Here is a 72,089-nt window from a genome sequence, read left to right on the forward strand (position 1 = left end):
GTAATATTCCATTGTGAATATATACCACATTTTCTTTGTCCATTCACCTGTTGAATGGCACCTAGGTTGTTTCTATAGCTTGACTATTGTGAATTGAGCTGTTATAAACAGTATTGATGTGGTTGTGTCCATGTAGCATGCAGATTATAAGTCCTTTGGATATTGACCAAGGAGGTCAAATGGTGTTTCCATTCCAAGTGTTTTAAGGAATCTCCATACTATTTCCATAGTGGTTGTACCAATTTGCAGCCCCACAAACAATCACCAACAATGTTATACACACATTGTTTTGTTTTGTTTGGAATTAAGATAATTTAGTTCATACTGGCATTTCTTTTTTTTTTACATGGCAGTAGAGTATATTTTGAAATATTCTACATATATAGAATAAGTCTAACTTATTCCAATTAGGATACCATTATTGTGGTTGTACATGACTTGGTATTATATTGGTGGTGTGTACATGCACATAGGAAAGGTATATCTGATTCATTCTACTCTCCTTCCTATTCCCATCTCCCCTCCCTTCCCTTCATTCCCTTTTGTCTAGTTCAATGAACTTTTAATCTTTACCTTCCTTATTGTGGGTTAGCATCCACATATCAGAGAACATTCTACCTTTGGTTTTTTCAGACTGGCTTATTTCACTTAGCATGATTTTATCCATTTCCATCCATTTACCAGCAAATGCCATAATTTCATTCTTCTTTATGACTAAGTAATATTCCATTTTGTACACATATACCACATTTTCTTTATCCATTCATCTGTTGTAGGGCAACTAGATTGGTTCGATAGTGTGGCTATTGTGCTGCTATGTGGGAATTGAGCTGCTATGAACATTGAAGTCACTGTGTCACTATAGTATGCTGATTTTTAAGTTCTTTAGGTATAAACCTAGGAGTAGGATAACTGGGTCAAATGGTGCTTCCTTTCCAAGTTTTCTAAGAAATCTCCATACTGTTTTCAGAGTGGTTACACCAATTTGCAGTCCCATCAGCAGTGTTTAAGTGAACGTTTTCCCCTATATCCTTGCCAATATTTATTATTGCTTATATTCTTGATAATTGCCATTCTGACTCAGGTGAGATGGAATCTCAGTGTAAGTTTGATTTCCATTTCTCTGATTGCCAGAGATGTTGACCATTTTTTCATTTTTTTTTTTACCATTTGTATTTCATCTTCTGTGAAGTGCCTGATCAGTTTCTTAGCCCATTTGTTGATTGGTTTATTTGTTTGTTTTTTGGTTTTTTTTTGGGGGGGGTGTTAAGTTTTTTGAGTTCTTTATATGTCCTAAAGATTAATGCTCTAAGTCTGGGGATATAGCTCAATTGGTAGAATGCTTGCCTCCTATACATAAGATCCTGGGTTCAATTCCCTAGCACCAAAAAAAAAAAAAAAAAAAAAAAAAAATTAATGCTCTATCTGAGGTGCTGGTGGTAAAGATTTTTTCCCATTCTGTAGGCTCTTTGTTAAATTCTTGATTGTTTTCTTTGCAGTGAAGAAGCTCTTCAGTCTGACACCATCCCATTTATTAAGTCTTCATTTTGGGAGTCTTATTGAGGAAGTCAGTTCCTAAGCCAACATGGTAAACAGTTGGGCCTACTTTTTCTTCTAGTAGGTGCAGAATTTCTGGTCTAATGCCTAGGTCCTTGATCCACTTTGAGTTGAGTTTTGTGCAGGACAAGAGATAGAGGTTGAATTTCATTCTGCTACATGAGCATTTCCAGTGTTTCCAGCACCATCTATTGAAGAGGCTGTCTTTTCTCTAATGTACATGTGTGGCTCCTTTGTCTAGTATGAGATAACTGTATGTAGGTGGACTTGACTCTGACATACACATTCTCATACACATACCCATGTACCTTTCTATGAATGACTTTTCCAATGTTTGTCATCCTATTTCCCCTAATATCACAAACCATGGAATTAAAAATTGCACTAATAAAGGTTACATTGTACAGCATATTCACACATACTATATTCCACTTGCATTGAATCCGGGATCCTCACACTGGTGTTCAGGAGTAGGCAGGATAGGATTGGTGGTATCATTCTATACAGGAGGTCATTTGTCTACAGCCTCATGACTTCTTGTGCTGAAGAAGTATCAACTGGACCAAGGTCCTCCACATCCACTTCCCACAGAGAGAGTTCCATAACCAAGTCTCCCCAGACTCTGCTAAGGTGTTCTACAGAGCATGTCAGCTCAAAACTAGGATTTGATACAATTAAATATCACCATGCTGTTGCTTAGTGGCTTCCTTTTGTTGGGAATGGGATGACCTTCACAGTTGGATCTGTCAAATATCTGAATCACATCTTGAAATGAGGACATTGAAAAGTTCACAAGACCCCACACGGTTGCCTCTGTATAATCCAGCTAAGAAATAATGCTGGTGAACACAGATGTGGCCGGGTGGCAGAGCACTTGCCTGGCATGCATTTGTGAGGTTCCGTGTTCCAACCCCAGCACTATAAATAAATACATAAAGTAGGTAATGGACACATCCATTGGTGGGTTACAGGATAATGAAAAGAAATTGGGGCAATATGCAAGACATGTTATGTTGGAAAGAGTGCTATCATATGTAGTTTCTGAGACACATTTTTCCCGCATTTTAACATATGAAAATCAGCATTGTCTTACAAATCCACAGGTCTTTGACTTGGAAAAATCAGGAAAGAGAGACTCATTAAAACTGGCTTCTCTGCTGTACATTCTGTCTTGGACAGGTCATTTAACCTCCAGCTCTGTGAACATGAGATGATATATATATATAAAGCTCACCATGGATGACACAGGAGGTTCTCCTAGTAATAACTAACATTTATTGAGGGTTTATCCTGCTCCAGTTACTGTTCTTAGCAGTTTGAGAGGATTTTCTCATTTAATCTTCACAGTGAAACTCTTAGGAGAGTCCTATAAATACCCCAGGTTTATAGATGAGCAAAGTGTGATTTAGAAAGTTTGAGTATAGCTACAGGTTAAAAACTGGTAAGTGGCAAAGCTGGAATTTGAGCCTGGTGGTGGGAGGCCAGACTTTCCCCAGCGGACTGCAACATTACTGGCCTGCTTGCTATATATTTTTTTTGTTATCAGTTATTCCTTCCCCCCCCCCACTCCTTTTTGGGTTTACTAGCTGATTTCGATTTATTATGAACTCAGATGTCTTCAGGATTTTAACTGTGTGTCACGAGCAGTGAGTAAGAGAGGAATCAAGTTTGGTTCCAACAAGTGGATTTTATTCATGCAATGCACACTCAACTTAACATTCCTAATAAAAGCAAGCCACAAATACATTGAAGATTCACTCCCTTGTTCACCTAGAGTTCAATCCCCAGGGACTTACTCAATGCAACATCTCTTAGTCAAGAAGTCAGTCAGCAAGACCTAGGGGATTGTTCTCAGAATTCTTCTCAGTAGCTTTTTTCAGCTTCTTGGATGTCTTTGGATGTCCTTGGGTATCCGATAAGCCAGAGGCTTGGTGGCACCGTCACCACAGGAGAGGTGGTCAGTTGTCTGGCCTCAGTGACAACAGTCGATCAGCAATCAGTGATGGAGTGGGCAGCAGCTGGGGCAGTCAAGAGACAGAGCGACATGGAGTCCTCTGGTCACGGTGCTACTGACAGTTTGCTCCAAAAGTCCAGGGGTTTAAGCAGTGATTTTCAGCCCAGTCATGCTCTGCTCTTCATTGATAAAGACCAGAACATGACTATACTAGAAGCCACCACTCAAATCATAGATAAAAGTTCATATTGGCATTGTTCAGGAGTGTCATCCTGCCACACAGCGAGTTTGTCACCAGGCGCCTTTATTTTAGTTTTACAAGTCCAGACAAATACAAAATACAGCTTATTATTACTACATAACACACAACTATAGCAATTCCTATTATTTCCTTGTCTCATTACAATGTGGAGCTACTGAGTGATGATAAACCTTGGGATAGTCAACAGTATGATCAGCCTGTATACACACATGAACACACACACACACACAATGATGTTTGGATTGCCTTTCACACAGTGACAGAAAATTAAACAACAAATCAAACGAGAGGGAAAAACAACCTTGGACTGATTCTTTAAAAAAGTAAAGCAAGGGCTGGGCATAATGGCACACACCTATCATGCCAGCAGCTTCGGAGGCTAAGCAGGAGGATCATAAGTTTGAGACTGACTTCAGCAACTTGGTGAGACACTGTCTCAAAATAAAAAATAAGGTCTGGGGATGTAGGTCAGCAGTAAAGCACCCCTGGGTTCAATCCACAGTACAAAAAATAAACAAAAAACTCCAAACCCCAAACCAAGAAAAAAATGATAAATTTATTGAAGAATCTTTTGATGTCAATGTAGGGGAAATTTTTCTTTTCTTTTCTTTTTTTTTGAGATGGGTCTTACTAAATCAGGCTGGCCTTGAGCTCCTGGACTTAAGGGATCCACCTCCTGCTGAGTAACTGGAACTACAGGTGCATCCCACTTTACCCAGTAGAAACTCTTTCAAGTTTCTGAGTGATAGGTATTCCGGATGGATTATAGCAGTACCTGCAAAAAACTAAAGGAACTGCTAAAGGGAAGAAGTTAACTCAGAGTGGATTTGTAAATCCCCAGAGGGAGAGATCTCTAGTCTCTACTGAGCCCTTCCTATCAAATACTACTTTCTCTTCTATTGTCTCACATGTTTCACTTACACTATTTCTGTGGGAGAGGTTGAAGTTCCCATTTTGCAGATTACCCTGAGGTCACAAAACCAGACCTGGATGAGAAACCTCCAGCATGAGAAAACAGAAAGAAGTTACAAGGACATTATCTTGAAAAACAACTGCCTGTGGAAAAGATCATTTCCCCTATTGCTTCTGCTTCTGTAAACATGCTTCCTGCTAGAGACCCCTGTGCAAGGCCTTCAGTCATGTAGGCTACAAATTTTTAAACCCCCCAGTGACAGGACAGGTCAGAGATGATGCCAAATAGCCTATAAATGTTGTAAGACACTGTGGATCGGGGCTCAGACTTCGGAGTAGAGACTCCTCCGTGTCTACCGCGTTCCCCCACTCTCCGAGTGTCGCCTAGCTTCTCATGACAACCCAATTCAGGTTTTAGGTGGTGTAATATAACATAAAGCTGCCCCCTGCCGCCCTTTCCGCTGCAGTCATTTCCCCGCCTCCCAACTACTTGTCAGTCTGTGAACATCCTAGTTAGCTGTTGGTTCATCAGTCAGCTTGCAAGTATCCTTCTCTGTTATTGGTCCCGTTAACCTATGGAATTCGACTGCTTAAGGATAGCTCCCCACCATTTTCTTTCTCTCTTCTCTCCTCACTTTCATGCTGTCTCCTCCATTTCTCTCTCTGTTGCGTGCACTCTCTCTCTCTCTTTTCCTCCCATTTTCTCTCTTACCCTGCAGGGAGACACTCTGTGTGCTTAATAAACTCCCTTATGTGAGTTCCCGTGTCCAGCGTGGTTTCCTGGGTTCTTACAGGTGGTAAATCACTTGTCCAAGGGTTCTGGAGTCTCATCTTTTCCAGTATACTTGACTGCGGCAGATGTGGATGTATCCAGCAGCCAATGAAGAACTTCGGTGGCACTAGATCTTTCCAAAACCCAATACCTTACATTATTCATAATTTTATGCTTTCTTAACTTGAAGAGTCCTCCAAATTATATAGACGTCTTGCCCCTCGAAACCAGCTCTGTGCTTGGATGGGAGTCAAAGGTTTTGATAATTTGCCACCTCCCCGCCATCTCCAGCAACTCAGCCTCTGGGCTTCAGTTCTCTCCCGGGTGTGAAGGATGCCAAGGAACGCCAGGATCTCTGGCCAGCTTCGGGTCTGTGGGACTTTATATATCCTGCCTTTCACCTGGAGGTCTTCCCTAAATTTAGCTTTGCTGGCTCACCTCACAGAGATGATTGGAGGGCAATGTCGACTACCTTTTTAACAGCTCTGATTTTTCTATTTATTGCAAAGTTACCCCTAGCCCACAGGAAACACAGTGCCAAAAGGAAGTGGAATGGATCCCTTCCAGACCTCCACAACTCTCAGATTATACTAAACCAGGAGCAAAAACCCTCTTTAGCATTTGAAAGGGAAGGCAATTGTATTACTAAGCCTCACTCCACCGCCTCCAGACTTCTCTTGCCAGAGAACAAAGGGCAAAAAGCAAACACCACTTCATACCCCTATTCACTGGAGGTTAAAAGAGACCTCCCACTATACAAAAGTCCTTCTAAAGGTCAGTTTGGGAGTGTATTGAGGCGGAGGGCACTGGCTCAGGAACAAAATGTTTACCCTCACCCTCTGGCGGGCTGCTTCTGTTTTCCTTTTAGCACGTGCATGGGATACATCTGTCAGAACTGGACATTTTCATCCCTGATTAGCTTGCTGGTGGTCAAATTGTACTTCCTTGGCCCTCTGCAGGCCTTTTTAGATTCTTGATTCCAACTGAACTAAGAAAGCAGGGCCACCCTGAGCCAGGACAGCTCCCTGGGGATTACTCATTCATTCATATTCATTCAGTCAACAGATACTGATTGAGGGACTAATGTGTATTCCGCACTGTGCTAGGCGCTGCACTGGAAGGAGGTAACCACGTATAGAGCAGATGCAGTTGTCTCATTGCTTCAATTCAACTGGGAAGACTGGCATTGAACAAGGAAACATGCACGTCATTATTCAAATACAACTGTGATAAATGTTTAAAGGAGCATGGTGTGCAAAGAAAGCTTAACGAGAGAATGTCTGATCTCAGTTGGGCTATGAAGAAGGGGTTTTTTTTGAGGAAGTAAAGGAGTAGGCGTAAACTCTGTGCCAGGGCAGTTGACATCATGCTGAGTATAGGGGAGGGGAAGCAAGCCAAAAGACCCTGACATGGGAAAACTATGGCCTGGCATAGGAATTGGAAGGGAACTAGGGTGGCTAGTATCCACAGAGTAAGACAGCGGAACTGGAGACCAGGCAGGAGGGGGAGCTTCTGCAGGCTTTGTATTCTAGTAGGTCTTTGCATTTTGTCTCCAGAGCAATGGGGAGCTAGTTATGAGTTTTAATTAGGGTAGTGATTTTGGAGACTTGCAATATAAGGAAGAGTTTTAGGGGATGAGGGACTGCTCCAGGGATATCAATTAATAAGCTTTGTCAAAAGTCAAGATGAGAATTTTTCAAGCTTTAAGAAATTACCTGGGGATTTTGTTAAAATGCAGATTCTGTTCTAGCAAATTCTCAGGTTTAACAAACTGAGATTCTGCATTTCTAACAAACTTCCAGGTGCCCATGATGCTTGTTCATACTACAAACACTTCACCAACAGTGAAGATGAAGAAACAAAATGAAATAAAGCCAATCTGAGAGCTGTTATGTGGAAAGTCAGTAAAATATCAAGATACTTGTCTGATCTCTGACTTGGACAACGGTGTAGGAGCGGGTGATGATCAACTGTCAAAATGACACAGTTGAGCTGCTGACCTGCTCTGGAGCTACCTTCTTCTAGTCTTTCTTGTTAAAAAAACTAGAAGAATGAGATGGCAAATGCCTATACTGCTTCCTCTACGGGTATGTGTTCTTTTGCTTGTAGCTAATGCATTTCTAACTGTTAATAAGTATATATTGTGTACTGACATTGTATATTTAGATCTTGTATTAGATAGTCATGGTTCAGATAGATCTGGTATTTAACTTTGGACATTTTGTATTTCCTCAGTTTACTCTTCTGTAAAATGAAGATAATAATAATACCTATCTCAAGAATGCCCATATATATACAATTGATGGAAGTAGAAATTAGTAGAGCTACTTTGAAAAGTAATTAGGCAGGATTTATTAAAACTTAAATATATATATTTAAGGCCCCCAAATTCTACTTCTAGTAAATCTTACAGAGATTCTGGTACAATGCATTGAGACACTGTATGAGATTTTTCATTGAAGTACTTTTTATAATGGGAGTTAGAAACAGTGTAGTTATCCCTCAGGAGAAAATATATAAGTAAGGTACAGTATACTGATAAGATAGTGTACAATGGAGCAGCTTAAACAGATGAACCAGCTCTATATATATCGATGTGGATGAAGCTCAGAAACATAATGCTGAGTAAAAAAAGCAAATTGCACAGTGAGACATACACTAGAATCCATTTATATACATTTTAAAGGCAGACACTATACTACACATTTTTATGGATCTGCAAGTCTATGGAAAGAAGATTGGAAAGACACATTAGATACACTTGGGGATGAGGGATAAAGAAGATAAGAAAAAATAGGGGTCATGTCTAGACAGATGATTATATCATGCCAATAACAGAAAAGAATGACTGATTGAATCAATTCAGTTCTGTGCCTCTGCAGCTCAACCTTAGAAACAAAATGAAAGAAAACAAAATGTAATACTATTGCTTTTCTAGGATTAAATGGCACAATAGCCCAATGTCTGGCACATAGTAAGGGTTTAATAAATGGTGATCATCATCATTATTATTAAGCTTGCCTTCTGTACTCTGTCTTTTTGCTTTCTGTAGGCTCTTTCTAGTACAATGATCTTAGAAAGAGGGAGCATTTGGTTGGGTACTTTTCTGTGCACCTAAATTTCCAGTTCTCATTTATTGGCTTGAAAATATACAAGTAAAGGCCTGGTTTGGAGCCAGGTATTGACGTTCACTGAGGTTACTCTAATGGAGTAAAGGAGTGCTACTAGGCACATATCCAACAGTAGCCCCAGTCCATCAATCCACAAGTAACCCCAAGGAAAAGAACACTAGCATAAGTCCTTACATTTTGCCTAAGTTCCTTATTATTAGTAATTGGGACTAGATTGAGCAAAAAAGAAATTTATTGTAAAAATTGCGAAGCTCAAGAAAAACAGTTGGCTTCAATTTTCTCAGCAGAATTGGAGAAGTCTCATTGCCTTGCACCTACCTAACTCTATTTCCACAGCAAATGTCTGTTGCTTGCCATGTGCATGTCCAGGTACCAATTTCTGAACCAGTTTTGCAAGTAACTGAAAGAAGCTCTGACTCACCTAGGTAGAAAAAGGAATTTATTAGAAGGATATTATACAGCTCAGAGAATTCAAGAGAATGCTGAAGCTGGGTCTTGGGAAGAAGAAGAAGGAAGCTATAGGATCTTAGAAATATATAACCCGTTTTTCCTTAGGTCACACATGGGAATAAGCACATTCCAGCCACCTAGAATCTCTCTGTCATTTGCCCTTGAAGTTTGATGGCTTAGTTTAGGTCTTATGAGAGTTTTGATCAATAGTCCTACTGAGACTACATAGAATTGGGAAGGGATAGTCTCCCAAATGAAAAGCTTATTTCCAAGCAAGGGAAAAGAATGCTGGATGTCTTAGTTGTCTTGGGCTGCCATAATAAAGTACTATAGACTTTTGGAGGTTGGAAGTCCAAGACCAGTTGGGCTCTGGTGAGGTCTCTCTTCCTGACTTGCAGACAGTTGCCATCTTATCTATGTCCTCACACCCAAGAAAGATGTCAGGTGTCATTTCCTCTTTTAATCAGGACACTAATGGCATCAAGAGAGTCCCACCCTAATGACCTCTTCTAAACCTAATTATCTCCCAAAGGTCTCATCTCCAAATACCATCTTATTGGGGTTAGGGTTTCAACACCTGACTTTTGAAGGGACACAATTCCATCCATAGTACTTGTAATAACAAAAACAGCAACAAAAATAGATGTCTACTAGCTACACAACCAAATGTAGTTTGTATCTTATTCACGAGTTTTAAAAGTCTCATATCAAAAAACGTATTATAGCTTCCCTGTTAGCTTACTTTATGGCTCGGGGAACTTAACTTCACAGGTCTGTATCTTCCCTCTTCTGGACTGGGTTTAGGACCCACACTCTCTGTATTAGTCAGGGTTCTCTGGAGGAGTAGAACCAATAGAATACACACACACAAACACACACATGCACACACACATATACACACATATATATATATATGAATATATGAAATTATAAGAGGATATTTATTAGACTGGCTTACAAAATCAGAAACTGGATAGTCCCACAATGGCTGTCTATAGGCTGGAAAACCACGGAGACCAGCAGCTGCTCTGTCCAAGAGCTGAAAGCCTCAGAACTAGAGGGACCCATGATGCAGCCCCAGGCCGAGGCTGAAGGCCTGGAAGCCCTCTGGAGAGCTGCTGGTGTGAGTCTGTATTCAAAGGCTGAAGCATCTGGAGTTTGCTTATCTATGGGAGATGGCAGAAGCAAAAACACACCTGCGGACATTCAGGTGGACTATGTGGACTTCCTCCTTGTTCCACTCTTTGTTCCATTTAAACCCAAAGTTGAATGATGCCACTCACATTAAGGAGGGTCTTCCCTACACAAATTTGTTGGCCCACATGCCAGCTGTCTCTGGAAACCTCTTGAGTGACAGACCCAGAAGTGAGCTTTATCATTTTTCTACTTGTCTCTCAATCTAGTCAAGTTGACAACCAAGAATAGCCATCACACTCTCTTATGTCAGCAGATGTAAGTTTTAGTAATTATTAATAACAGAGCCAGAAGGGGTCTCAGATGTCTTAAGGGAGTGATTCTCAACCTTACCTTGGCTGCACATCAGAATCACTTGGGACACCATTTAAAAATGAACGTACCTGGAGATCCTGATTAAACTGGTCTGAGAGGGAGAGCTTGGGCATCCATAGTTTTAAAAGTTCTCCAGGTGATTCTCATGTGCAGCTAAGGCTGAGATGCTCTGGTTTAGACATAGTTTGCTCTCTCTCTCTCCCCTCCTGCAGAAAGTCTGTTTGTGTCTATAAGAGGTGACAACTTATGCTTTAACAATTCCAGCAAGGAGAGTGACTTTAGTCTGCTCCAGTCATTGTTACCTATGATTTATATACAATCTGAATATTTTTTCCTGCCTGTCATCCTTTCCCCTTTTCTAGAAAGGCACTTTTATTTCTGGAAAGTTCTTTTAGGCCACTCTGCAATCTTGCTGTGCCTGTCAATCATGTGGCCCCGATATTCTGCCGTAGAACTGGACACAAAAATCAGGAGAACCAGAGAGAATGTATAAAGCCTTTTCCTGGACACAGTGACTGGTATAGCTTGTTGGTTCAGCACATGGCCCACAAAGAGCCAGTTAGAATCCTTTAATTATTTTTTTGTAGTACAAGCAATTGAACTCAGAGGTGCTATACCAATGAGTTACATCTCCCACACTTTTTATTTTTTTGAGACAGGCTCTTGCCAAGTTTCCCAAACTGGTCTGGAACTTGTGATCTTCTCACCTCAGCCTTCCTAGTAAGAGGATTGCAGACAAGTGCTGCCATGCCTGGCTCAGTCAGAATCCTTGCAAAGAATTGCCATGAATGCTGGGAGAAAAGAGGTGTTCTTTCCTTTGCTCTTGCTAGCTTTTGGTATACTGCAGGCCTGGTGCTGCTGGTGGCCATCTTTACGGCCATCAGGAGGGAGTCTCCTTGGGAATGAAGCTAGAACCAAGGAAAATAGAAGCTAAAAATGGAGATGGAGAAAGAAGTTCTGAAGCCATTAGGTCTAGCTTTGTGGAAACTCGTCTCCCTTAGATTGCCCATTTCCTTGAGTCGATAAAGACTGTTCATTTTAGATGTAGCAAAATGAAATTAAACCCCTATCTCTCACCCTGCACAAAACTCAACTCAAAGTGGATCAAGGACCTAGGCATTAGACCAGAGACCCTGCGCCTGCTAGAAGAAAATGCAGGCCCAACTTTCCATCATGTGAGTTTAGGCACCAACTTCCTCAACAAATCTCCTGAAGTGCAAAAAAGTAAGAATCAATAAATCAAGAATCAATAAATAGGATGGTATCAAACTAAAAACTTTTTCATAGCAAAGGAAATAATTAAGAATGTTAAGAGAGAGCCTACAGAATGGGAGAAAATCTTTGCGACCTACACCTAAGATACAGCATTAATCTCCAGGATATATAAAGAACTCAAAAAACTTAATACCAAAAAAGCAAATAACCCAATAAATAAATAGGCAAAGGAACTGAGCAGGTGCTTCACGGAAAAAGAAATACAAACGGTCAACAAATACAGGAAAAAATGTTCAGCTTTTGCAATTAAAAAAATGCAAATTAAAAACCACACTGAGATTTCATCTCACGCCAGTCAGAATGGCAATTATCAAGAATGCAAATAACAATAAATGTTGGCCAGGATGTAGGAAAAAGTTACACTCATACATTGCTGGTGTGACTGCAAGTTGATGCAAACACTCTGGAAAGCAGTATGGAGATTCCTCAGAAAACTTGGAATGGAACCACCATTTGACCCAGTTTTCCCACTCCTAGGTTTATATCCAAAGGACTTAAAATCAACATACTACAGTGTTGCAACCACATCACTGTTTATAGAGGTTCAGTTCACAATAGCTAAGCTATGGAACCAACCTAGTTGCCCTTCAATGGATAAAGAAAATGTGGTATATATACACAATGGAATATTACTCAGTCATTATGAAGAAGGGAATTATGATGTTCAGCGGTAAATGAATGGAACTAGAGATTAACATGCTAAATGAAATTAGCCAGTCCCCCAAAACCAAAGTTCAAATGTTCTCTGTGATATGTGGATGCTAACACACAATAAGGGGTGGGTAGGGAAGAATGGAGGTTCATTGGATTAGGCAAAGGGGATTGAGGGGAAGGAAGGAAGAACGGGAATAGGAAAGACAGTAGAATGAATTGCACATTACTTTCCTATGTTTGTATATGAATACACAGCCAGTGAAACATCATGTCATGTACCACAAGAATGGGAAGTTATACTCCAGCTATGCATAATATATCAAAATACACTCTACTGTCATGTATATCTAAAAAGAACAAATTTTTAAAACAAGAAAATGAGGGGATCCTTTCGCCCTTGTTTGGTGGTGGAGTGGGTAGAGACCCAGGTCCATGTCTGACCTTTCTTGTAAAAGACTCAACGTAGAACTACTGAAGTCTAGGGCAGGAGTTTAGCAAGCCAATCCCAAAAGGAGGGCAATAGGCCTCTCAGTCAGCCCCACTGACTGTGTAGTCTCCCAGAAATAAGGGTGACTCCTTTAATACTGCTCTGTTTGCTCAGATTGAGGGCTACACACTGCAGAGGAATGTCTTCTTTACTTCTTCCTCTTTGCAGAATGTGGAAAAGCAATAAACTGGAAAGTCAAAACTCCTTTATTTTTTGCAGGATAGCATTGCCTTTTAACTTCCCTGACTTCCTTCCTTAAAAAAAAAAAAAAAAAAAAAAGACCAGTTTAAGCTTGTTTGAGTTTTCGCTTCTTGCAACCACACTGAAGCTATAAAACGTGCCCATCTTGTTCAATTCTGCACCCACAGTGCTAGCCCTCAATACCAGTTCGGAATGAGATCTGATCTCTGAGAGAACTCTGTACAGATTCTTTCATGGGTCTCACAATTCACTGAACTACCTCAGCTCTTCCTGGTAACTTCATGCAGAAATTGCCTCATAGTCTTTCCTCTGTGGTCGTAGCAGATAGCAGGATGAGAGTCATAGTTAAGAATATAAACTCTAGTTAGGCGGAATTGGGTTCAGATTGAGGCTTTATGACTTGCTACAAAGTTGTAAACTTTTTGAAGTTCAGTTTTCCCACTTGGAAAAATAGGATAATAAATAACATTATTTGTGAAGAATTTATCATTTTTGTCTGTTCCATTTGTCTTCCTCACCTTTTTTTTTTTTTTTTTTTTTCCTTTTTTTTAAAAACTAAACCTATTCTCCTGGCTTAGGGTGGCCAGTGACTTTGTGCCAGTAGAGTTAGATTAACTCTGCTTGGAAATAATATCATGAGTGAAACCCCACAGAGGTGGGAGGTGGCTTAGAGAGAGTTATCCAAAAATACTAGCATGGACAGCAAAAAGCTCCAGAAGCTGTGCTGAGCTCCTGGAGCTCAACTCTTGTCTGTCCTCCGTAACCCCATCTGTGCAGCTCCTCCCATTTGTGAGTAGGCCCAGAGAAATTCCTACAAATCTTTGTTTATTTCTGCAGGATGTAACCAAATGGCCTTAATGAATAAATGTACTCAAAACTTGCACTGAGAATTATATAAGACAATACATATGAGGTAATTAGCTCATTACTGGGAATTTAATAAATGCTCTAGCTAGTATTATTACATTATTATTACAATTTGACTTTTTTTTTTTTTTTTTTTTTTTTTTTTTTTTTGGTACTGAGGACTGAATCCAGGGTGCTCAACCACTGAGCCACATCCTCCGCCCTTTTTTGTATTTTATTTAGAGACAGGGTCACTGAGTTGCTTAGGGCCTTGCTAAGTTGCGGAGGCTGGCTTTGACTGAGCAATCATCCTTCCTCAGCTTCCCAAGCCTCTGGGATTATAGACATGTGCCACCACATCCAGCACAATTTGACTGCTTACTGGTGAATCTTATATGGTGTGTCCCATTTATTACCAAGAAATCAGCTATGTGGAGTTGCCTATTGTCTACTCCTATGCCTTTAGTGAGGATAAGAATTAGATGTGTGTACAAATATGTAACAATGAATCTCACTATTATGTATAATTCTAATGCATTAATTAAAAAAAAAGAATCAAGAGTTTGTTTCAGTAGGTTGGGTGGGGGAGGCAGAGATTAAATTTGAAACCTCCAATTATTTTTTTCTAGTCACAGTGTCTCAATACAAGTAGTAGCTCTCTTCTGTTTGGCAGGTACCTGAAACTCCTATTGTTTCTCAATTTGGGGTTATCTAGAAGCAGACTGTTCTTGAAGAACCAGAATTCTTGAGACTAATTTCATCTGTGCAACGTATTTTAAATGAGTTCATCTCTCAAAAATCATGGCACTAGAAATGTCAGGTCCTGTTTTGGTCTGAATATGATTTGTCCCCTCCGAAACTCCTGTTGAAATTATGGTCATGTTGGTGGGAATCTTTAAGAAGAAATTAGATCATTAAGAGGAGTTAACACTTTCTCAGGGAAGTTCTTTCTTTTGGACTGCATTAGTTATCTGGAGAATGGGTTATTATAAAGAGAGGCTTTTGTCTTTTCTGCTTTTGTGCCTTGTTATGGTATAACAGGAGATCCTTATCAGATGTGGCCTCTCAATCTTGGACTTCCATCCTGCAGAACTGTGAGCCAAATTAATTTTTTTTTCCTTTATAAGTTATCCAGTCTCAGGTATTCTGTTATAGCAACAGGAAACAAATAAGACAGATCCCAATCTCTGGAGGCTATCACTATTAACTTATAAGAATAAAGGGTTCTGAGCTGGGCATGGTGGTGGTGCATGCCTGTAAACCCAGCAGCTTGGGAGGCTAAGGCAGGAGGATTCCAAGTTCAAAGTCAGCCTCAGCAACGTAGTGAGTCCCTAAGCAACTTAGCAAGATTCTTGTCTCAAAATAAAAAAATAAAAGGGCTGGGAATATAGTTTAGTAGTAAAAATGCCTCTGGGTTTAATCTCTGGTACAAAAAAAAAAAAATGAATAAAGGGTTTTTGCAGATGTGATTCAGTAATTCCTAAAGGTAATCACATGTGTCTTTATAGAAGGGACATGAAGGAAGATTTCATCCCCTTACAGAGGACAAGATGATGTAAAGACAGAGGTGACACTAGATATGTGACCATAACTCAAAATACTAGAAGCCACTAGAAACTGGAAGGGTCAAGAAAGAGTCTCTCCCCTCCAGTCCCCAGAGAGAACACAGCCTTACTGTTACCTTGATTTCTGTGTTTTGGACTTCTGGCCTCCAAAAGTGTGAGAAATAAATTTCAGTTTATTGAAGCCAGAACGTTTGTAGTAATTTGTTACAGCAGCTGCAGGAAACTGATACATACGTTATTCTAAATAATTTTGTCAAATGTGTTGAAAATCTGTGTAACCAACTGCTATAACAGACAGAACCTTAATTTTATTTATATAGATTATTTGGCTCTCTCCTACTCTTTTAATGTTCCAAAAAGCTGAAAAGAGTTTCTTTTGCATGGCTTCACTTCTTCTGGTGGTGTTGCTCGCAGACCATCCCTAGCTGAAGTGTCCTTCTAGAGTAGGCACCCAGGTTCTTACACTTCTAATAGAATTGTGATCCCAAACCATTAGGTTCCTTCTACAGGAGGAATGACCACAGACAGTAAGCCCTACTCCCTCCTCCCAATTTCTCCAGGCACAGGTGAGTGATCCACTGCACAAGCATGCAGTGACCTTATTCATCCCAGTGGGAGAATAACACTACAAGCTCCTAAGAGTCTGGAGGAAGGAGAGCTACACACACACACACACACACACACACACACACACAACCCAACAAAGCAAAACACAAAGCAAAAGAACAAGAACAAAACATACACACAAACACCAAGAAGCATAAAAAACAAAAACTATAAAACTCTTCTTTGGGGATGGTGGCATATGACTAATCCCAGTGACTTGGGAGAGTGAGGCAGGAGGATCACAGTCTCAGTAACTTAGCAAGACCTGTATTAAAAATAAAATAAAAGGGCTAATATGTAGCTCAGAGATAGACCACTCATGAGTTCAATCCCCAGTGCCACAAAAACAGATGAACAAACATAAAAACAAAACAAAACAAAAATCAAATTCTTGGCATACTACTGGACATTGGTAGATATGAAATGCTTTATAACAAGATACCAAATGACCATGCTTTCAGAACTGCCCATCAAGAGGTGGGTCTAGCCAGGCATGGTGGTGTATGCCTATGATCCCAGAGACTTGGGAGACTGAGGCATCACAAGTTACAGGGCAGCCTCAGCAACTTAGGAAGAACCTGCCAAAAAAAAACAAGTGTGGGGTGGGGGGAGAGACAGGGACTGGGGAATGCAACTCAGTGATAAAATGCTCCTGGATTCAATCCCCAGTATGAAAAAAAAATTTTTTTAAAGAAAAAGAGAAAAGACACTAGGTCCACACAGAGCCCCCAAATAATAAAGTGACTTAAGGCCTATAAATTTTACTCTAAGAAAGAGGTTCAAGCTCAAAAAGGACTAAAGAGCATGTAAAACAAAACAAATAACTCACAAACAAAAAAGAAAAAAAAAAAAAAGCATGTAGCCCAGACCCTCCCGACTTCTGCTACTGTGTACCAGTGCTTCTTTCTCACTATGATCATAGTGGCATCTTTTATAACTGGCTGATAGAAGAGCAAAAATTCCAAGCTTGATTTCCAAGCATCAACCATGGAGAAAGATCTAACAGCCAAATAGACAAGGCTACTCCACCTATCTCTGTCATCAATTATCCTGGGGCTGGCTAGGTGGGTAAATAAATGGAACAGCTTGGTACGTGGGTGCTTAAAAATGGAAGAAATCATACTTCAAGTGACTTTGAAGGACAGTAGTAGGAGAATTCCTCCTAAAGGGTAGTTTGGGGAGAATCACTTGTTTATCCACTTTGTGGAAAAGGATAAGTGACCTAATGTTAGGATAAATCCAGACTCAAGAGTAAGGACCCATGAGTTAAGACTGAAGGAATGAGATTAAAAGGTGTTTGAAAAAATGGGAATGGGGTGAAATGAGAAAATCTTTATATCACACGCTAATGCTCAGCCGAGAGCATCAACCATGGAGAAAGATCTAACAGCCAAATAGACAAGGCTACTCCACCAGTCTCTGTCATCAACTATCCTGGGGCTGGCTAGGTGGGTAAATAAATGGAGTGGCCATGGTGGGAGACAGTGGTGTTATGCACAGTCCCAACAGCATGGATTCCCAACTATGAGGGCTGAGTTAGCTTTTGCTGCCATCATATGCCCAACTTGATGACAGCAGACATCAATACTGAGAACCTGCTGTAGTACTATTCTCAAGGAGATGATTTAGGGTCTTCAAGTTAACTACATTGAAATCTTTCTTTCCTGGAAAGACCAGAGGCTTGTTCTAATAAGAATAAACACCTATTCTGGAGTGGGTTTGCTTTTCCTGCCTGCAGGGTCTCAGCTACCATCATTATTCAAGCACTGATAGAATGTTTTTTTCCTCTGGGAAAGACTTCCACATAACATTGTGTAAGAACAAGAGGCATAAGAGTGGGCTAGGATCACTGAATCCACTGATCATTTCACATCTATACTACTCAGAAGTTGGCAGCCTTGTTGAGTCCTGAAATGTTCTAAAGACACACTGGCTTGGAGGAACACTCGGCAAGAAAAGGGCTCCATTTTCCAGAAATAGATGGCATTTTACTGGGCATCTGTAGAGAACAGTTTTCATCCTCCAGGAGACTTAATCATTTTGATTTCTATCTTTGCATCTTCAGACAATGTCAAAGGTAGCAAACCTTATCAATTTATGGAGCTTGTGTAATGTTAAAAAAAAAAAAGTTTCCAACAGAAATTATGCTACTGAACATGTCCTTCTTAAAAGATGTAACAGATCTGGACAAAGCTTTTTCAGAACTGATTACTTTATCTAATTTAAAGATATTCATATATCACTAGTCTGCTTATATAGTCAAGATGACAGTTTAAGAGTATTTAAACCAAAAGGGTAATAGTATACTGGACTATCTCTTTAGTTACGCAATTTGATTAAACCAGTTATCTCATGTATATTTGTCCAAATTAAAACAATAATAAAAACTTACAACAATTCAAAGAAAGTTATATGATACTGTATTCCCAGTGAGAATAATCCATTTTTCCAGGAATCAAGGGATAGAAGCAGGAGTGACCCTACTTACCACCCTCTCTCCTGATGACCCAGAGGTGCCTTCATTTTTTGCCTCCCCATAACTTTTGACCCTGTAAGGTCCTGGTTACCTAAGGGGGCACACTTCTACTATGAGATCTAGCATGTGGCCCATTGAAATATAGATTACAACTGCCACACAGGCATTCTGTGCTGCTCATGTCCAGAAACTGATGGACAAGAAGAGGAGTTATCATCTTGGCAGGGATAATGGACACTGATCTTTGGGCAGCAGTGGGTTGCTGTGATACAATGGAAACACACGCAATACATGTGAAATCCAGCGAATACACTTCAGTGTCTTTTTGTACTCTTTTGCTCGGTTGAAATGGTAAATGGATAAATCAGCAACTCTGGCTTGAAGAGTGAGTGGGGTCCATGTTTCCACACCCAAGAGGTTTGGGTAACACCATCAGGTAAGTTATCAAAACCAGTAGTAGCAGTGCTGAAATGAAAGGAATCTAGAATGGATAGTAGAGGAGAAAGAAGATGAATAACTGTTATAGTCCTGAGACCAGCTATAGTGGTGGAGGCTATAATCTTTCTCTTTTAAATTTTCTTTTGGGAAGAGAAGTATATCAGAATCCTAGAGGAATAACTCTCCAAAGAAGTGAAGAAGTGTGTGTGAGGGACTTAAGGGTGGACTGTGGTGGATAAGAACATCAGTTACAGATTCCCTTTCAGGGGAGGACTTGCTCTGTCAGATCCTTTAGGGATCTGCTGACAGTCGCCTTGCCTGAGAACATACTGTTTCCAGGACAGCTTATATCTAATCCTTAGAGGGGATTATAAAGGCCCAGCCAATTGGGATTATTGTAGAACAACTTTGCTATCTTTGACAGGTTGAGCTTCTATAACTCTACTATAGACTGGGTGGTTGATAAACAACAGAAATTTATCTCACAGTTAGGGAGGCTGAAAATTTGAGATCTGTATGACAACATGATTGGATTCTGATGAGGGCCCTGCTCCAGGTTGCAGTTTGCCAACTTCTCATTGTGCCCTCTCATGGCAGAAAAGAGAGAATGTTAGCTTGCTGATTTCTCTTTATAAGAGCATTAATCTCATTTATGAAGACTAACCCTTGGACTTAATTATCTTGCAAAAAAAAAAAAATCCCTCCAACATACAAGTTATTCAGTCACAACAATTGTCTCTATAGATTCCAGAGCTCCCAGTGGGATTAGTCAAGACTTTGCTAGGACTGCATTATAGTTCAACTTCTCCCTCTGCCCAATCATACTTCCTTTCCCCTTCTTTCCATGAGTAGACTCTTAATAAATTTCCTTCTCCTTAGAGTCTGTCTCAGTCAGCTTATGGAAAACCCAACCTATAATACCACTCCTAACCCTTCACCTTGCAGGATATAAGGAGAACATCCTCAAGGTACAACAGTGTAGAATGAATCAGAAGAATCAGAACTGATCAGAGAGAGGAAAGCATATGTGCAGGAAGAAACAGTGATGACAGAGTTGGGACATTCACCATATAAGAGAATTTATTAAACAGGCAAATACTTTAAAGATAATGAAGCTAATTTTCTCACTGTTAGATCAAGTAGGTGTGAACACAGAAAAGGAGAAAATTAGAATAAACCTCGTGGTCTTGGATTAGTGTTGGAGGCATTGTATAAATTTTTGTTTTTTAATACACAAAGATAGAAATAAAAAATAAACTGCATGTGCGAAGGGAGCATGTGTGTGTAGCTAGATGTATTCACAAAGAAGGACTGGAATCAGTGACATTTTATCATTCAGATGTAATTTTTTAAAATGTATTTCAAATATTGTTTTCCACTCAAAGGACCTAGGACTCATTGCAAAAAAAGATTGGATCTAGAACCAGGGCAGCAAAAGTATAAGGTGGTCATAAAATATCTTGTTCTAGAAATCTAATGTTTGTTAAGAACTGTGAAGCATCAGAGAGTTACTCTACCTGCAGACTAACAGAATAGCTTGCTACGATTTTATCTATACCCACAGAAGACATTAAATTTCTGGGACAGATATAAAAGACTTTATTAGTATGAGACAGCAAGCAGCAGGATCTCCATGTTTGTGTCAGTTCCCCAAATCTCACAACACCATGGGGTGGGAGGTAAAGCCTGTGTATGTTGTGAGATTGGGTCACTGAAATTATTTTAAGTACAGATAAAGAATAATTATGAAACAAAATGCAAAGGTAGCAAGCTCAGTGGAAAAGTAGACACAACTGAGGAACCCTGAACTTAGGGAAGCCAAACTTTTTATAAAGGCAACAAGACCTCTGACCTCTGCTCTGGAGGGAATTATTATCTCTACCTTCCAAAACTGTTATACAAACATCCTTAAATGATGATCGAGAACAAGACAGTGGTTTGTATTTCTGAAGATGTATAGAAAAATGAGAGATCTGTGGAAAATTATCTCTTAATTGTACTCAAAGAATGTTGACATATCAAAAGGAAACAGAAGCCAGTTTACAGAGTGCTCACAGGCCAAATTAGGGAAAATTTAAACATAAACATAACAAATGTGAAGGATAATAACCCATTGAATAAAACAGGAAACAGAGTTGTCTATAACGTACAAATAAATCATTTGTCTTCTTGCTCTTTTTTCCTTACTCATTTTTTCCTCAGTCCTATCCTGTGGGTTTGAACTGTTTAATAAAGTTCAGCTGTTTAATAAAGCACAGGAGCCTCAGGCTCCACTTTGGAGAGATGTCATGCTATGATGACACCCATTTTCCATTTTTCCACCGAGTTTGCTATCTTTTCATTTTGATTCACAATTGTTCTTTATCTCTACTAGATATCAATCTTTTATCAATTTTATTCTTCCTATTTGTTTATCTACTACCTTGTCCATATATTATCAGTTCAACAGAAAGCCTCAATTTATGCATAATCGAATTAATTTACCTTTTATTCCCTTTGGTTATGGTTTGTTAATTTTATATAAGTAATCCTTCCCTATACCTAAGTCACAAAGATATTCTTTTTAAAAAATCTTATTAGTTTATAATTTTAATGTTCATTTTTGTTCCTAAATCTACCTGGAATGCATTTTTTTGTTGTGTTATTTAAAGGTGGAGTTTTATTTTTGTTCATACATCTTAATAGTCTCTATTTAGTTTCCATATAAACATGTACCTGGCACTCACTTCTGTTCCTTTTTGTCTTTGTTCTTGAACCAAACCAGCAATACTGTGGTGGTTTTATCTGTGTAGCTAGTTATGCTAGAATTGTATTTCCTGTAATTATCTTTTCTATATGGTTTTGAGTTAGGGTTGGCCGCAAGAGATATTTTGTGTAATATTGTAATGTGGTGAGTGAAGGAGTGGGCTGAATATCAATCTGTCTATCTGAAGGTCAGAGTAAGGTTGCCAGGTACAGTACCATTTTGTACACATGTTATTGATCTGCTGGCTTACCTTGTTGGATTAACCAAGACATTCAACTTCTCAAGCTCCTGTTAAATCTTCAGCCTCTCCAAGTTCAACCCTAATGACAACCCAACCCCCAGGAACTAAGGATCTCTCAGCAGTCTCCACTTTCTAAAGGTTCTACCTCTTCCCAATAACGCCACCTGAGGACCAAGCCTTCAAGTCACAATGGACCCTCAGGAAACCAGGTTAGACAATTAAACCACAATCAAACCATAGCAGTCTATATTTAACAAAGGTTGTTTTGTTAGTTTTTAATATGAAAAGCTTAGATGATATTTAAGCTGGTGCTAGTTTAAGTAGAAATCACTGAAGTAACACAAGGGTTAATTGATGGAGTGAGGTTTTTGAGGACATGGGGATAATGTTATCTTATTCAGATGTCCCCAGGAATGATCTGATTGGTTTCATTAGTGCCATGATGGGTGGATCCTCACGTCCTAGTTCCTTGGCAATCACTCTATGGATGGCTGCCTCTGACTAATGCATCCCTATTCCTGCCATCTGTGGGTTGGGCGTATGTAGGTTGCTTTACTTAGGTTATTCTGGGTTATATCTCAAAGTGGTTAAAACATAACTCTGAAGTTCAAGAGTTGATTAATTCATCAATTCAATGGCATCATCAGAGTTCAGGTTCCTTCTCTCATTCTTCTCTGCTTCCTCAGACTTCGATCTTGTTTCCTTAAGTTGGCTTCATAACTGTCTTAAGATGACTGATGTGGTTTTAGGAATAATATTTAGAATGTAATGTCAAGGCACAAAAATGGCAGGCCCTGTCATGCATGTCCCTTTCCCAGAAGTCTCCCAGCAGACTTCTCAAATGGCTAGAATCTCATCATGTGCCCAGTCAATACCAAGGGTAATTTTAGGTAGGTTATTTAAACTTTCTGAGCTTCATATTTCTTATCTGTAAAATGGGTAGCATAGTATCCATCTCAAGATTATTGAAAGGAATAAAAGAGGGAGTATTCTTTTAAGTGCATAGCATAGTGCTTGACTTCCATTTACTCTGTCCTCCCTTCTGGGTTTATAGATCATATTCTAAGAAGCAAACTAAAAATTCTCTCCTCATATTTAAAAGATCACAATTGACCTAAAATAAAATTGATTCATTTTCCGGTGCTGAGGTCTACTTTCCTGGAAATACTCAGAAAAGAGAAAAAATAATTGATGTCTATTAAGAAGGAAAAAGAATGAATAGGAACTGACAGGGTGCTACACAGGACGACCAGTGTGCACAAAACTGTCTGATAGCCTTGACTTTGGGCTGTGAGGCTTCTGAGGTGCCAGGCAGAAACTGGGATGCCAGAGCTTCCTGTCTGTCATAAAGGGGGGGATCCATTACACAGGCTGGGGATCCAGAGCACAGATGGAGTACAGGTGCTGAAGTATGTGTTGCTTGATAAAGTAGGTGAACATTCAGAGTGATTTATTCTTATCCTAACTCTATCCCTCAGAGGATGTCCCTGGGCTCCACCACAGCCCTGAGTTTGAGCCAGCATAATAAATCATAAAGTTCCTTGAGCTCCAAAAGGAGTGCTAACATGAATACTGAATAGTATTTGTTACCATATTACTAAGTCAAAAAAATACCGTGCATTCTCACAAGCAGTGTGCTTTCTCTAGAAACAATAAGATTGCCCATGTAGGTTCTTCCTTTGCTTGTCTCCATAGACACAGTGCCATCTACCGAAAATAAAGCACCAATAGCCATGGTACCCTGAGGGATTCCCAGGAGAGCCCCCCTCCCTGTGGGCTCCCAGTCTCACCCACCTCCCAGATGGACTGGAGGGAGTAGGCGGAATCCACAGGCTGTTCTCCTGTCACAAACTGTAATACATCTGTTCTCTGGTGCTTTCCGTGAGCAGTAAGAGTAAGACGTTCCTGTAGGGACCTGAGGAGCCTGGCACCACACTTGCAGTGTACATGAAAGCTCTTTCGGGATACTCTCTTGCCTTAACTGTGCATAAACTTCAGCTGTCCCATGGAAGAGACATACTTATATTAAAACATAACAGGGGTGATTGACAGTCTTCCTTTGGGTAGTTAAGAGATGTTTCTTTCCATGTAATGGTGTAGCAATGTTTTAAACTCCACTTATCCTTAGGTGAAATTTTTAATGGGTACAACAAATAAGAGACTAATAATAGAATCCTGGAACATTATCGGTGCAGCTATGTCCATAGGATATGTGGATACCCTAGGCTGTCATAAAATTCACTACGCCAAGCTCCACATTTTAGCTCACCCTGTCTTCTCTAGGTGGCAGTGTCTCTTGGTTTCAAAAATGGAGAAATGCAAGAGACCAAAAGCAGATTATTGCTGACATGTAACCACCATGGTTGGTGATAAAATAGAAAATGGAAACTGTTTAAATACAGTCTTCTCAGGACACACACTAACTCTTGCCCTAGGCATCTCTCATTACCATTCTTCTTCCTGAGGAATCTTGCTCAGCCTGGCCAGTAGCCCTTTAGGATCAGTTGGTAACTTAAAGTTCTGGTTTGAATTGATTCCTATTTGCCTTTTCGTAGTTAGACCTGGCTTTCCTTCCATTTGTTCCTTCAGATCTGGCCCCATTCTTTCTATTGCATTTGCTGCTCATTCCTTCTTCTTCTTCTTCTTCTTTTTTTTTTTTTTTTAATTGGATTTTCTAAAGCAAAATTTCCCACAGTTAAGTCTGTGGTCTGGTAATTTATCACAACTATTCTTGAAATTGCTTCATTAAAAGGGGCATTTGAAGATGAAACCTAAGCATCTGTTACCATGGTAACCAACAACAACTATTTAGAATTATCTGCTTAACTAGAGGGGCAGAGGGCTGCTGCTGGCAGAAGACTAAAGATAGGCAGCTAAAACTACTGGACAGGGCAAAAGACCTGCAGATTCTGACTGTGGTACTCTCAACCTGGAGTCAGAGATCCTCCTATGAAAAAAGAGCAAGTTGGTGCCATGTTCTGGAATTTTCTACATCATTTATTCTAGAAAATTTGGTAACAGAAAGTCCTTTTAATCATCAGGTTACTGAGAAGAATTTGGATTCAAATTTATATATTGAAACTTACTCCATTACCCTTGACATGTTCTTGAACCAGTCATTTATGTCTTTGAGCCTCAAATTCTTTGGGTAAAATACTCCCTATTTATACACCAAGTTTTGTGAATATCTATGAAGCAATAAAAATGAAGTCTGTAAACCGGGTTTTATACTCATGTGGGCTATCACTCATGTTTAGACTTTATAAATGTTCTATAGAACTTCCTATGGGTTGCCACCACTCAAACTTCTTCAAAGAAAAGACAATCTCTCCAATAGACAGCACTGTCAAAATCACCTTAATGAATGTCTTTTCCACACCAGGATTCTTCATGCCTCCCATTATCCACTGGGTCTATGAAAGAGTTAACACCTGCTGTTAGGCATGTCTTGAAGGGCTGGTTATAAGAAAAGTGTATTTGAAAAATAATGATGATTACAAAAAGTATAAATTATATTCTTTCATCCTTTGTTTTCTTGGGATTCCACTTCCAATTTTGGATAAAATATAAGAAAATCAGGAGAGGTAAGCATTGTATTACAAAAGAGATAAATGTCAAATCAGGCAGGATAGATGGGAAATACAGGCAGATCTATGTTTTAATCAGTAGTGATTTGCTTGGGAGTATTTTATATGTATTGTTTTCTTTGTAGAAGTGCATTGAATCAACAGGATTAGACAAATACAACAGATGGAAAAACTTACCTTGGTGAGCAAAGTATAGAGGGATCCAGGTATGACAAAGAAGAACCCAGTGTGGGCTGAGGCTATAGCTCAGTTGGTAGAGTGTTTGCCTCATAAGCATAAGGCCCTGGGTTCAATCCCCAGTACTGCCAAAAAAAAAAAAAAAAAAAAAAAAACCCATGCACAGCGTTGATGTTCTTGTGACCAGAAGAGACAGGAATGCCGGGGGTTATAGTTTCGGTAGGAATTTTTATGGAAGACTATCATGACAATAACTAGGATTATATGGAGAAAGAGTTGAGTTATGGATAGAAGTAGTAGTGAATTTTTGGTGAGTCATTTATGTACCTACCTGAAGGAACAGAGGTAGGCACAGCTAATGCTTTCGGTGGTCACAAGTAGGCAATCCACTACCTCAGATGTTCTAAATTTCCTTCTCACCACGTGGGTAGGGAGATCAAACCTTCCCTAAGATAGGTGGGGTGTGGAAGAGGTCACAGAACATTGAAAATGCTCAGGTGTTCAAACAGAGTGGGTTTATTATCAAAGAGATGTCTTGCACAAATCTTAGGTGAAGACTCACAAAATGATTTTTAAAAATTGCTAGTCTTGTGGTTGCTAATAATAAATATTCAGAAATATGCCTTTTACTGTTTACTTCTCAGACCTGTAGATCATGAAATGTAGTTTGAGACTGTAGTGTAAGATCTATGGAGTAATGTGGGTATTGCTGTTAGCTGTAAATACAGTTCTTTATTATGGTTGCAGCTTGTTCACCCTAAAATAAAATCTAGCATGTGCTGAATTTAAGTTTAGCCTGGCTTACTTTTCTGCCAAAGAGAATGTAAGTATACTTGATATAATACCATGCTAATTTTCTTTTCAACACCAACCCAAATTTTGGATGTTCCTATCAGTTTATTATTGAACTTTCTTGCAAAAACAAAATGGGAGACTTTCAGGGCATCATCTTTGGCATCACATAGACCTGTTCAGATCTTGATTATGACACTTACTTGATTGCTAATCCTCACTTTCCTTATCTGTAAAATTGAATGATAAAAATGTCTATCTTGTATGGTAATTCTGAGGTTTAAAGGAAGAAATGAATATAGACTGGGTTGGGTAGCCTTAATTTATAATATTCATTCTTTCCACCCAATTTATGTACCAATTAAGAAACAGACAAGGATATGGCAGACAGGAGACTATTGTCATTAATAAAGTGGACATGTAAAGCTTCAGGCTCCTGAAACTGAATATCCAAAATAGACAGGCTTACTACCTGGTTACAGGCAGTACTGGACAATAGGTCTCCCCATCTGCAAAGACCTTGGCTGCTAAGATTACAGTTTACCTAAAATCAATTGAGATCACATGTTCCCTGTAAGGAGATTTTGCTATGAGAAAAGTATGGATTATAAATACCGTTTCTTCCAAACTCACCAATGAGATAAATTGCTCCTCCCCAAGGAGGATGCATGGAGGTGGAAGTACTCAGGAGCGTTACAGCTCAAGTGCTTCAGTCCCCGGAGGAAACATCAGGAGTGGAGAATGAGAATTTCCTCCAACGGAATGTTTAGCACAGTGCGTAGTACAATGGACTGAGCCTTTATTATGTGAAGTCTGTGCTACCATAATTAAAAAGTGAGAATAATCATAGATTGTGTTTTGGACTTCGATATATATGGGAAAGAGGTAGGTGGCAAGGGTATAGGAGAAGATAAAACCTGAACACTGAAGGTCGACATATGTCCTAACATGCATTTTCATTTTGTTTTGTAGACAATGGGTGACTCCAAATTTTTTGAGTCAGGAAGAGACACTCTGCATTTTAGGATGAACTTTAACTGCAGTAAACAGTCTCTGTGAGCCAGATACTATGCTATGCCTAGTACAATGTTCTCTGTTTCAGTCTTCACAACCATCCTGAGAATAATACTATTCTCATTTTGCTCCCATTTTACAGAAGATAGAACTGAAGATTTAAAAGTTTAAGTAACCTAACCAAGATACTGCTTATAAATGAAAAACAGAATTTGATCCCACATCTTCCTGGATGCCAAGATTCAGCACAGGTTTCCTGGGCATGTGACCTATACATTCACACAGAGCCCTGAGTTTAGAAGGGCCTCGAGCCTGGTGTAAGCTCTGCTGTCACTGTTCAGAAATTCTTAATAGTTTTAGAATAAGAGACACACATATTCATTTTGCACTGGGTCTCTTAAATTATGTAGCCACCTCAACCAAGATGTACTTTTTTCCCATCATCCTGGTCACCATTTCCCTAAATCTGAAGGATTCCACACAAATAAAGCTCCCCTTCCAATCGAAGAGTTGTGGAAAATTAACTACTCTAGGTGGAATATTAGTAAGTTACTGATTATGTATGGACGGTTCTGCATTTATACATATAAATATCCAGGATTCAGAGCCAAATCTCTATCATCAAACAATCTTTTTTTCAGATTCCCTTTGGTTTCCAGGGACTTTCTCAATGCTGCTATGCTGGTCCCAGGCTGCAAGTTGGACCCAGGCCAAGAGGTGGTGAGGACAAGGCCTGAGGATCAGTGGGAGTGAATACATCCCCATCTACACACACGTGTCTGTCATATTCCAAGTCCAAGTACAAATTAATTTAGGATTATCTTGCTGATGTTTTCCATATTTCAGCTTCCACCAATCAGCACAAACAAGTCAGAGACAATGGAGCATATGTTGGTATAATTTCCCAACTTTGCTGCAGCAACAGGTCCACCGAAAGGCAAGCAGCTACACAGATGATGGAGGGTGTTTTAGAACATGCTGTGTGAATAGCTCAGCACTGGGGCCTAATTTTCAATCTTCTAACTTAACCATAAATTCATAAAATTCTTTAAAGTAGTTGGATACTCTAAATATGTCTTTAAGAAAGAGCTTTAAAAATTAGAGAGAAAAGTATGAAAATACACACAGAAAGACCCTAAAAATAATTCTAAATCTTTCCATATTTTTTCATGTGCACACACACATACATGCAGAGTTACAAAATGGAAAAGAGCAGGAATGTTGTTATGTAATCTAAATTTTTTTTCTACTTAACATCTGAGCAAATAGTTTTGAAAAAAACTGTATTAGTTTTCTTGGGCATTTTAATCAGTTTTTTATGAAGAACATTGTTGCTTAAAATATGATTATTTCCGTAAACCAACCTGAAATATCTTCTTCAAAAGACATGTATATTTTTAAGATCTTTGATACATATTGCTGAATTGTTCTTTAGATTGGATTTACATAGTTTACATATATAGTTCCAGTTTAATGTGGGGATTCCTGTTTGCATAAACCTCTTGTAAAACATATGGAACAAAAAAAGTTTAAAAAGTTTGGACCATGATCTATTTTTGTTTGGTTTTGTTTTGGGTTCCAGGTATTGAACTGCGGGGGGGGGGGGGGGGGGGAGTGAGGGGGCGGGGACTTAACCACTGAGCTACATCCCCACCCTCTTTTTATATTTTATTTAGAGATAGGGCCTCACTGAGTGGCTGAGGCTGTCTCTGAACGTGTGAACCTCCCGCCTCAGACTCCTGAGTCCCTGGGATTTGGGTGTGCACCACCTTGAGGATTTGTTTTTCTCTTTCTAGCTGTTCAGCAAGCCACCGTGCATACTGTCACCTGGAAAGGGCAGAAGATGCCCTGCCACTATTCCACACTCTGAGCCTCCATGATTGTATGGATAATAGTTTCTCTCCTTTGGAGAGAAAATATTTTCTGGGTTTACCATAGCTTTGGCTCTATCTTAGACACCACAGTTTTGGTTAAGAAAGATGACTATTGCTTGAACATCTTTTTTTGTTTTCATAAAGTTAGGTTTTAATTTTTTCCTGAGCTCCTCTTTTCTTGCTAAATAATATTCTTAATTTATTCTCTCACATATTGCTCTAAAACTTGCTGACCCTTCATCAAACAATTCCATGGTTTCCAATCTGGTCAGTGTTAGACATGTTGTTGCATGTTATTACCTAATTTAAGTGCCTAAAAATAACTTGTAAATAAGAGTTATATCTCAAGGATAATTCTTCCAACTAACAGAAGCTTTGGTAGCCTTTTTTTTTTTTTTTTTTTTTTGACAGTTTTTATGATTTTATTTAAGCACACAAAAAATGTGCCCATGAACTGCCTATTTATTTTCTTCACCGCGGCAGCCTGGCTTTGGTATTGGTGACTCTAATGGCTGCTCTTTCCACAATGGCTTTGTGATTCTTGGAGGAAACATTGTGAGCAATCTCAGCACAGTAAGATTTGCTGCGCGTGAGCAGCACTTCTGGCTCCTTGACCGGACCAAGAACTTCCGGAAGCCACTGGGCAGCACGTGCTTTGTCTTCTTGTTCCTCCCATAACCAATGTTGGGCATCAAGATCTGGCGCTTGAATCTTCTCCACACCCTGTTGTCAATACCTCTGGGTTTCCACCAGTTGCGCTTAATTTTGACATAACATCTGACTGGTGCCGGGTGAACTTCTTGGTCCTCTTTTTGACGATTTTGGGCTTCACAAGAGGTCTGAGGGCAGCCACGATGCCGAATGCAGATGGCGGCCACCTCCCTAGGCAGCGCCAAGGAAGAGAGAGAGCCATTTTTATGCTAGAGTTGTCGTCCGTATTTTTTATGGCTAACAGTCCTTCTAGAGCTTTCTAAAATTCATCAAAGAAGAAATAGCCTGAGAACCAGGCTTCTGGAGTCCAGATACTACTCACAGGAACTCAAGATACTTTTATAGCTCCGAGGTTTGTTTTACTTGGGACGTATTGATCAGGGGCCATAGAAATGAGAATTTTTAACTGGGAGTTGCTATAAAGAAATTTTCTCTGACTAGAAATTAAATAAGTAATTTTAGGGAAACGTGACATGCTTTGGGATCCTGAAAACACATTTATTCAGTCATGCTAATAAAGTAAACATGATTCTTTTCATTAATTGCTTCCATCTCAATTAACATTGCTCATTGAACTGTAGGAGGACTGAGAGAATGACATCAACTTGAACTTTAACTTTTAACCTCAACTGTGTGCTCAACTACTGCAGTAGCAGAGAGTTGCCGGTTGAAGGAAGGACTGTGGGTAGGACCCTTCCCTGTTTCCTCATAAGGTTTCTTTGGAATAGTGCCTTGAACTTGAAGGATAATTTTTCTGCCTATAACATCAGGGAACTGCTTGTTTAATTATTAGCTCAAATAAGAGGACCAACTAAACAGTCTAAAAAGGACTTGGGACAACATATTTGGGACACTACATAATAGTTTATGTTGGGCTCTCCTATTTTTTATTTTGCTTTCAGGCACTCTGCTGCTCATTTTGGGAATCTTTGCACATTTCTTTTATTAGAAGGTTATCATTTTATAATATACTTTGAACACACTTTTAGGTAGCTAAAATTGGATTTAAAAAGTTTTGAGAATCCTGTTGCCTAGTAGAAATGAGGAAAAACGGGACTAGGGACTAGAAATAGTTATTTTTAAATTGTTAGCAAATTCTCATTTTTTCTAGGGATGAATTTGAATTTACTTGTTTTTATTGCATCATTAGCTCTCTGATGCTTTTTTTAATTGGTGCATTATAATTACACAGAACAGTGGGATTCGTTGTTGCATATTCATACGTGCACACAGAACAATATAATTTGGTCAATGTTTTTCTCCAGTTCTCCCTTTCCTCCACTCTCCTCCTGGTCCTCTTCCTGTACTAGATTTACTTTTTTTTAGTACTGGGGATTTAACCCAGACACACTTACCACTCAACTACCTCCCCAGCCCTTTTTGTTTTTGATTTTGAGTTAGAGTCTCATTAAGTTGATTAGGGCCTTCCTAAGTTGTGGAGGCTGGACTTGAACTTTCAATTCTCTTGTCTCAGCCTCCAGAGTCTCTGTAATACAGATGTGTGCCACTGTGCCTGGCTCTGCTGGCTTTTGTTTTCAGGAATCCTTGATTCCCAGATACAGATATTTGATTATGGGGAAGATACCACCATATAATGGTCTCTAATTCAAATATACACTACACCCTGTAAAAGAGAACTCCAACTTTCATGCTGTTGACACAGTAACTGAGTCTTTAGTAAGTCATTCTAGCTTTGAAATAACAGAGTCATTTCAGAGAGATGGGTTATGTGACAAGACCTCATTTATGGGCATTTCACCCATTGCTGAGGAAACCCTCATCTGGGGAAGATTCCTTGAAATGGAGAACCCATCGCCTTTAAGGTTCACCACAATCACCCCCTTTACAAGTGGACCCTTGGATAGCGTCAACTCTCAGAATGTGCCAGGTGCATAAGTACACACTATGCTCTAGGCAGAAAGAACTTATGTAATTGCAAAACCTTGGTCATAATATACAGCAAGAGAAATGTGGGGAACATGTGTGAGAGTATTTCCAAGGATTTTTGTCCAAAAAAGATATAACATTAGTTTTGATTGAATTCATTGATATGGGTATGCTTCCTGAAGAATCTGGATTTAATGTGTAAGTTTCATGCTAACACTTCACTAAAACTTGAATTCAAGGGTGGCCTTCAATTGATGAGGATGGTGTGCCAGAGCTTCTCTGATATGGTGTAAAGAAGGAAATCCACAGGTTTAGGGAAATAAAAATGTTGGACTGGGTTTATCAAGGGCAACCTAATGCCCATCTTGCCACCTACCACTCCACTAGAAGGCCCAGAAGACATTCTCTTAGCTGAGATACTGAAGAGTCCACTAGTGAAGGACACACCTGCATCCTTGAAATGATTTATGATTACTCTTTGAAGGCCACATGAGACTGTCAGGGTGCTGCCCATTCGGAGGGGCTCCCTGATTTGATTATGATGTACCTTGGTGCAGTTTCATATTGTGTTTTAGAGTTTATTGGGTTTCTAGCAAATGCATATTTATGTTCTTCACAGATTTGAACATTTTTTTAGCCATTATTTCTTCAGACTTTTTCTTTTTGCAGCAATGGGGATTGAACCTGGAACACTACCGCTGAGCTATATCCCCAGTCCTTTTTATTTTTTATTTTGAGACAAGGTCTTGCCAAGTTGCCTAGGTTTACCTTGAACTTGTAATCCTCCTGCCTCAGACTTCTGAGTAGTAGGGATTTTAGGTGTATGTCCCCCTTCCCAGCTTTTTTTTTTTTTTTTTTTTTTTTTTTTTTTTTTAGTAGGGAAATCTGCATGTCTACATTATTTCCATTAGAAAAATGTTATCTATATAATATTTTGGTCTACTACCTTTACTTCTACTATTCAAGATCGAACATTTACTCAAGCAAAAGCAGAATCACATATCTAACATGAGAGTTAAATGTTTCACATCATGAAATTAATAGAATTTAATTGAATCAGGTTTGCTCTGTATTATTTTTGGGGACAATGACTCATCTTTCCTACATGTATGTTTTATTTATTTGAGTGACTATACAATGAATGACTCTTCTCTCATACTCAGTAATGAGTGCACCTAAATGTAATTTACAGCATTATTAACTGGATTCATTGTCTAATATTCATGTCAAATCCCTCTCTGATATGGTATTTCCATGATAACTCCAGATATTTTAGTCACAGGTACACCTCTCAACATCAATTATAAAAATCAAGATGTTAAAGTCATGAGAGAACTCACTCATGCTGTTGTGAGAGGTCCACGAACAGCTACTGCTTCACCCTCAGCACCCTCTTGTGGGTAAAGCAGCAGCCTGGTAAGCAGCCTAAGCAGGAAAATTACTCTTGAAATGCTGTTTGTAGATCTCATTGATAGTATTGAAATCATTTATGTCAGCCAGCAAAACAGTTATTTTGACCACATTAGTGAACTCATAGTCTGCAGCTTTCAGAATTTTACCTATGTTTGTAAGAACTTGGTTAACTTCTGCTGCTACCTCTCCTGGTACAAGCTGTTCTGCTTGAAGAGTCCCTGCCTATCTGTCCAGAGATGTAAATGGTCCTGTTGACTAACACTGCTTGACCGTAGGGACCAATGACCTTTTGTGATGCTGATCACTCTTTTGATCAGGTAAGACATGACTAGTTCCTCTTTCTTGCAGCCCTTTGCAAACCCTACCTCTTTTTTATTCAGTAACTGACCAGCTGGGCAGGCTGCTGAAGGGGCCAGCTGGGGGTGGGCTCACTAGGTATTCTGCCCAATTATTTTTTAAAAAATATTTTTCTGGGCTGGGAAGATAGCTCAGCTGGTAGAGTGCTTGTCTTGCAAGCACAAGGCCCTGAGTTCGATCCCCGGTACTGCAAAAAAAAAAAAAAAAAAATTTCTGTCCTCTCTTCTCCCTCTTCTTTTTGGGGCCTAAATTTACATGTAGAGTGTGCTATCTGAGGTTGTTCTGAAGCTCACTGTTTTTTGCCAGTTCTTTGTCATTATTTTCTGTTCATTTTGAAAAGTTTCTATTGATGTGTCTTCAAATTCACTAATACTTTCTTTCATAGTGTCTAATTAATTTTAATCCCATCTAGTATATTTTTTTATCTCATGTACCATGTTGTATTTTTCAATCTTAGAAGTATGATTTGAGTCTTTTTTATATCACCATCTATGACTCTCCTTACCATACTTATGGTTTCTTCTACTTTCTTCAACACATGGATTATAATTGTAATACCTGTTTTAATGATCATGATTATTAGCTCTGTAATCTGTGTCATTATAAGTCAATTTTAGTTGACTTCCTTTATGTTTTTAGGTTATATTTTCCTCCTTCTTTGTAGGCCCGGTAGTTTTTTATTGAATGCCAACAGTTGTGAACTTTACATTTTTAGGTGCTGCATATTCTTTAATTTCTGTGCATGTACTTGATCTTTGTTCAAGGATATAGTTAATTTCCTTGGAAACATTTGATTGTTTTAAGCCTTGTTTGAGTTTTGTTATGCAGGATAACAAAGTCTAGGACTGATTTTTTTTCCCTATTACTAACATATTCTATTTCTGAGTACCTTCCTGGTTTCCCTGTATTATTGCAAGGTCTTCCATTCTAGTTGGTCGTTTTTGAGTGGTTGAATAGAAAAATAACAACTCATTTTCTCCTGTATTCTTACATCACCTAAGGCACCAGATACCAAGCAAGCAGTCAGTTCTGTAGTGGACTCCTACTGGATGCCCTCCAATTCAATCTTGACAATCTACCTGGAGATAGTGTCAGATCCCACAGGTTGAAAGTACTTCAGGAATTCAGTCTCACAGGACTTCTCCCCACTTTCAGCATTAACCACAAACTCCAGGTTGTTTTACCTGTGCTTCCAACTGACTGGTTATAATTCAGGGTTCCCACAAACCCCACCTTGAGTTTAATTAATTTGCTAAAGAAGCTCATAAACCCCAGGGAAACATACTTAGTTTATTGTAAAAGATACTGCAAAACATACAAGTAAAGAAATGCTAGACCAACTTATATGGGGAGAGGCAAAGAGCTTCCATGCCTTTTCTGGGTGTCCTACCCTCTAGGAACTTCTGTGTCCAGCAATCCAAATCTCTGAACCCTGTTCTTTTGGACTTTTATGGAAGCTTCATTCCATAGACATGAGTGATTAAATCATTGACCACTGGGGATCCACTCCGCCTTCAGCTGCTCTCTTCTCCCCAGAGGTTGGGGAGTAGATTAGAGCCAATTCACTAATTCAGCCTTGGTCTTTCCTGTGACCAGTCCCAATCCTGAATTTACCTGGGGGATGCCAGTCATTAGTCAGTCATCAATTATCTCTTTGAAGATTCCAAAAGAAGAATGAAGACTGGATAAATTTATATTTCACAATATCACAGTGGTTCTTTTCCCAACCTTGTGCAGTATTTTCACATGCATTTGATGATCACAACTCAGCTGAAGAATGTCTATAAGTAAGCCTCAATATATTTACAAGATTTTTAAATTAAAAGTTACAGAAACCCAACTTAAATTAGATTAAGTTAAAAAAAAAGAGTATTTGTTGGCTCATAAGATTAAAATCCTAGGACATAACTGACTTGAGAGATAGTGGATGCAGGAGCAAATGAGGTCATCTCTCTTTTCTTTCTCCATCTATCTCTTGTCTCTGGCTTTCTCTGGTTGATGCTGTGTGAGTTGTTATAGGAGATGGCTTTTTCCAAGCAGAGGTAAGATGGCTACAGGTGGTGGCAGCTTATATATACAATATATAAGCTTCTAGGTCTTTTTTTAGGTCCATTTTGAATCTCAAGAGGAACTCATTGGCCTCTTTGAGTGACATGTCCCTCTCTGGACTAAACATTGTGCCTGGGGTTGGGGGAGTGCTGATGTGCAAGGCCAGGACTAGCCCTACTAAAAATATTCAAATGAATTCCTTGCAGGAGAGAACAGTCTTATTACTGGAAGATGTTGAGGAAGGAACTTTGGGGAGAAAAAACAGCAATAATCAATACACCCAGCTTCTTCATCTGTAAAGTAGGTTAAATAATCTAAAATGTGATAACATTGTAGGAGTCTGGAATATCCTAAGCATAGCAAGTGTTATGATATTAGCAATCATCTGACCTTAGTACTTCAGCTGTCAGTAAATTCTTCCACTTCTTCGAATTACTCTCATTTTCTCCTTTTTCTGTGCCAAGAGTTGCTTGAATTCCTACCTGTGGACCTCAGTTTCTAGGTAACTGGGTTCCTGATAGTTCACCATTGCAATTTCTCAAATATACCTGCTTCTGCTTTGCCTAAGTAGAGATCTTATGTAAGCATCAAAATAGCCACAGGAAACAGATGGTCCACTTGAATTGGGTAATTTGAAGAGAGTTTAATAAAGGGATTATTTATAAAGGTGTTGGCAGGTTAGAGGGAAATCACAAGGGATAGCGCAATACCCTGAGCTGGTGAAAGGGTACTGTTATTGCACAAGGTTTGATGGGACAAAGGACAGAATGGCAACTGGAGTTAGAAAGAGAGGGACACCTGACAGAAACTAAGAAATCCAGCCTACCTGTTTTACCCCACAGAGAGGGATATAGTGAGTAAACACCCTGGCCTCCTGACTCACCACCCTACTTCTTCCTGATCTCCAGTGTTCCCACTGGGTGAATCCAGTGGGAAGTCAAAGGGCGAAGGAGCCTGTTTCACAGCCCAAAAGTCAGCCCCTTTCCTGGGGCACAGAAAAGATTGAGGAAGAGAAAAGACTAGAAGAACAAAAAGGAAGCATCCAGCAACCTGAACTTAGTTTAGATGCTTTTCCCAGGGTGAAAAAACTTACTCTTGTCTGTTCAGAATTTCTCTGCTCTTGAGGTGGGGAAACTGAATTTCTACAGCCTGTAAAGGGAACGATTGCTGCCAGCCTCTATTATTTAAGAAAGCAAAATGCTGCTTGTGATTGCCTGGAAATTTGCAACCTCCTAACAGGAGGTTTTGTTTTTCAATTGGGTCTCTTGAGTGGATCCTAAATCAAACCATTTCTTGAAGGAGACAGTTTTACTACTGGGCAACCAGAGAGAATTAGCACCAAGAAAGGAGAGTTGTTACCTTATGTGGTCAGAGGAGGAGGCACCTTGGCTGCCTTGGAAGACTGGTCTTTTGACCTGTTCCACAGATACCAAATTCATCTCATTTTCAAAGTGCTTAGAATGGAAGCCAAGGATGTAGCAGGGGGAAGTGAAAATGCATAGTAATGAAAAGGGGAGATAAGGAGGTAAAAATGGGTTGCTGAAAATATAGATGGATAACAGCAGAGACAAGGGAAGAGGTACCTGATTGCAAAGTGGAAAGTGAGAAGTGCTAGAGAAAAACTTTCAACCTAGGAGCCACAGGCAATCTTGCGGTGGAGAGAAAGAGCAGACTTAGTCCAGCTTTGGCAGTGGCTGATGAATAGGGGCCAAGCAGCTTCTGATTAACAACAGTTACAGGAAAATGAAGGCCTAGTTGAGATATCTGCTCTTTATTTTGAAACCTGATTTTTTTTTTTCCCCCTGAAACACCTTGGAAGCCACTTAGCCACGGCAAGTGAGGAAAAGAGAAAGCCTCACAGGTCTTCACAGAGCAGGGAACTTGCTGAGCCACTAGAAGGGTGATTTCAGACCAGTACCTTAGGCAATGATCCCAGTGGAGGCCTGAGTATTTTGGATATATTACCTAATATTTCAAAAGGAAAACCACAGCCCAATAGCCCTGGGTTTAGTGCATGTTTATCTTCACAGCCTTTGTCTTTCAGAGATCAGTGCTCTGCTGCTGTGTTGCTATTGTAAGGATGGAAAAAATAGAACCATTTTAATGTTGTGCTGTTTGCCTTTCCCGACAGTTAAGGAGCAGCCCATTATTAGCTGGCAACACTGTTGTGACATCAGTGGTGACTTTGCTGCTTGGGATTCAGCTCATGAAATAGCTTCCTCCCTGGTGCAATTTTCTTTTTTTCCCCCTTTTTCCTTTCCTTTTTCTTTTCATCTCTCATGTTTCATTCTGAGGCAAATAATTGGCTAAAGGACTATCTATGCTTTGGTTTAACTGCTGGTCCTTTTAAGAATGGGCTGCTAGAGAAACTAACATGCTAAGTTTGATGCTGTTCAAGATTCTGGAGGCACTTCCTTATGGTAGCCCCTGAATGACAAGTGAGCTGTCTTTGCTGGGGATGGGCAAGGGGGTGGTGGGGTGTTATTTCCCACAGTTGTGAAAAGGTCCTGGCATGGGGGAAGGAGAGGCTCTGTGCTGGTGTGGGGCACCAGAGCCTGACCAGGGACACCAAAAGGTCTGATATAGAGAGTTGGAGACTAGAAGGTGGGGATGGACATCCTGCCAGGATGAGGACAGCGGAGGCAACAGGAGTTGGATTATATACAATAAGTAAAGATATCGAGGACAATCACAGCCAGGCTTCTCATTATTGGTGAGGGAAAAATATGTATAAAGAGAGAAAAAATGCAAACTCTGGTATAGGAATGGAACTGTAGATATTGATGAAGTCTTGTGCTTTCAGCATATGGAAATAGAAGTAAATATAGATGTAAAATATACATGCTTGTGTGCATGTGTATGTATCTTTTTGTGGGTGTGTATGGTATTGGGGATTGAACCCAGAGGGTCTCTACCACTGAGTCACACCTCTAACCACTTATTTTACTTTGAGACAGGTTCTCACTAAGTGGCCAAGACTGATCTCTTTTTTTTTTTTTTTTTTTGCGGTGCTGGGGATTGAACCCAGGCTCTTGTGCTTACGAGGCAAGCACTCTACCAACTGAGCCATCTCCCCAGCCCCCAAGACTGATCTTGAATTTGGGATCAGCATCCAAAGTCTCTGGGATTAAAGGCATGTGCCACCGCACTCAGCGTGTGTGTGTATGCTTTGGAATCTAAGTTCCAGGTTGATTCAAAATTTAAAACAATTTGAGGGTAATACTACTATTGAAATGAGGGCATAGCACTAACAGTGTTGTTAAAAGGATTCAATGAGGTTGTTCCTGTGGCAGGTATAATATAGTGCCTGGCACATAGTAAGCTCCCAATAATGATTATTATTACCCCCCCTGGAAGAAAAGCCTAGAATGTACACTATTTGGCATCTTGTTATTGTTTTCACTAAAAACATATTTTGGAGATCTTTTCATAATGGTGCATACTTTGCTTTTTAAAATTAATAAATATAGCTTTGTTCTTTACTATATTACTTTTATAATTAGAAAAAGAAAAGAACCCCAATAATTGTAGGGAGATAATCTGCGTTAGTATGTCATCTGCCGATGACTCATAATTTAATTAATTCTTGTTGCTAATGGAAACCTCTGGTTGAATAAAGCATGGTTGTATTTTAATAGCAGCACTTTGGTGGGGAGAACAAAAAAATATAACCAACACCAAATCTATGGACACAGGGATATTCACCCTAATTTTTCATACCTTTATAAAGCTCTGTATCAAAATGCTGACTAAGGAAAGCAGCTGTCAAACATCATTTCTTCCATCTATCAAAAATCCCTATTTGAGGTTTGCTGTGACCAGACACTACTCAATGTGGTAGAGAGACAATAGTGAGCAACACAGCCCTGCCCTCCTGGAGCTCCTGATCCTAGTGGTAGGCCCACAGGAAATAATCATCATATCTATTCCTTTTCATCATGAAGAAATGAAATGTGAGTTTTTGGTTGATGCCTTATTTTTTTCTGGTTATTTTTATTTTTTAAAAAATTTGCTCTATTTAGATATACATGAGAGTAGAGTGTATTTTGACATATTATATATACACAGAGTATAATTTATTCTAATTAGGATCCCATTCTTGTGGTTGTACATGATGTGGAGTTTCACTGGTCGTGCATTCATATATGAACATAGGAAAGTAATGTTCAATTAATTCTACTGTCTTTCCTATACCCATTCCTCTTCTGTCCCCTTTGTCTAATCCACTTATCTTCTATTCTCATCCCCCTCCCACATTGTGTGTTAGCATCCACATTTCAGACCGAACATTTGGCCTTTGGTTTTTTTGGATTGACTTATTTCACTTAGCATGATAGTCTCCTTTTCCATCCATTTACCAGCAAATGCCATAATTTCATTCTTCTTTAAGGCTGAGTAATAGGTTTGTGCCTTATTAATCACTTGATTTTTAGTAACCTTTAGAGCCTTGGTTTCCATACATCAAAAATAGAGATCATAATAAATATCTTATGAGGTTGTTGTAATCAAATATGTAAAATGACTGGCATAAAGCCAACCCCTTAGCAGGTACTTGCTAAGTAGAAGCCATTATTATATGTAAATTGCACGGCTTTGGGTTCTTATGTTTGAGACTACCATAAAAAGGGTTGCTTTGATTTCTAGTGAAGTTGCTCCCTTCCCCAGGTTGGGTGTGTCACTGGGCATCCCTAGACCTTATCAACCGTGCTGATACCATTAGTCACTTTGTCTTTACTGTCCTTTTATTACCTTCCACCAATAGGGATAGGAAGTCCATTCTTCTATTGGGTTCCTTTCTAGAAGGAACCCCAAGAAATCTGCCATGATCTCTTGTCACCTACCTTGCATCTCACACTGTGAATGTTTGCACTGTGCTGTAATTGAGTTTTCCAAGTGGCTCTTCCCAGAGGTTAGGGTTTTCACTAAGTGCTCCAAAGCTCACACGTCCAGACCTGGCCTTGTTGGTCATGCTAAATATTTCAGTTTTTATCTGGAAAACACTGGGTAATGAAAAGGTTTTAAACAGGAGAACTACTTGCCTTCGTTTATATTGTAAATGGAATCCTCAGGTTATTCTGTAAAGAATGGAGTAGAAGGGTCAAAAGAGAAAGATGGGAGAGTGGAAGTATCCAGCTGTCACTTTGGGGGCAACAGCAGAAGCTGGATCAGGGTAGTAGGGAGAGAGGAAACAAGCTTGAGCTCTCGTCTCTTTGGAGGTAGAATGGATGGAACATGTTGATGGATTCAGTGGAACAATAAAAAGGAATAGGGAAATTTTCAACTGGAATATTTGGGTGAATTTATATGGCTATGCCATTTACTAAAAATGGGGAAGATCATAATATTTAATTAAATGATATTTAATTAATACTCTACTAAAGTACTAAAAGATCCATGTTGAGTGTTTGACCCTATAGGGACCAGTGGGTACTCCTGGGGTTTATACATAGCCCTAACCAAACTTCAGGGTCCCAACTCAGTCCCTGAAGGTCTGTGCATGCCCAGGACCACCTCAAACTCTACTCACAGAACTTCCTGGCCTCTGCAAGCTTTACTCCCTTGCCCAACCCATTAGTCCTCTTGGACCACGGAAGTTTCTTTCCTCCCCTGTCCTGACACATGCTCATTTTCCACCTTAGTATGATTGAGGATAAGAAAAGTCATCTTCCCCACAGGGAATGGCCTCTATCACCAGCTCAATAAAAGCAAAAAACCTCAAGTATACTTTCCAAAGTGTGGGTTCTTTAGTTATAAAGTATGGAAAGTGAAGGAGAGTTCAGTTTACAAACAACAGTTTACCATTCCATCTCCAAAAAGTTTTCTTGAATTCTTTAAGGGCACAGACCAATTAAAAAGTCCATGATTCCATTATGAAGTGAGTACTTGAATGTATTTAATACTTTGAAGAATGTAGCATCTACACTCAGGTTTGGAAACTTTACTATCGTCTCCAAGAACAAAAGAGAAATACTTAATTTTTTATCAATAAAGGGTCATTTCATATGAATTAAAAAAATCAGAACAACCTCTAAGAATTGGCCACTGGGAGAAGAAGCTAACCTCCAGTGTATGCCTTCCTCTGTATGCCTGCGGAAGCCTTTCTGTGGAATGAGCTCCTTGTTCCTACTCTCACTCCAAAAGTCTGCTGTCAGATACCTGAGTCTCCCTCTGAAGTGATGCCAGGTTTGCTGTTCAGCCCAACTCTTGCAAATGACTGGATCCAGAGCAAGGTATCCTAAGACAAAGCGGGTTTAAGCAGACATTCCTAGGAAACAGGTTGAAGTGCACAGGATCTTAGTGCACAAAAAGCCATCACTCAATCAACATGTAGAAAGAAGATTCCTCACCTCCATGGTGCCCTTAGCCTTGCTTCCTTCACCCCTGACTTTGACATCTGTGAGGCACCCTCACTTCCTTCTTTCAAGCTGGCGCTGGGCTCCACTTTCCGGCCTTTCTGGCAGCATCAGTGAGGAGGAATAACGGCTCATAACATTTGTTAAGCCCTGTCTGTGAAGCAGTGGGCAATGTGTTAAGCACCCCACGTGCATCATCTCAGACTCAGGATAATCCTGTGAGATTTTAAAATCACTGTACTCATTTTACACCCCAGTGTGGAAGATGAAGCCCTTTGCTTCAGGGGACCTATTTGGTGTCAGAATCAGGTTTTTGTGACTTCTTTCTGCTTTGCACTCCCTTTTCATGTTTCTCCTGGCTTGTGCTTCCTTTTACCAGCCTCTCCATTCAGTTAATTTCTCCACAACAGATTGAACTTGCCAAGTTCTCAGGTGCCCCGAGGGTTCCCTGGCAACACTACATCTCGTCTTAAGCCGGCATTGAAAGTGCTCTCTGCTGCCGCCATCTGGCAAACTGGAACACTGATTGGTTCCTTGGTAGCACACATTTGCATGGAAGAAGAGCATGAATTTCCCTCGCACCTCTAGAATTTTAGTAATCAGATGTTCAGTTATTACCACTTAAGTTAAAATAAGAGTGATAAAATTTAAAGCTCAGGATCGAAGAATGCACTTAAGCCCTCAAAAAAATGGATTCTAAAAAATGTAATTTTAACTTGTCATTGTATGCATGGGTCCCCCAGAGAAGTTAATGGGAAGAAAAGATATTTCAAATTCAAAATCCTCTGAGACTTTTGCTATAGATAAAAATTTTTATATTTTTCAAAGTACTTTGTGTCTCTTTAGTGTATTTCTTCCTTACAAATATATTTGTTCATGAAACTTAACCTGCGTGTCTCAGGAAAGCCAGTATAAAAAGGTTTACTATTTTGAGAAAATCATTACTTCTGTAGCTCATTAGAAATAAGGCTATGAGAGATAAGTAATAGTATTTTGGAAGGCTGAATTACTTATTTGATTCTCTTGTGTGGCAGGCATCCAGTAGGTGTTCAGAATATGTTTGATAAATTCTAAGGAGTACGTAAATAGCTTTTACAAGTTACAGAGTGAGGTGGAGAAGAATGTTATTTGACTTGGGTTAACCCTGGAATTTTTCTTAAATATACAGTTGTTTGAAAGCTTTACTCAATAAAACACTGTACTAGTACAATGAAATGGGTATCCTGTTCCCCACGGCTAATGCCTTTGTAAGCATTTGACTTTCTTACCATACGATTAACACTGTTATTTCCAGGCCAATCAATAGGCGCAACTCCAAGATTAAGAGCAATTTGGATCATTATTCTCCTTTCATTACATATTCATTATTTTTCTGTTTGAATAAGACCCATAATCAGTGTTATTTACCAATCTTTATGGTGAAACTTTAAACTACTGATTGTTCCTATCTTTGCAGGTATTAAATGCCATTTCAAATATCCTTTCAATAATTCTGTAGTTGCTAATGAAGTCCATTTTTCCAGATTTTTCAGTCCACTGAAGGAACATTGAACCCCACGAGTCTTTAAAAAGTATTTGTTGTTTAATTGGAGGCAGCTGTTCCTTAGAAAGTTCCATAAGTGTATAAAAGTGTTTTTCCCTTCTTTAATAGCTTTTTATCACAGTTTAAGAGTTAGCCTAAAATATATACAAAATACATATGAAGGTCCCCTGAAATTCTTTGATATTGAAAATATTAAATATTATAACTAACATACAAGAAATTATAGGACAGCACCCTTTAATTTTGGATTTAATTACTCAATCTTTAAAAAATATATTTCTTTTGGCCCTTTGGGTAGATTTCTTCAACAAAAGTTATTGGTTTATTTTAGTTCATTCTAATGCATGTACATTTTGTATTTCTTGAATGCAACATTTTTTTCCCGCCTTGTCCTTGAATTCTTTCCAAGTATCATTAAGTATTGGATACATACGGTAATAGCAGATTTACTTAAATGTCACTATTAATACAGCTTATAACCTTTAACATTCTGTACAAAGAATTTCAGAAAGAAGCCCTTACACACAGATCCAATGTCCAGAATAACCAGAGCCAAACATAATGATTTTACAGTTGAAGGATAGCCAAGATGCACATTTTCTGAGTGTGGTTTTACTGGGAGTCTGCATGCAGATAAAATATGGCTTTTAAGAACAAAATCTTCATGGAAAAGGCCTTTCCTGTCATAGCACTGGGCTGACTTTCAAGCCAAGGTTCAAGTACTTTCTGCAGTTCTAGTTTTGGATTTTCCATTTCTCAACAGGACATTCCCAGTTTTGAGTTAGTAGTAAGATGATGATGCAGACTGAATGGTGCCCTGGAATGAGCAGGAATGCCTTCTTTTTGTGTCTTCCTCTGCAACCATTGCAGATTCTGTGCTCTGTGCATCACTCCTGAGATTGGCGTCTCCATTCTGCCATCTTGGGTGGACACCTTCGCCCAGCGAACAGTATGGTCTCTGAGAAGGCATAGGCATAGTTAGGCTTCATTCTCCTCCTCTTGCTTCTTTTGGGATTTCTAAGAGAGTGGCCACCTTATGTTATGGTTTTTTTGTTGTTGTTGTTTTATTTTGATTTTTTGACACCAAGGATGATTGAAACCAGGCATGCTCGATCCTAAGCCACATCCCTAGCCCTTTTTATATTTTATTTTGAGACAGGGTGGCACTTAGTTGTTTAGGGCCTCACTAAATTGTTAAGTTACTAAGTCTGACTTTGAAATTTTGATTCTCCTGTGTCAGCCTCCAGAGTTACTGGAATTATAGGCCTGTGCCTCCATGCCCAGCTATGTTATGGTTATTAATTAGTACTTTTGAGATTTTCAAACTATAACCTGAAGGAAAAAAATAGCGAGGTCAAAGTGATTTAATTTAGATTGGTGGGGTGGTGGGGTTGTCAAGGGGGAAGATCCAGAAAGCAAAAGCACATTGATCAAAAATAGCAAATGTTATTTATTGTTTGAAATTGAATACAGAGGTCATAGAAGTCTGTAAATAAATAAGTAAATACATTTCAACTTTATTTTATAGAACAATGAAACTTAAAAAAAAAAACAGGAGAAAGAAAAGCAAGCAAACTTGATGTAGGCAGAATCTCTGAGGAGAAAATATCTCTTGTCATAGTTATATATTATTTTCCCAGAAATTAATCACTAGTTGTTAAGAAGAGTAATCTTTGAATTTTTTAGAGGTGCACTTGGATTTTATAAAAAATTTACAAGTATATGTATTATTAGAATATTTTTCCTTATTTTTAGTGATGGAAGATGTAAATGTTTTGTCTCGAATGTCAGAACATGTTGCATCCTCTTGCCCCACCAATAACTTTTAAGTCTCTTGCATAATAGCCCCATCTTGTGGTGATTTGTCAATTTTCCACTAAAGACGTTGCATTTTCACAATTGCAGGCATCAGTGGAATCCTCTCTTTTAATTTTCCTTCCAGGCTGAATGAAATTAAGCAGGAAAGAGAAAAGGGCACGCATCAATTCATGGTAAAGGGCCACAGACAGATGAGGAGAAAAGATGGTAGGTATTCAGTAAATATTGGCTGCATTAATGTAAAGTGAAGGGCCAGTTGTGTTAATAGGAGGAGGGAGGGCCAGGAGGTGCGAAGGTGGGCGTACCATAGATCCCTCCTAATCCTGATAAGGCATTTGACCTCGCACCTATCTGTTTCCCTAGGTCAGGGAGGCTTCCTACTTAACCCAGAGCTTGGTAATGTTCCAGCTGTATTAGGGAGCACTGTTTGCTTTCACGTGAAAGAAATATAGTTGGAAGTAGCTTCATGAGAATAGAAAAGGAATGGCTCATGCAACCAAAGAGCCAGAAGGACAGAGGAAGTGGTTGACCCAGGGACATCTGAAGCAGGCATCTGAAGCTAGCTGGACTCTCTCCATCCTGGGTCTCTGAGTGTTCTTGTTCATTGTCTTATCTTCTTCTCTGCTTTTTATTTGTTCTTTATAGCTTGCAGGCCCACGTCTGGACTCATAGCCCTCTAACTGGAGGGAAGGAGCCCTCCTGTCCCAGCAAAGTTTTGTAAAAAGCCATGGAAGAAGTTTGAATGGTTTCTTTGGTCCCTGTGACTGCACTTTGACAAACTGCAATGGCCATGGGAATGAGCTACATTAACTGGCTAAGCTGTGGAGAAATAGTCACTGTGGACAAGGATGTAGGTCTTGTGAAAAGAAGTTTCCACACAGAACACCTGTTTACAGGGAGGAAGAGAAGAAACAATTTCTTCAAGGGAGGAGAAAAAACTGACAAAACTGACTGAAACAGCCTCTCTCATTCCCCTCCTGTCTGTTTGGCATACCACTCAATAAAGATTTGTTTGGTTAGTGAAAGATTTTCTTCCTTTTCCTTTCCGCCCCTTTCCCCTCCTCCTCCTCCTCCTCCTCCCCTTCCTTCCCCTCCTCCTCCTCCTCCTCCTCCCCTTCCTTCCCCTCCTCCTCCTCCTCTCTCAGCACTAAAGATTGAAACAAAAGATTTTTCAAACGAACAAAAGATCCCAGGGTAGGTGTAAATGGTAGTGGGGTGGGTGGGTGGGGTATGTTCAAAATTCTCTGGAACCAAGAAACTACAAGTTACCTTCCCTCTTAAACTGTGGGGACTTCAGCCATCTGCGTTCCCCCTTCTCCCCTGGAGCCTATGCTAAGAACTCTGGATTTTCTCTACACAACTCGGTAAACCTCTTTATCTTTTGGCATCTTCTCCTCCTCATTTTGGGGATTAATGTCGTGCCCACTCCCTGGACACCCCTGTATCTGGCCTGCGTGGACCAGCACCCAGTCCTCCTTCTCTTGACGTTAAGAGTTTGATTCCTAATCACTCTGAGGGGAAAAAGAAAGAAAAAATAGCGAACATGAGCAAGTTTCAAAGATTCAATACTCTAACTGTATTGTCTCTTCTTTTAAGAAAGATTGTGTGAAAGACACACAAAGGATTTTTTCCCCTTAAAACATTGCTTTAATTTGATTTAAATACTGAGGCAACTTATGGTGTTAAAATTATTTAAATTCATATTTTGCTTTTCTCTTTAACATTTTGTTTTGAGCATTTTGTTTCTCAGATTTTGAAAATCTGCTCTTGAGACTTCATAATATTTTATTGTATTTTTATAACATATAGCTATTACCATGCTGTTGAAATTTTTGTTACTTGCAATTTTTATTATTATAAATAACTTTGTAATGAGTTGTACTGTGATATTTGGCCACTCCTTTGGTTTTTCCTTGAAAGAGAAATGGAATTATTAGATTAAAACACACAAGTATTTATCATAAATTTATTCTTTTCCTTCATTAGTATTTTCTGGAAAATACTGAAAATACGTGGAAGAAAATAAATATACTTTATAAGATCACTGCACACTGATAATAATTGCAATTATTTTGTTAGATATTTTAATTTCACCTATACATGTACTTCGAACAAAATAGCAATGGTTAAGCTAATAAACTTTTAAAGTTTTAATAAACTTTATTCACTTAACAATATTCTTTTAAAAATATTTTTAGTTATAGATGGACACAATACCTTTATTTTTTAAAATTTAATTTTATGTGATGCTGAGGATTGAACCCAGTGCCTCACACATGCCAGGCAAGTGCTCTACCACTGAGACACAACCCCAGCCCAACAATATTTTAAAAATAACAATACTCATGCAGTTAGTAATTTTAAAGGGTGGCATCTTAAGTAGTCTCTAATGGGAGGATACTATAATGAATTAATACCCCATTAATGAGCATTTAGATTGTTTCCAATTTATGCTATTTTAATGAATAATGCCTCCTCCTCCTTCTCTTTCTTCTTCTCCTTCTCCTTCTCCTTCTAATGTGGGGATTGAACCCAGAGATGTTTTACCACAGCACTACATTCCCACCTCTTTTTATTTTTATCTTGAGACAGAATCTCACCAAGTTGCTAAGGATCTTGCTCAATTGCTAAGGCTAACCTTGAACTTGAGATCCTCCTGCCTCCGCCTTCTGAGCTACTGGGATTATAGGCATGTGCCACCACACCTGGCTGTTTTAATGGATGCTTATGCATAAATCTTGATGCACATGTCTGACATGAACATGAGCTGACTGTGTTTAAAGGAGTGCTTTAAATATTCAGACCCATGGCATCTATTTGTGCTCTGTCCTGGGCCCCCAGATCTTAGGGATCTGTTTGGCTGACAACACTTACATAATGTATTTAGTGCCAGGTGTGGAAAAGGATTAGGAAAGTGAGAAGGCAGCATATCACCAGGACTCTCTCTCATTTTAGTAGAATGAAAACAGAAACACAATCTCAGATTGGGTAGCCGGCTGTGTAATTTAAGCAACTTGCTAGGAATAGATTATATGTCGAGAAAGAAATGAGATAGAGCTCCTGGCTGGTGATAGGTGCTCAATAAATATTAGTTGTCTTTGCTGTGAAGGAGAAGGGTTAGGCATCCTTACATATCTTGACAAAAACACCTTTGAATACTGAGGGATGGGCAGCAACAGCTCTTGCATATGAAGGAAAGCTTTATGCAGTTCATTTGTGTAAAAGACAAGATAAGCCCGAGGGTTTTGTTTTATGTTGTTTACGTAGGACAGTCACAGACAGGACCTTCCCCAGAGACTGGTCTGTTAGCCACTGTCTGCTCCTAGCAGTACCAGGGCAGCCCCTTCCTCCCACCGCAGCAGAAACCTACTTTCCAACGCAGGGTCCCTGATAGGGAAGAATAGAGCTGTTGAGGAAAGTGCTGAGCTGCCCACCTACTGTTAAATGATCTTCTGTCTCTAACACAGAATTTCCACTTAGGAAAATGTGCTATGCACTTGGCTGCAGTATTTACTATGCATCTGCCCGACAAGCCTGCACTGCAGCTCCAGGGCCCAGCTCCAAACTGACAAGTGGTCTCTGGAGACTTTGCATCATCAGGAGCCAGGCTTGAGTAGGGATGGGATAGGGTTAGCAGCTAGTCTGCTAGGCGGCCTGGTGGAGTCGATGAGGAGAGTTAAGATGGGGAGCTCATCAGGGGATGATCGCCCTCCTGGAACTACTCCTAGAATCACTTAAATAGCAGCGGGTCTGCTAGAATGGGCCTTGCTAAAGTATTAGGCTGCAAGGCAATAAGTTTTTGTATGTGCTTTCTAGAATTTGGACTAAAGCCAGTTTCCTTAATAGTTGTCTAATCGTACTCCATCTCTTATTTAAAAATACAGTTAATCTGGACCTTTCCCCCTCATAATGTCAGACACATAATGTGTTTCTGATAATAAATGTTCCTTTGGCTGCACAACTACAGTTCATCAAGACGGCGGTTAGCAAATGGCTGCCTAACAGCATAAAACTAGACAAGGAAACGTAAGACATGGTCCTTATATGGCTTGCCACTGATAGTACACTTATTCCTTATCATCAAAACACAAAAACAGCCCCCCACATAGAGATTATACCAACTTCTCCTGAGAAAATATCCCAACCCTTACGTTTCTGAGGGAAATTTGATTTCAAATAATGATTGGATCACAGGTTAAGTTTGGAAAATGATGCTGCCATTCCAAAATAATCCTTAGGTTCTGTAATGATATATGATCTTGGAATGCTCAGTCATGTTGATTTATTGGGGACAGATAACTTGGGTCCAGCAAGAGTATGGATAATAAAATTATCTGAATTCCTATCTCATTAAGAATTTTCTGAGAATAATTTTATTTATTTATTTATATTGGTGCTGGGGATTGAAGCCAGGGCCTTGTGCATGCTAATCGTATACTCTACCACAGAGCTATATCCCCTTCTAAGCATTCCCTTCTGAGCGTAATTAAATTAATCTTGACTGTGGTCATTTAAAAAAGAAGAGATTATCTATATTTATATTATTGGAAAAAAATATCTTCAGACCTTGTGTTTTAAAGCCAATGTTTATTATTTTATTTCAGCACATAAGCATTATCTCTGTAAGTTTGCTAGAAGGAATTGTAAATGTAATCTGCCAAATGAGTAATACAAATATGTAGTAAAGAACAAATGCAAATAATGTGTAGTTAGCCCATGGTATCCAGGGGTTCCACATCAGTGGATTAAACCAACCAGGAATCAAAGATAATAGGAGGTAAAAAAATTGTGTCTGTACTGAATATGTACAGACTTTATTCTTATTTCCTAAACAATACAAATATTTCCATCATTTACATTGTATAAGGTATAAATAACCTAGAGTAGATTTAAAGTAAGGAGGATATGTGTTACATGCAAAGACTACACCATTTTATATTAAGGGACTTGAACCTCCAGTTTTTAATATCTATGAGGGGTCCTGAAATAATCCCCCAGGATAGAAAGTGATAACTCTACAGTTCCAGTGTTTAAAAGCACACAGTTGTGAGAATTAACAGGAATGTATGCTTCAGTGAGCATTAAATATGTGACTAAGAAGTAACCAAAGGAAAAGTTAAAGTCCATTAAAATCACAAACAGACGTTTTTTCAACCAAAAATATGTTTGGGCCAAAATCATGTTATCAAATCATCAGAGTAAATACTGTAATCTAGGATGACATGAAAATTGAGAGACGTAGCAAATGAAACCAAATGTGAAATAGATGCATAAATGTGAGATGAGGCCAAAAAATATTTGAGGTTAGATTATGAAAAACTGTGAATTCAAATTAAGGATTTTTACTTTTTTGTGGGTTACAGGATCATGAAATAAATTGTCACACTATTTGTTTCTCAAAAAAAAAAAAAAAGAATAGATTAAAAAGACTATGATTAGCAAAAAAGAACATACATTTTGCCATCCTAACCATTTTTAAGTGTAGAGTTTAATAGTGTTAGGTATATTCATATTGATGTAAAATGAATTTCCATAATTTTTTCATTTTGCAAACCAAAACCCTATACTTAGGAAACAACAACTCCCCATTCCCGCTTGAAATTGGACAGGAGAAATAAAGATAGGCAGAAAGGAGGCTAACAGGTACGAGAAAAAGGCACTCTAACTTTAAATCTAAGGTACTCCCTGAACACCCCCACCTTTACTCCCCAGGCCTGTTTTTCTCCAGATGAAAATTCTTCAAAGACCCTTGCATCCTAGTGTAAGTATCAGGGTCTAGAAGATTAATGTCTACATACATTGTTAGCTTATACAATGTATTTTCTTTAATCTAAATAAAGCCAACGGGAAACGGTGTTAGAGACTTCTGATATGGGTACATTCCAGACATTATCTATTGACTGGCTGATGTCAACCTAGAGATACTGAAAAGAATGAGACCAGTGTGATGACCCTGTGCTTCTCGGTAAAGTAATCGGAGCTCACCAGGATGATGTCACCCCACGTGCTTCCCATGTTCACTATTCAGGAAGCGTCCTTTAAAAAGAAGAGTCCAAGACCCCAGAAATGTTCTCACTCTCGAATACGCATACTCCTTCTCCCTTTGAGTGTCTATCCTGCTTTATTACTTGCTTTCCAGAACAGATCTCCTTGCTTTCCCAAGTAAATCCCTGTGTCTCTTTTGATGCATCCTGAAATTCGTTTCTGTGGTGTATGAAGTTCTGCCAGGCCTGAGTTGAGGTCCTCTTCTGCCTTCTGGGGACCTGCTCAGACCCCTATCCAGTGACACGCCCAACTCTTTGCAGTCACTATTCTGTTGTTTCTATGAATTTAGCTACTTTATAGATCTCATTTTTTGCATCTATTATTTCTTTTTTCCATATTTTAAAATCGGTACATTGTGATTATCTTTAAGTTGGGATTTGTTGTCATATATTTGTAGATATACACAATTATATATCTCATGTAAGTGAAATCATATATTTTTCTTTTTGTAATTGGCTTATTTTACTAAATATTCTCAAGTTTCATTCATTTCATATATATATATATATATATATATATATATATATATATATATATATATACACACCACGTTGCATTTATCCATTCATCTGTGATGGACACTTGGATTGCTTCTATTCCTTGGCTATTGTGAATAGTGCTACTATAAACATGGATGTGCAAATATCTCTTTGAGATTCCACTTTCAGTTCCTTTGAATCTATACCCAGAAGTAGGATTACTGGATAATGTGGTGACACCATTTTTAATTTTTTGAGGAACCACTTACACTGCTTTCCATAGCACCATACCAATGGTATGCAAGTGTTCCTTTTTTTTTTTTTTTTTTTTTTTTTTTGCTTGTTTGTGTTTTGCAGTGCTGGGTATCAAACCCAGGACTTTGCACATGCAAGGCAAGTGCTTTACCAATGAGCTACATCCCTCAGCCCATAAATGCTTGTTTTTTAAATGTCAATTGAGAAAAGATTCTTTAGTCAACCCTTTCCATGAAGACCTATCTCTTAGTGTCTTTGGCATTTATTGAGTACTTTGTAGGAATCAAGTTGTCTGTTAAATATTGAAAGGAGCAAGGCTGCAGCCATTTCTCCCCTGATTCTGCCCCCTCCCCACACACCATTTTTTAATTTAGATTGTTAATTTTCTTGTTAGTCATTGGTCCAGTTGACCTGTGGGGTTTCACTATTTAAGGTAACTCCCTGCTATTTGCTCTCTTTTCTTTCTTTCACTCTCACTCACTCTCTCTCGCACTTTTGTCCTTAAGGGCAGACACTCTGCTTGTCTGCTAATAAAATTTCTTTTGTGAGTTCCCATGTCTGGAGTGGTTTCTGGGTGCTTTCAAATGTTTCACCTTGTGCAGAAGTTTATAGGAGATTTCTGTTAGCAAAAAATTCTTGTGAACTAGATAAGGTTGTGTAGTTCTATGATGTTGGTGTGCTTATACCATTTTATTTTTAAAAACAGCGTTCAGAAAACAAAGGTCATGGGTCTAGGTCTTGCTTAGGCCTATCCCTTCTTCCTGTGAAATTTGGACTTGGGGTAGTTTGGGGAACTTAGACCACTAGTCCAGCATGGAGATGGGGGATTTCTCAGTAGTTAAGTGTTGAGATGGTCTTCTCTTCTCACCCTGAAAGCTGATTCGGATGGCTGACATTTCAGGCATAGATTCAATCCCTTTCAATTTTCCTCTCTGAACCAAAGGGAGAGCCCAGAATGAGTGACTAGACTTTGTAACTGCTCATTATGGGGCCATCTATTATGCTTTTTAGTATGCAGTATGTTAATAAGCCAGATATTATGGCAGAGGGTCCATAACTAATCTACCCTAATAAATAAGAGTAATAGCAGTGGTACTAGTATATTCTAGGGATATAATGTGCTGCCTGCAAAGTATGACATTTTAAATAAACTTTATTCTTGCAGTATTTAAAAAAACATAAAGGCAGTAATGAAATATGGAGCACAACATTAGTTGACACAGCAATTCCTGCCTCCCAAGACCCTGCTAAATAACCAGAGCTTAAATCTTCATCCTGAAATATACAGCTCTTCTATGATTTTAAGTGAGTTGTAAAACTTTTATGGAGTGCACCCTAACTTTATTTTAAAAATTATTCTCCTTTTTTATGGCAAAGGTGACCCAGAAGTACCTTGTGAATAATAGAACAACATATTTAAGCTATTAAATTCACCTCTCTGGACAATACATAAGCCTTTCTGGTACTTATCTCTCTCCTGAATGGAAGAGGGAACCGAGAGAATCTTGAACTGACATTTTACCTCAAACTTCCTGACTTTTGATTCTATAAGTAGTGAAGGTTTACTCCAATGGGCACACTTAAGTTTTCTGCTACCACATGAAAATAAATATTCGGAAGCTAAAACCAGCAATTACATGGGAAAATGTAAATTTCTGTACATCTGCGAGTTGAAATTGTGAAAATTTTATACCCCCAATACCTAGTTAGTTTCTGGACATACAGTCCTTAAGCTGATGTAGGCCTATGGGATGAGTTTATTCCCATATATAGAGAACTAAATTTAAGTCCAAAAACTAATTAAGATACTCAAATGCTTTCCATTTATTGCCAGATTTCATCACTGAGTTACAATTCTCTGATTACATCAAACTCCTATACATTTTTCAATGAAGCACAAACAATTCATTTCTACCTTTCTTTGTTTCTTCTTTGTAAGCTTACATACTTTGAAAATAGTTGCAGTCTGCTAAATATATATACATACATATAAAGTAAATATATTTATATGTATGAATACACAGATTGGCCTTCAGTTTCACACAATATGTGGAGCCTCATTTGGATGTAATGACAATTGGCAGTGTTTAAAGAATGAGAAAACAACAGATTCATCTATTTATTTCTTCTCTTTCCCACTGAAGTCACATAGAAGAACTAAACTGTATCCTAGTCAATGAAAGGCATTTAGCACACAGCTCCTTGTCAGTGTTGCCACCAGAACATTAACAAAGGACACTAGTTTTCATCACTGAAAAGAAGTTCAACTTTCTGTGAGTCTCATGAAATAGCTACTTTCAAGACTATTTGTAAGAATTGAAGTGTCTTGCTAAGACCAGTTGGATTCTGGTAATAGCATCTGTTCCCATATTTATATAGAGCAGAAACAGGGCACTGTGTCTTACTCACTAGGAATCCAGTGAGTGAGATTCCTTTCTGTCTCCTCCCTTCTCTCCTCCCTCAGCTCCCAGCCTTGGATTCTTTCTCAGGGAAGAAACCAAGAGAAGGGTCAACACAGTTGAAGGAGTGAGCAGCATGGAAGGCAGGCAGGGGTGATAGCTCCTTGTGTGTGTGGGGGGGTGGTTGTGTACTTGGCATCTCTGGTTGGAGAGCAGATGGGGAGCAAGGACAGATACCCTTTATTTCAGGGAACTTTAGACAAATAGTACGAGTGGGTACCACTAGGTAAAGTTGTAATGGAGGGAAAAGGAAATGTCCTCCTTTTGTCACTAGAAAATTCCATTCTTCTCCTGCTCCTCGGAGAAGTCGGAGATAGATCAGAGAAGACAGGAAAGAGAAAGTAAAGAAGGGACAGGTAGGAGGGATAGAGAAGGAGGAGGAGGGAGGAGAGGAAGAGGCTGACTGGAGAGCATCCAGGGTCCTGTGCTAGAGTAGGGAGCAGGCTGAGGTGGGTGGGGAGGGCAAGGAGGCCCCATCTTTTGGTGGAGAAGGGAGAATGTACAGAGAAGGAGCCTCCTCCTTGGGCCACTTTCTTTGGGCCTCATTCCATTACTCACATGTTTTCTAAAATGGCTTCCACCACAATCTGAAGAGGAGGTCAAATCCAGCATATCGCTCTAAAAAACTATTGAAAAGGCACTTCAACCAGGGCCTGTGTAGGCTATTTTTCAGCAATTTATGTCCTTCAAGGTGAAAGGAAATACAGTCCTCTAAAACACACACAAACAGAAATTCTCACAATATTATGTGAAAAATCCATAATCTATTTTATAAATATCCCTATAGCTTTTGACTTAGGTGTACACAAGTATAATTATTTCAAAGACTGTTTCAAAGGGCTAGCATGAAGGAGCTTTTGGGGTGATAGATCTGAATCCTGAAAGAAGTTATACAAATCTATATATGTGTTAAAAGTCATAGAACAAGATACCAACAAAGTCAATTTCACTGTATTATAATTTGAAAAAATAAAACATTTTACTGCCACAAAAAAGCTCAGCTTCCTTATAAGATTCAAGATCCCTCTCTCACTCGCTAATTTGTTTAAAGGCTAAGGTTACTGTGGAGTAGAGACTAGATTTACTTCGAAGGTCCAGACTTGCTCTATTAAAACACTGACACACTAACCAACACTTGCTAAACAACACTTGCTAAACTCCTGCTGTGGAATTCTAAAAAGTCACTTTCCTTGAGGAGCAAGTGTTTTCAGATTGTCCAAATGGGCTAAAATCAGGTCTGCATTCTGTCAGCTTCTCACCATCAAGTTCTTGGTTCTCTGACCGTCAGAGGTCCTCCTTTGCAAAGGAGGATTGTCTGTTCTTTCCTCAGAAGGGTTGATATGAGGATCTCTTTGGCAGGGCTCCAGGGAGAGAGCCTGTAAACAATACCATGCCATACAATCAAAACAATTGATTATTATATACAATTATTATGACCAGCTCTGTGTGTCCTCCAGTCAATCCTAGACAGCAGGGTAGAGTCAGCTTCTCTGCTCCTTTGCTGAAAATGAGAAACAGACAAGAAGAAATTTTTCTTCCCTTAGGTCCCCAGGATACTTTAAGTGTTGATAGTCACAATTTGACAGAGAAGAAACACAGTCCCTGCTCTCCCAGGAAAAAGGGAGTAGATAGCAGGGAATGACATCAGAGAGTAGAAGTCTGCTGGAGCAGGATGGGAAAGTCCAGGTGCAGGCCCTGGAAGTGTCCATTGCAGCAGCACAACCACCCCAGCTGGTAGGGGCCATGCTTCCCTGGTGTCAAGGACAGCAACACAAAATCTGTGGACCAGAGACCAGTGTGACAACATGATTAAGTGTGGCAGCTTAACAGAAGGATCCCAAGGCCCCTTTGGTCCGTTTTACTTTCTGCAAGTTTTGATAGAGATATGATTATAGGAAAATATTTCTTGACTCTAGGAGAAGCATGAGTGCAATGGAAAATGGAAATAGATGTATGATCCCAGAGAAAGTAAAGAACAATAGAAGAATAATAAGATCAAGGGATAAAGGGATTAGGCTACCAGCTGGTGGTTCTTACCCTTTATTGGGCCCTGGACATTTCTGACTACCTAGTGAAACCTATGGATATCTTCTCAACATGATGTGTTTAAAAAATAAAATAAAATTCACAGAGTTACAAAGAGAACAATTTATAAAAGGGACCCCATAGAAATAGGTTAAGAACAATGGTATCTATGGTATCTATGCAGCAAAGTGGATCTTGCATCATTAAATATTTTAACTTTTTCCAAGAGAAGCCAAGATCTAAAAATTTTAAAAGAAGTTTCCTGATTTATAACTGTCAACATAAAATCTATTTAAACTCTGAACCAATCTAACTAAGCATGTGTCTGTGTTGGTTTTGGCTCCTGGTCTTCTACTGAAACTTCATTTTAGAGATTCCAGGATACTCTTGGTCAACAATGAAGAATGACAATCCCATATGGTACCAACAAATAAGACTGGGGATAGTGTTATGGTCAAACCAGGGAAAGCCCAATACCTGGTTCTTTGTCAGTAGAACAGAAATATGGCAGCAAAGGTCATGTATCAAGTATATTATAAGACCATTATCATTTCCCTTCCCTTGAGATTTTAATTTTAGTATCCTACCTCCTATGATTTGATAGATCCCCACTAAATTTATTTTACAAACTAATATAGGTTGAATATCTCTAATCCAATAATTTGAAATCTGAAACTTTTGAGTGCTGACATGATATTACAAGTGAAAAAATTCCACACTTGACTTCCTGTGATGGGTTAAAGTCAAAACACAGATGCATTAAAAATATTGTTTAAAATTGCTTTTAGGCTATGTGTTTAAGGTGAATATGAAATTTAGTGTTTAGACTTGAGTCCTATCCCCAAGATATCTCATTATGAATATGCAAATATCCCAAAATCTGAAAAGAAACTGCAGTCTGAGACACTTGGTCCCATGTGTTTTGGATAATGGGTACTCAGCCTGAAATCAATTTCACTGAGCAGCTCTTTGAATGTTATGAGCCCGCCCTGGGTTCCCATACCCAACACATTCCCAGCTTCCCCTCAAATGCTCCAGGGTCTAGAGAGTTTAGACCAGGGCCTTTTTTTTTTTTTTTTTTTTCCATTTTCCAGGCTCGTGCAAAATTAGGTGTGGAGGGTCTGTACAAGAGACTGCCTATACCACCTTCAATCTTTTATTTATCCTTACACTTTTTTTTCCCCATTCCTGGTGTCAGCACTCAAGGAAACATTCAACATTCATTATGTGGCAGATTCAGATGTTGTATCTAAGGGCTACAAGCACAACAATATGAGCAGAATGTCACATGGTAAGAACTGAGCAGGATATGCACAAGGAATAAGGGAGTCACAGAGGAGTGGCACTTGGTGGCATTGACCTTGAAAGGGTAAGAAGGATGATCTGGGTGAAGTCACCATCTAGATGGTCCACTGCTGGCAACTCAGCACCCTCCAGAGTGGGTGCTCAAGCAGGAAGAGGGTCCAGAGATCAGAGGCTTGGGGGTGGAGTGAGCAAGGGGAGTCTGTGATGAACAGGAAGTTGAAGCCTTTGGGAATAGTGGGGTGGAGTATGATGAGGTCATGCGGTTGTTGACAGGGGATCTGGAGGGCTGCAGCCCAGTGCTGTTTTACTCTCAAGTACAGAGAAGCGACACTGAAGAAATTTGTGGTGTTAAGGGAAGATCTCATCTCTCATTGTGACACTCCATAAGAATTAATGACTCCAAGCAGCAAAGACTTAATTCTAAACTTGGAGCACAGGACTGCCAAGACCCCTCTGATTGAGAACTGCTCTTCCCTCTGAGGACTCAGAATGAGGAGACCACAAAGGTTAGAATCGGGAAGAATTTAAGCCATGATCATCTCATTGTTTCTGTTTCCAGCCAGGGCACCAGAAGCTGGTGACCCTCGAGGACCTCCTGGTTGGCCAGCAGGGAGCCAGACCTGGAAACTGGTCTTCTGCCTCCTGCAGCAGCTCGGGTGCCAGCAGTGACTACAGGATTGGAACTTCTGGAGTGGAAAGGACAGGGCTTGGGGAGCAGGGTGGTCTCTTCTTCTCTGATTACCTTTTGTCACTCCCTGTACAGGTCAGAGGGAGGCACCTCACACAAGCAGTCACTCTTGATGGAGGATGACTCTGTGTGTGTGTGTGCGCGTTGCTAAGGATCTAACCTAGGGCCTTGCAATGATAGACAAATGCTTGACCACTGAGTTACATTCCCACTCCGGTGATGGCTTCTTGTTTTGGCCAAAGTTGACAAGTCACTGAGGTCTTTATGGAGTCTCGATAGTTCATACAGCAAAGCTTTGGGTTGGCAGGGGCTTTGGAGAGTTGCTTCTTCAGCTGGGATCCCCTGCCTCCCAGAACCTGGAGAGACTGCTTGGGGTCAAAGCCATTTAATGTGTTAGAACTCTAATTTCTTCCCTTGGCAAATGAAAATGCAGTGTTGTTAGAACTTTAATGTATATGATAAATCACCTGAGAAACTTGTTTAAAATGCAAATCCCAGGGCCTATGCTCAAGGCTTTCCAATTCTTAGGTCTTAGGCAGGACCCCAGAAATCTGCAATTTTAATATTTTCCTTGGGATCATTAATATAGGCATTCCCTGGAGAAATTTTTTAAAAATATAGAAAAAGAGCATATAGAGTTTGAGTAAAATAAAGACCAGTGCTCTTGGAGGGTTTTTCTCTTGTTTAAAACTGAGTCTAAGGATCAAAAAGATTTCTTTCAACTAAACCCCCGAGGCCACTTAGAATAGCCTCATTTTCCTCAGACTGCCAGGACATATCCAAAAGTTGACTGGTGGAGGCGCAGGATTGGGATGTGAACTGCATGGGAAAAGACAATCTTAGAAGTCATTTAACTTAATGAGCAGAAGGACCCCCAAACCCTGGGAAAAAACAGCAGTCTTAGTGGCACTTTTCACAGTTGCCACAAGGTGGCGGTCTTCTGCATCAATTTGAAGAGGGATGCCAGTTACCATCAGGTTAGTTTATTTTCAATATTAAATAAGTCATTAGTTTTAAAAGTGAGCACTAATTTTAAAAGGAGGCAAGGAAAAATAATTTAACAGAAGAGACTTCAAACTCACATTTCAATCAAATACTGACATGCTCTAGATGGAAGAATTTAGTGAGATTTCAACCTTAGATCCCAGAAAAAAGATAAAAATCTGTTTGAGAAAAGGCAGAAGTCTTTGTAAAATGAAAAATGTCATTCAAAGAAAGCATCTTAAAAGCATTCCAAAAGTTTGCTTTTTGAAGAGCCAGCGGTGCAATTTGGTCCTTAAAAATAAAGCACCAGTGTCTGGTAAAATTTCCTTTTTTAAATTTGTAGTCAGGACCAGAAAATGAAAAAAAAAAAAAAAAAAAAAAAAAAAGAGAGAGGAAACCAAAGTTCTGGATAAACTTAATAACACAAAGGCAGTTGTGAACCAAAAATGACAGCAGATCTGTGACTTGGTTGGTGCAGAGTGAACCTTCCTTCCCAGCAAGCTCAGAGGGGGCTTGGTAGAGGTCACCCTAATTACCCTGTGGGGCAGCAACAGGTGAGGGAAGCTAAGCAGGCTGAGAGTAAGGGTGGACTTGAGGACTCACCCTAGCATGGTCTCACTTCTGGTGCGGGGACAAGAAATTGACAGATTCACTATGAGTCTGCAACCTCAAGACTGGAGCAGTCAGTGGTAGGGATTATGGTGAGGCCAAGGGCACCATCCCGCAGGAATAGGCCGCAAAAGGCTGCGAAGGCCTCAGGACAGTGGGGAGTGTAAGGGGCAGGGTTGTTAGCCACTTAGTGGGTTTGGGCCATATGTGTATACATCTGGGCACATCAGTGCCAAGACCAACCCTGGCCAGACTCTAACACTGAGGAAGCCCCCTGACTTCATTTGAATGCAGGAACAATGTGCCTGAGGTCTGTAGAAGGGGGAACAGAGGGATAAAAATCCCAGCCTTATTTCCCAAGAGCAAATGGAAAGTTTGGCCTCACATCCTACCTTCTCATTTTAGCTTCATCTGGAAGAAAAAGCCCTAGAAAGCAAGAGGACATCATCAAAAGAGGCAAAGGGGCCACAGGGCATGCAAAGAGGTGAGGCAGGCCTCCTGTTCCCCATTGTTCTCTGTCAGGATAGGAAGTGGTGGCAGGGGGAAGCTCCTGTCAAGAGGAATGACAAGAGAACTGAGGGCCGTGTCTCTTAGAAGTCTGGAGAGTACAAGAAAGACTCCTGAGCTGTTTTTCTTCTTGTTCTCTCATCGTCACAGAGCAGTGTCTTGGGGTTGTGCACTGCTGGGGCATTGCCCTTGCTGCTCAGACTGCTTTCTAGAAATGTGCCTTCATCTCTCGGGGAGAAAGAAGGACACCATGAGGTCAGGGCATGGGTCTCAAGCTCCTGGATGTTTTGAGGGGCAGCTGTTCACGGGTTGTTCTCTGTCCAGTGCAGCTCACAGTGGGGTAATCAGATGAATGCTTGGGCAGAGAGCAGGGCTGACATTCCCTAAGCAAGGGCAAGAGAGTCCTAGGATGGTATCCGTGACAACCTCCTCTAGGCTGCTAGGTATTTGGAGGAGATGCCTACATGGAGAGCAGTAGGGATACTCAACACGTGGCCCCCCATGGAAGACTCGTATCCCATGACATTATCCATGACTCCGGGGGCATGTGCCGCTGCCCACTTGCCAACTGCCAGGACACTGCTGAACTGTGTTTAATATAAAATGCAGCAAGCCACATAAAGGCAAGCAGCTTATTTAAAGTTCCCCTAAATTAAAATCAGATCCCATGCCAAGTGTGATACATACCTTATCTTGGGGCCCATGTCTCACTGACCTAGGCTGATTGACTTTCACGGGTGCAGTCAACTCTTGGAGCCAGGAATGGAGAGAGGTAGAGAGTGTAGGTTTTAAGAAGCAATGCTTTGATGTTTTTGTTTGCTTGTTTTTACCTTGCATGATGAACTTCATGTTTGAAGATGGAATTTCGGGCCCACAGAGTGATTTTTGAAGAGTGGAGTGGGTCTGCATGCACGTGTCCACTCTCTCCCACAGGGTCCCTGCTCACTGGCCCGCATTATGTAGGTGGTCAACCTGGCCCCTGTGAAGTGAGGAAGGCTGCAGGCTGGCCCAGGCGTTGAAGTTCTGACTTGAGCCTCACCCACCCAGAGCTCCCTGCAGCTGCTCCGCTGCATACACCGGCTCCTCAGTGGACCTACTCACTGGCAGGGTAACCAACTGGAAATGAACCCTCCCTTAAAGGAACCATCATTGTAAGTTCGAATGGTTCAACTGAAAAATAATAAAGACACTTTCCCTTCAAATATTTAGAGACATAAAATTAAATATTCAACTTAAACTAATAAAAAACTAAATATACTGATCTTAGATCAAACTCATATTTAGATTTAAAAAAATAATGAGTTTTTAAACTGTAATGTTTCCTTTGAAGCAGATGCTGTGTTGACTAGTAGTCAACTTTGCAGAATCTTAGACACTTTAATATCACTTTAGATAATTAGCTGTACTGCTTTAATTCCCAACTACTGTGCCTTTGAGTTCCATCTGGCTACCATGTAGATATCAGTCTCGCAGGAATCTTGCTAAATGGCCAGTGGGCTGAACGCTTTGAGAAAGCCTCACAATTACAGAGTGTAGTCTACTCCTCACAACAAGTGAGTGACTGTATAATATATTTCAAATTGGGTTACCATTGAGGGCAAAAGAAGTACTATTACTTATTTCAGAAAATAGGTGTAAATTGGGACCTCCTTACCTACAGGTGAGATTTTTTTCACTCAAAGTAATTTCCCCAAAGGGAGAGAGACATAGATACAAAAATAGATAAAGATATAAATATAGTATTATTCAAGTTCTCAAGAAGTTTCTCACATTCTAGGTCACTCCGAGTCCCTTTAGAAATAACCAAAAAACAAAATCCTGTTTAGGAAAGATTCATTACCCTGAAATTATTCAATCACTGCTAGTTCTACATTTTTAGAGATAGCAACTAGTGGAAATGAAGTTTTTAAAGGAGACATAGAATTTTGACACAGATTAGGTAATTATTCCTTAGAGTCGTCTCTCAAAAGTTCAAATTTGGATTTTGTAAACACTTAAAAAGCAACAAGGACAGTGCTAGTGTTGTCAACCTCTAGAATGAGTGGAAACTCCTTCTGCTATGAAAGCTTATGGAAAGAGATGTTATCCAATTTGATTTCAAAATATGATGTCTATCAAGCAACTGAAGAGTGGAGATGTGCTCTGGACACCTCAACGAAAGATTTAACAATGACCATTGTGGTGAAGGGGAAAATGAATCCAGAAAACAGATGTGGAGGATGAACTGAGTCATTCTGAAATATGAGAGTGGAAAAAATTCTAAATTAATCACTTTATGTAATATATAAGATTTTAAATATGAACATGTAGTTTAATTAGCAAATTAAATATTATGAATGGGCACCTTAATATTTAATCCATATTCCTAGAGGTTTACATACAAAATTGGCCAAAAAAAACCTTTTACTTTGGGCTAAGCATGGTGGTGCATGCCTATAATCTCAACTGCTTAGGGAGCTGAGGCAGTAGGATTATTAGTTCAAAGCCAGCCTCAGCAACTAAGTGAGGCCCTAAGCAACTTGGTAAGACCCTGTCTCTAAATAAAATATATATATTTTAAAAGGGCTGGGGATGTGGCTTGGTGGTTAAGTGTCCCTACATTCAATCCTCAATACCAAAAAACAACAAAATGAAACAAACAAAAAAAAAACTTTACTTTGGATTCTTACAACTTTACTTTACTTATGAGGAGTCACTCATATTTGAGGTCACTTACTATTCTGATATCCTAGTCTGTTTGTGCTGCTACTATAAAATACCTGAGACAGAGTTATTTATAAGGAAGAGAAGTTTATTTCTTACGGTCCTAAAGGCTGGGAAGTCCAAGATCAAGGTGTCAGCAGGTTTGGTTGTCTGGTGAGGGTCTAGTGTCTGCTTTCAGTGTGGTTCCTTGAATGCTGTGTCCCCCAGAGACAATGAGCCAGTAGAAGGGCAAAAAGGTTGAACCCTCTCACTCAGGTCGTTTAATAAGGTTACTCAATCCTGTTCATGTGGGTGGAGCCTCACAATTCCATCACCTCCCAAGGGCCATGCTTCCTGCGGCTGCTATGTTGGGCTTGAAGTTTCAACATGAATTTTGGTGGGGACAAAAACATTGAAACCATAGCACCAGACATGCATTGTGATCACTGTGTAGATCTGGGTTCTGTTTAGGTTTATCGAGGCAGGTTCTTGACATCCAGGTGGGGAGAGTAAGAGACTCTGTTGACTTCCTGTCTGGGAAGAAAATTCATCTGAATTCCAGGTAGTAGAGTAGGGCATTGAGCCTATGTGCTGTGTCTTCTTTGTCCTAAACCCTGCTGCTGTCTTCCCAAAATACCACCAGAGAGATGTAAAAGACTATGAATAGGGCAGAGAGAAAGATTTGTGGATGTCTGCTATGGCTTTTGCAACCCAAGTTTCTCATGGCTATGACTAAAGCACAGAGGCAGATATCTCCATCACATTTGCCTAAGAATCCTTTGTCATAGACCCAATGACACCCTAGTCTGGTGTCAAGATGTCCTGGGAAGCATTTATCTAAAGTCAGTCACTGTGTTGAGCTGCAGAATAGTCTGTATTGGCTCCAAAGAAGACACTCTGGAGCCCAGTATGTGTTGGAGTGGATAATCACACTCTGGTGTTAACAGCTGTGATTTAGGCAAGTCCCTTCAACTTCTAAGGGAGTTAGGTGAATTTACTTCCAGAGCGGACTATTTCTTTTAACTATGAAAAAGTTTTTAAAAAGGACAGCAAAATATTAAATAAAACAAATGGCAAAGGAAAAAAAATTCCTCAGAAGTAAAAGGACATAAAAGATCAGCATGAACAGGGAAATTCTGTGGTTCTTAGGCTTTCACAACAAAAGGAAGCCAGGCCTCCCTCCTTCATAAGCTGTAGGTATTAGTCTTTAGATTTTTGGGAGACTAGAGAGGAGACCTCACTTATGGACTTTGGCCCTCAAGAATCAAAGAAGAATCTGTCCTCCAGATTCCAAATCTGTCCCCTGTATCCATGTCAAGTACTGCTGGGGATGTGGAGGGACCTTGAGGAAAGTGTGTCATCTGTTTTTGGTGGCCTCTTAACTGTTGTTATGAATTAGATGTGGTATCCCCCAAAAGCTCACGTGTAAGACAAGGCGAGAGGGTTCTGAGGGGAAATGATTGGGTTACAAGTGAATTAATCTCCTGAGGGGATTAGTTGAGTGGTAACTGAAGGCAGGTGGGGTGTGTCTGGAGGAGGTGGGCATTGGGGGTGTGGCTTTGGCAAGTAGAGATCTTTCTCTCTGCTTCCTGATCATCATGTTAGCTGCTTCCCTCTGCCACACTCTTTCACCATGATGTTCTGCCTCACCATGAGGCCCGAGGAATGGAGCCAGCCTCTGTGAACTAAGACCTCTGAAACCATGAGCCCTCAAACAAACTTTTCCTCCTCTACATTTGTTCTGGTTCATTCCTTTAGTCACAGTAGTGAAAAAGCTGACAAAACAACTGTGAAGAATCCATCCTCTTACTTTGTCCCTTTACAGGAACTATAGAGATTTTTGAGGTGCTGGAGTGGGCTTAAAGGTGGGTGAAGAGAGCTGAGACGGAGGGTCTGGGATGTGGGGCGCTACTGGGACTACTGAGGTGACTTGGTGGACTCAGCTCTTTTTTTTTGTTGTTTTTTTCCCACATTTTTTTTTATTGGTACATTGTAGTTATAAATACTGATGGGATTGTTGTTACGTATTTGTACATGCACAAAATATAACAATACAATTTGGCCAATATCACTCTCTAGCATTTCCCCCCTTCCTTCCCACCTCCCACCCCTTGTTCCCTTCCCTCTACTGATCTCACTTTGATTTTTAGGAGATCTACGCCCACATTTCTTTTCCTTTTTCCTCTCTAGTTTCCACATATGAAAAAATATATGACCTTTGACCTTCTGAGTTTGACTAATTTCACTTAACATGATGATCTCTAGTTCTATCCATTTTCCTGCAAATGTCATAATTTCATTTTTCTTTATGGCTGAATAAAACTCCATTTATATATCACATTTTCTTTATCCATTCATCCTTTGATGGACAGCTAGGCTGGCTTCATGGTTTGGCTATTGTGAATTGTGTGGATCGTTTTTTTTTTTTTTAATTTTTAAATTTTTTCTAATTAGTCGTACATGACAGTAGAATGCATTTATACATTTTGATAGATCATACATAAATGGAGTGTAATCTCTCATTTTTCTGATTATACTTATTGTAGGATCACATCAGTCATGCAGTCATATATGTACATGAGGTAATAATGTCTGTTTCACTCTACTATCATTCCTTCCCCCATACCCCCTCCCCTCCCTTCACTCCCCTCTACCTAATATAAAGTAACTCTATTCTTCACTATCCACTCCCCTTATTGTGAATTAGCATCCCCATATCAGAGAAAACATCCAGCCTTTAGTTTTTTGGGTTTGGCTTACTTCACTTACAAAATGTGGATCTGTTTCATTGCAGTCTGCAGAGGTACTCAATGTCAGTTTGGAGCTGGTGGCTCTGGCATGCTTCCTTCTCCAGCTTGCTCTAGTTTTTTTTTTTTTTTTTTTTTTTTCTGGTTGGTGATAGTTGAAAGTGGCTAATCAGTGGTACAATTTCTTTGTAGAACTCAGTCAAACCACAACCACCACCAGAGGGCTATGATATAAGACGGAGGAAGTAGATTTCATGTCTGCCATAATCCTGGGGATTCCAATTCCTCCACATTTGGTTTCTTTAAAACTGGAAACCTTTGCTTGGGTAAAATATGCTCTTTCCTTCCTTGAAGAGTGCTTCCCTCTGTTTCAGGCACAGATGGTTGGAACCCAGTCATAATCAGGATCGTTGTCACCAAGCGCCTCTGTGCACATCCTCACACATCAGGATTGCATCGGTCCTGGTCAGCCTTTCAAGAAAGACACTGGAAACCAGAAAGTGATCAGAAGAGAGCTTCCAGGATGGCACAGGATCCAGAAACTACAATAAATGAAGAACAAGCAAAAAGAATGGAGAATCTCTGGTCTAGAGAAGAGAATGCTATTTTAAATTGAGGTCTAAAAACTGCTCGTAATGCAGAATTGGGACCTGATATTGCTGATTTGGGATTTGTAGAGATAAGAACATAATAAAATTTAAGCTATTTAATATTGGAGTGGGCTGGGATGTGGTTATGGGTATTCCACCAGAAATGTTCATGGAGAGTGTGGTTGAGCACCTTTCAGGGAAGCAATCTGGGACACTTCTCCAAGGGCCAACTTGTCATGAAAGCCTCTGTGTTTGAACTGGAGATACAAATAGGCTTGCAACAAAGCACCTGCCTTTGAGGGTCTCCCTTCCAGAAGAAAGAATGCACAAGATAGGAGACTTTTGCTTTCATTTAAACTTGGTTGAGTAAAATATTGGTTTTCTGAGAAAGGATATGAAATTATTAGCATCAGTCTGAAGAAATGCATGACTTAGAGTAGGAGGCAATTGAGAGGCCATGGGTAGGGAAGGAGGTGACAGGCTCCAAGGGCTCCTAGCATGTGGGGCCTGGGCAGACCGGAAGTATGGCCTGGACTGAGATTAGTGGAGATGAGATTCCAGGGCTGCAGTTGGAGCATGGGGAAACAAAGAATGGTTCTGTCCTTGGAACATCTTTTGCATATTCAAGGTTTGTAGTTGAAGAGTTTACTGTAAAAGAAAAAATCGAAAATCAAAAAAAAAGTATTGTTTTTACAAAATACATTTATAGGAATGTGAAAAAAAGAATGGTGCTAGAACAAAGAGTGTGCCTCCATTAGGAAGGAGGGTGTGAGAGGAGAGGACTTGAAGAGATCGAAGAACTCAATCAGGGACAGATTCTGGAAATCCTTGAATTCTAGGCTATTGGAGTAAATTCTCTCTTAGGGTTTGAGTTGCTTAATAACAGTGCCCTTTACATTTCACAAGCGGCACAACTTTCTTTCTACAGGGTCTCAGAGAAGCAGAATGTTAGGGTAGCAAGTAAGATCATGGAATTTTCCTGACCTCTTTCATCCCTGCAGGCTCTAGCCCTAACAGGTTTTTAAGGAAAATAGTACATTCTTTTCGGTATTTGCCAGTATCAGCCTACCCATGCCTAACCCTCAAGGCTCACTATATAATTACCCCCAGGAGGCCAGAGGTCATTTAGAAAGGCAAGTGTAGGCAACACCCAGCTATTAGAAGTCAAATTTCAGAGCTCTCCCTAAATTCTGGCCTGAAGCATTTTGGAGACAGGAGGGGCCTATAAGTGGGGGGCCTTTGAGGTCAGTATTTCTTGCCTGAAACAAAGGCATTTAGCTTTTGAGAATGGCCTGGGCAGGCTGTGTTCCTGCAGGGAGGGTGTAGCTCCATGCCCTAGACAGCCTCCCTGCCTCGGCACCCGTAAGTAGTCCTGCTCAACCTCAGTTCAGCCTCCTCAGAACACTCACACTGGCCTATTCTCTCTCTTTCTACATTTATCCTGGACTCCCTGGGAAGGTAACCAAGATGGAACTCAGGGCTCCTCCTGTGACTCCCTGTGGTTCAGACGGGGAGCACTGAAGGACAGCCTCTCGGGAAAGGATCCTCCAGGACAACTATGAGCAGCCAGCCAATATGTCTCCTCTTTCATGGAGAGGGAGAGGAAGCTGGGGAGTGGGCTAATCTGCAATTGCTCTCCATGCAGGTTGACTCCTTGGGAAAGATGGCATCAATAACCAACTTGCTCCTCTAAGGCTTGCCTGCAGACAGCTGCTTCATATAAATAATTTGAGGGGACCTAGATGCACCCCATTTGAAAGTTGCTTCCAAATTAGAATATTCTTAGAATTAAGTACTACCATTAAATTCACTGGGTTTTAACATAGTTACTCTTAAAAAATGCAATTTCACCAGCATGCAATAAATTAATTTATTGGTCCATTCCAGCCTGTTGAGAGGAGTGTGCTACCCTGAAAGCATGAGAGTAAGAGGAGCAGCCAAAGGCAACCAAATGTTTTGAATTGAGAGAGCAGACAGTGAAACAGCCAGCTTTACTTTCCCCAGGACTTGCCCTGGGATGACACTGACCCTATCAGGCAGCATCTCCTGGCTCTGGGACCACAGTCTAGGGTAAGACATTAGGTTTTGAAATGAGAGCTTTGCAAGTCCAGCTTTTTGCTCAGTGTCTCCAGGAGAAGTCTGACCATGATCACCAATTCCAATCTTCCAGCCTTGAGCTGTGCTGCCCAGCACTGCTGTCTACATTTGCAGCCTCAGGGTCCTTGTTTTTGATACTGGGGATCTCGAGCCTGCTCTCTGGAGGAGGAGGCCTGTTGTTACAGCACTCAGCAGGGCAGGCAAAATTGTTCATTCCTGTCCTAGTGCAGAAGCCAACGTCTGGCTCCAGCTATCTCATACAGAGCAAAGGTTCTGGCTGAGATGCTTTCAATCAGAAGCTGACCAGCAGGTGTCAGTAAGTTCTAAGATGTGTGGGGAGCCTGGCTGGATGCTCAAGAGTGTGCTCTTTTCCAAACCAGTTTAGTATTCAAGACTTCAGAGGGGATGAAAGTGACAGAAGGACCTTGAGTGGTGGAGCTGCTGAAGAGGAGAGAGGGAAGGGCAATGCAAGTCCATTTCCTACAGGGAAAAGCAGATTCGTTGCGTGCCCAAGAATGTGAGGAAGGCGGTCTTACAAACCCAGGCTGAAAAATGCATGGTAACTGACAAGGAAGAGATTGAGAAGTACCAGACAGCAATCCATTATGTCTGTTCTTCACCATAGGGCACCACCCAGCTCTGTCCTTATCTAGAAAGTAGCTTCCATAGGCATGGGCCTGTGACCTGACTGATCAGTCAGAGTTAACCTGGGCATCGCTATGGGGAATTATGGATTTCTTACAGCCAAAAGAGTTTAATCCTTAGACCTATGATACTTGATCTGCCAAACCTTTTAATGCTATGTAAAAACCAGCATGTGATTCTCTAGAAAAGCGATTGACAGTCCAGAGATGCTCTTATTTTACATTGGAAGCAGTTATTCAAATATAAAAGCACTGAAACTGGTTTTCCTTTGAAAAACAGCTACTATCCTTATAAACCAACTGAATAGGGGCTGTGTAGGAAGTTGATTTTCACTTTAAAGCTACATTAATGCTCTCTGAAGGAACATGGTTGTGTTAAATAGTCGGTCAATCATCTCTTAGCACTTGGAGATGCTGTTGCTGATCAGACATGTCACTTGGGCAGTAGAAGGTCTTGAACTAAACTCTGAAAGAAACCAGCCTTACAAGTATGCAGAGTAGAAGTGATTAATTAAAAATCAAAATCCAAGGGTTTCTTCTTTAGTCTATGAAATTAGATACATTATCATTAGAGAAGGGCTAGAAAAAATGCTTAGCAAGTTTCTTAAGTTACTCTCCAAGATTCATAGTGTCACACCTTCTGTTACACAAGTATGTCTTGTGGTTTTCTTTTCTAAGGTACAAGTTTAAAGTCTTTCCACTTGAGCCTGAAGAACACAGTTGGCAAATTCTCATTCACTACTGTACCTCCTGTGTTTGGCAGAGAGGTCATTAATGGTTCCTAGCACAGCATCCTGCTCAGTCCAAGTGCCATCTTGTAACTGATCTGTCATCAGCATTCATTATCAGTCCATTAGTGTTGGCCTACTGTGTGCCATGTAAGGAAAGCTCTTTTCCAGTATAAAACACAGCTGATGTACCATTTTATGAAAAGACTCTGAGCAGAAACTTTTCTGGTTCTTATCTGTAGTTAAGCTGGTATGAGTGAGGCTCAGAGAAGCACATGACTTCCAAATCAATCAACTATAGATTGTGATACTGATGCTGTGAATATAAATGTTTATGGAAAGGCAAAGGAAGATAAGACCAGTTACTTTTAAGTTCTCAACACGTCAGTTTCCTGTCCCTGTGGGCAGAAGATAAATATTCATTGAATGAATCAAAGAATGGTGAACAGTTGAAGGGGACACAGTCAAATTTTCACACTTTTAAATGTGTTTTGCTTTGCACTGACAGGTAACCAGACAGTCAAGGAGACCCCAAGGTCTTCCTTAGTTCTTTAAAAGAAAGTGGCAATCCCCCTGCTTCCCCCTGCCCCCCTCCAAAGTACCGACTTGGTCTGAAGTCTGTCTGAGGCTAGGAAATTTTCCTATTTTCCAGCTCATTTATTCCACATAATCTTAGATTCATTCTTATATCAGAAGGCTGAACAGGTTCTAACCTGGCATAAAAGAAAGAAATGTAACATTTTTTTCCCCAGGGTTGGGGATGGAACCCAGGGATTCCCATACGCTAGGTGAGTGCTCTACCATGGAGCTATGTCTGCAACCAGAAATGCAGAAATTTGTAGGAGGAGTTATATTAGCATTCTAGGATATTGTAATAAAGTACCACAAGTAGGTAGCTTCAAACAACAGAGCTGTGTTCTCTTACTGTTCTGAGGGTTAGAAGTCCAAAAACAAGATGTCAGCAAGGTGGATTCCTTTGGAGGAATCCTTGCCTCTCTCCTAGCTCCTGTTCCTTGCCAGCATCCCCATGTCCCTTGGCTTGTAGCTGCATCCTTAAATTCTCCACTTCCATTTTCACATGGTGTCCTCTGTGTGCATCAGTATTCGCAGGGCCATCTTTATTAAAAGGACAACAGTCATTTTGGATTAAGTGATCACCCTGCTTCAGTATGACCTCCTTTTAACTTAATTAGTTACTCCTGCAATGATCCTATTTCCAAATAAGGTCACATTCTGAGGTACGGGGGCGAGGGGGGGTATGAATGAACTGGGGATGGGAAAGTCTGAGCCCATCATGCACAGAACGCTGGTGAAGCATGTGAAGTAACATCTTAGTTATGATTTATGAGGGCAGGCTCGTGGGACCTTTGAAAGAAGCTAAGGTATCAAAGAATGTAGCCATAATGGATAAAAGTGTATTCATGTTGTTGTTTTCCCATCTCAGCTCTGATTAGAATATCAACATCCACTTAAAAGGCAAAAATTTTGTATCCCATCATCAATCCCCAGAACCATCTTGTTTTCAGGATCCCAAATTTGAAGATGTCCAGAACATATAACTTAGTATTTGTATCAACAATATGAGTTT

General features: G+C 39.8%; 1 non-coding gene and 2 pseudogenes across 1 annotated transcript; 1 reads left to right on the forward strand and 2 right to left on the reverse strand.

The window, feature by feature from the left end:
- Window positions 1–25,900: 25,900 nt before the first annotated feature.
- Window positions 25,901–25,977, forward strand: Trnam-cau (transfer RNA methionine (anticodon CAU)). Its single transcript has one exon. It is a non-coding gene; the product is annotated as a tRNA-Met (tRNA).
- Window positions 25,978–29,997: 4,020 nt separating this feature from the next.
- Window positions 29,998–30,439, reverse strand: LOC124979469 (60S ribosomal protein L32-like; annotated as a pseudogene).
- A 3,025-nt stretch (window positions 30,440–33,464) lies between these two features.
- LOC124979778 (2-iminobutanoate/2-iminopropanoate deaminase-like) lies at window positions 33,465–33,863 on the reverse strand (annotated as a pseudogene).
- Window positions 33,864–72,089: the final 38,226 nt, after the last annotated feature.

Source organism: Sciurus carolinensis, chromosome 3, assembly GCF_902686445.1.
Source record: "Sciurus carolinensis chromosome 3, mSciCar1.2, whole genome shotgun sequence".
Classification (NCBI taxonomy): Eukaryota; Metazoa; Chordata; class Mammalia; order Rodentia; family Sciuridae; genus Sciurus; species Sciurus carolinensis.